The 72,089-nt window shown below is 46.7% G+C and overlaps 1 protein-coding gene across 1 annotated transcript; it reads left to right on the forward strand.

Annotated features, from left to right (window-relative positions):
• Positions 1–9,007: 9,007 nt before the first annotated feature.
• On the forward strand, positions 9,008–57,178 carry LOC139367347 (cadherin EGF LAG seven-pass G-type receptor 3-like). Its single transcript, XM_071105551.1, has 38 exons — positions 9,008–9,111; positions 9,371–9,651; positions 10,156–10,316; positions 10,722–14,628; positions 20,350–20,687; positions 20,906–21,194; positions 27,272–27,494; positions 28,202–28,317; positions 28,429–28,529; positions 29,002–29,159; positions 29,748–29,911; positions 30,292–30,417; positions 30,536–30,705; positions 30,893–31,078; positions 31,715–31,825; positions 33,602–33,770; positions 44,174–44,315; positions 44,895–45,015; positions 46,342–46,525; positions 46,782–46,883; positions 47,183–47,277; positions 47,393–47,602; positions 47,720–47,903; positions 48,320–48,496; positions 48,762–48,948; positions 49,204–49,371; positions 49,604–49,937; positions 50,493–50,667; positions 50,822–50,934; positions 51,538–51,617; positions 51,823–51,949; positions 52,056–52,175; positions 52,548–52,645; positions 52,955–53,046; positions 53,481–53,654; positions 53,868–54,062; positions 54,255–55,212; positions 55,470–57,178. Exons 1-38 carry the CDS (start codon positions 9,008–9,010, stop codon positions 55,495–55,497), a joined length of 10,668 nt encoding a protein of 3,555 aa, XP_070961652.1. The 3' UTR covers positions 55,498–57,178.
• Positions 57,179–72,089: the final 14,911 nt, after the last annotated feature.

Genomic DNA, 72,089 nt, shown 5'->3' on the forward strand with positions numbered 1-72,089 from the left:
TGTGCAATTGGCATGCTGACTGCAGGAATGTCCACCAGAGCTGTTGCCAGAGAACCGGCCTCACAACTGCAGATCACGTGTAACCACGCCAGCTCAGGACCACCACATCCAGCTTCTTCAGCTGCGGAATCATCTGAGGGGGAGAGGTGTTGAGTATTTCTGTCTTTTAATAAATCCCTTTAGTGGAGGAAAACTCATTCTGATTGGGTGGGCCTGTGCCCTCCAATGCCCACCTATGGCTGCACCCCTGCCCAGTCATGTAAAAGCCATAGATTTGGGCCAAATTCATACTTATTTCAATTGGCTAATTTCCTTATATGAACTGTAACTAAGTAAAATCTTACATTTTGCATTTGTATTTTTGTTCAGTATATATTGTTTACAAACATTGGAGTAAAACAAGCTTTTATTTGGGGTTTTGATGAGGTACGACAGTTGAACTAAACTCATGAGGCATAAGTTATATTCTTCAAGAATCAATTGGTGTATATATAATTCATTAATAAGTCCAAAAATGTTTTTAGCAGCTAAGTATTCCAGCTTTTAAGTGTGACAAATTACAGGGAAAAATCTAGATGGTTGGATAATGCCTGGGGATTATGGAAATAATTGGTTATGAGAATAATTCATTTGTAGGTAATATCAGATAATTTACCCAATCATAGCACTAATAAAAGAAAGGTACATGGATGCTCAAGTTCACCCTAGGCAATTAAAATGGGTGACGGGGCCACGCAATTAGAATCTTCCCCACGTTGGCGACTATTGAGAATAATTGGGGAAAGTAAGAGCTCTCTCCTCATCATTAGCTGGTCCTGCCACACCAAGCTCTATGCTCTGTATGAAAGATGGAGTGATTATTTTCCCCTCCCCCTGGTGTCCTTTTGACCCCCCCCCCCTCCAAAATGAGATGGAACAGCTGGCATTGGAGCTCTCCACAGGCTTCAGCTGTCTGGCCTCCCAATCACCACCACCATGGGTAAACATATTCCAGAGGAGGCTGCTGGGAGGAGCTATAGGAGGATAGGCTCATTGTAATTGCTGGAATGGAATGGAGTCAAACATGGTTTTATACCATTCCAGACATTACAATGAGCCTGCCCTCCTATAGGTCCTCCTACCAGCCTCCACTGAACTATTCATTATGACACACTGTAGTAAAATGCTTTGCAATGTAAAACGAAATTGAGCCTTTCTGATTGGACATATTTCGGTAGTCACTCCCTGTTTAATTCTGCTTCCTTCTGTTTAGTGCCTAATAAATACACCCCATATCTCCATACACACACCTCTCCTCTTTTACCCCCACAGTCTTCCCGACGCAAGGTGGAGACGGTTTGCTGACGCCAGACCAAACCTCTTGAGAGAGACAGGGTTTTACAGAGCAGATGTATGGGGTGACACTAAGTTCAGTGTTACACTGAACTGTGTGGAATCAGCTGTTTCTGACTCCAGCAGTTTTATTTATCCATTTAGCAGGGGAATAGAAGGCAGTATGTTTACAGCACTGAAGCCTAGTTGATTTCCCATAGTTTATTAACCATTCTCTTTCATATTTGTGAGTAAATTCATACTCAGATTGCCATATACTGGCTAGATTTCTGGTGCAACATGATGCATTGCTATGACTTTAGCTTTTTTAAATCCTGGGAATACGGGCCTGGTTATTGCAGTTTGGAAATATGTGTGTGTGTGTTCCCGTGTTCCCATTCCCCACAGCCAATGAGTTAAGCAAGTCTGGCTTTAGAAGTCTGACAAGAATAGGCAGGGGTCATGCAGTACATGAACATAGCCACAGGGTGGAGGTCTACTGACATATTTCAACCACCTGACAGACAGTCCACCAGCAGGCAGCCTTGCTTTTCATCTCCTGCTATCACGTCTCCCCTTCGCCTGCCTGTCAATCACTCCCCTCAGGCCTTGGTTGGCCAGAGACAATGGAGGGAGGAGAGAGAGAAAAGGGGATGCAAACATGAAAGGAGTTCAAAAATGGAGGGATGAATGCAAAGGGAAAGGAGGAGAGCATGCAGAGTAAATGCTATGAGCAAATCTACTGTCTTAAAGGAGGGGGAAAACAGGGAGATGAATGAGGTCAGGGATGCCCATGAGAATAGAGTTCTTTGTGGTTGCCAGAGAGAGAGAGTGCAGGAGAGAGCACAGAAGGGAGGGAGGGAGAAATGGGTGGTGTGGAGGAGAAAAATAGGGAGGGAGGGAGTAGGCTAGGCTAGGCTATTGATATTGATGTGTATTTAAGTGCTTTGGCTGACTGGCTCGGTATACCAGGAAACGACAGGATGAGAGATTGGGGGTGGAGGGAGGCTAACAGCGGGACTGAGGAGCAGAGAGATAACATAAATGATGTGGAACACAAAAACACATTGACTGATATCAGTTAGAACATCCAGGATATTTTCTACTTAATGAACACTTTGAACACAGAGGCAGTGGTGACTGTGACGAAGAGACTGATAGGGATTCTATCCAAAAGATAAATTGTGTCTTTATAACACATGGGCAATTTTGCACATCAGGCTTGCTTATTTCCAAGTGAATGTGGCTCCTGTTGAAAGTGTCCCATAGTGTCTTTGAATGTGCAGAGTGTGGTGAGAGGAGAACTTGAATTTGTGGGGGTTGGGTTGTAGTTGTTGGTTGATGGCAGGGGCAGGGGCCCGGAGATGGACAGATTTAATCAGATAAACTCCTCATGCAACAGCTGTCATCCAGCCCTCGCTGCCTCTCTCTCCCTCTCGTTCTGTGGCTCCCTTTCCTTTCTCTCCTCACTCTACCCTGGTTGAATACAAATTAGGGAACTGGTTGAATTAGAATTTCTGTATACTGGATACCTAATTGTGAGCAAATGAGACCAACCATCCATTGTTTTAATGATTCTCTGAATTAGTGCATTATGATTATTTAAAGGGACAATCAGCAGTTGCTGCATCCATTTTTAGATGTATAAATGAATGGTGTGTAACCATAGATTCTTGTAGAATATAACGTAATTGAGTTTAACTGTTGTACCCAATTAGAAGCCAAAATATAAGGTTATTTTATTCCAATATTTGTAAACAAAGTAGATGTAAATTAACACTATATAGCCTTAAAACATGGTTAAAACTATAATTGATATGGATGGCTCAGGAGATGAGGCTGGTGAGGGGAGGACGGCTCATAATGGCTGGGATGGAGTAAATGGAATGGTATCAAACTCATGGAAACCAGATGTTTCATACCATTCTAGCTATTACAATGAGCCATCCTCCCCAATTTTGGTACCACAGGCTGCCTGTGATGGATGGTCAGTCCTTGCATCCACAGCTCTGTCTATGAATTTGAGAGTGGTTACATTTCTTCAGCCCCATCCCTCAGCTTTTTAAGGAAACAGGGGCGGTGAGAAGCCTTGCTATTGTTTCTCCTGCTGACTGCTGCTTTAACTGCTTTTAATCATTCATTTCCTGATTCTGTTTTCTCAGACGTTTATGTAGGCATGCTATGTGTGTGCAATCTTAAGTCTACATTCAAACATTCACATGTTTACTAGCTGATCAGATCACATCACTGTTCAACTGTTGTGAAAGGGGAAGAGGTACCAGCATGGGTATTGACCCTCTCCCAGCACTTCCATTTAATCCAATATCCTCTTAACCAGCCAAATGGTTGAGAAGATCCTATATCAAAGTAACTGCACATCCAGCAATAATAATCTGGAGTCAGCATGAGGCTGGGACTGGGAGGCCCCCTGCTGGGTTCAAGCCCTCCAGGACCCTAGTTTAGTAGCTCTGCTTATACAGATAATACACTTCTTTAGCTAATGCTGATGAGTCTCATAAAGTCTTACTGATCTCTGCTGATAGTGATACCTACAATACCCAGTGATAGAGATCCAGACATTCAGCTGCTGCTGCTGCTGATGCAATTTGTGTTGGTAGGGTTCCCATCTGAAATGGATCCAGATTCCAGTTCGACCTGGGCCTGCGGCCACCAGGAGCCAGTCTGATGCAACCCAGACCACAGTAGTGTGATAGGGATCCTCCATCCAGCCTAATCTCATCTGATATGAATCCAGCTTGGATAGATCCAGCCTGATAGTGCTGTGGCTCTGCTAGCTCTTAGACCTGGCAAATATTGCTCTAGAATCTCATGACCTCATCATGTAGCCTACTGATCTAGATCTCAATCTATATTTATTGCAGTGACTATGTGATTCTGTGTTTAGACATTGTATTTCGAGGGATCACTTTTGTCTGTCATTGGTAATATGGCAATAGGGATTTATGTTCTGAATATTTCCTCATGGTCAAAGATTTCATTCTTGCCATTTTTACATCTGTGTTCTATCTGAATGTTCACATTCTTCAGAACAGAACATTTCCATAATCAGTGCCATGGCAGTTTGATACATTCTATGGGAATAGACTTGGGGAGATTGTGTGAGCAATGGTAAAAGCATTGTTCAGGGAATGCTATGGAATACCAAGGTCTGATATGTATATCTGTGCTGCATAATTTTTCATCGTTCTCCTTTTTAAATGCCAACTTACTCTCTCTCCCGCTCTTCACCCCCACCTCTCTCTCTCTCTCTCTCTCTCTCTCTCTCTCTCTCTCTCTCTCTCTCTCTCTCTCTCTCTCTCTCCCGCTCTTCACCCCCACCTCTCTCTCTCTCTCTCTCTCTCTCTCCCGCTCTTCACCCCCACCTCTCTCTCTCTCTCTCTCTCTCTCTCTCTCTCTCTCCCGCTCTTCACCCCCACCTCTCTCTCTCTCTCTTTCTCTCCCTTTCTCTTTATTCAGTGATTTGGGTCACTGGCTGATAAGAGACAAAACACAGCTGGCCTAAAAAACTATGAACACACACACACAAATACACATGTACAATTTTTCTGACACGCATACAATATACTTAAGGCACACACTCATCCAGAGCATCCTTTAAAACATGTGTTTGTTGTTGTTTGCCCACACTGAAAATGTACTTCTGTCTCTTTCTCTGTGTCACTTTCCCTTCGTCCATCCACAAGGTCTCTCTCATCACTTGTTTTATAAACAAAACTCTGTGCCCTGAATAAAACTGTGGGTGGGGGGGGTGTCAGTAAACCTCTCCTTCATATCAAGAGATTTTCATTATATTTGCTTTAGATGTTTATAGGACAGAGAACCCTTTCCAATTTGTTCAAATGTTTTACCTTGCCACATGGTTGTTTCAAAAAGTGTTGATTTATAATGGAACCCAGAATGGTGGGTTGATGTGTTTGTGTATAGGATGGTAGAGCCAGTAATTTCATGATCAAATTGGCCAAGCTCTAGGCCCCTGTCTGAATCTAATAAACTAGCAGCCAGATAATGAACATATAGACCATGTGGCCTTATCACATAGGGCTAATCTCCCCAAATAATTAATGACATCATCATCCTTTTGGTTGACTGTTGAAGGTAAGAAGGAAAACACACTTCAAACATGAGAGGAAAACAGGTTGCAATAGGAATCAAGGCCCGAACAATGAATAAATGAATGGTCTCTAATCAACTGTGAGATCAAGGAGAGCTAAGGGCCCGTTACCTTTCTTGGCTGTTTGGTATTCACGTCAACGTAGCGTGCAGAGGCTTATTGCTGTATTATTCACGCGCAACCCATAGGCCCTATATAAGCTGTTGCAAGAGTCACACAATCACCCCACACGCGCCACGCAGCTGCTGCCATATGCCATCAGAGAGAGGAGGGATGGAGTGGGTCTTCCCGGATAGCGACCCTCTGTGTCGACCTGTCTAAGTGGCAGGACGGCCAGGGCCCTGGCCTTCTTCCTTTCCCATAAATGATCGATGTCGAAGACAACAGGCGATTGGTTGGCATTGGCAAATTACACGACTAGCCTATCCGTCAATCTATGTGCGTTCCCTCACACCTCTTGTGAATATATACTGCCGCATAATTTCCAGTCAAGGCCAGATGTAAACCGTGCCGCCACTACCACCTGCCGCTCGGGATTTCAGGGAAAGGGTCTGGGGACTCTGTGGCACCCGGCCTGGTCAGACAAGGAGAGCGGGGCCGGGGGCATGCAATTAGGCTAAGGAGTATGTGACTGGCAGGCAAAATGAGTAAAGAAACCCTCCACAGTGCCCCTCACTCCCTGCACACTCGACCCCTCGGCGGGGTATAATCCCCCACAGGATAAAAGTACTCCCACTTTCGCTGTTCCCATGGTAACTCACACCGTTGAAAAGCAGGGTCTTGCGTTGCGGCTCGCGGTAGATAGATAGGGGACTCCCAGTGAGGATGCGTTTATGGATCCACGGTTGCGTGGAGGGGAGCCACCCAGTTAAATTTGGACACAACAGTTTTTTGAAAATGGTGTCTATAAATTAGTGATGTACAGTTTGCAAACGATTCGTTCTTTTTTTATATTTTCTGAGTGACTCGCTCGTTTGACCTGCAGGCTAGCCGCAATGAATTCCACTGCAGGATTCATATGCTGCTCCGCGACTCTGGACACGTTCTCCGACCAACAGCTGTCCTTCATAGGCCTATATGCGCGCATAAAAAAAGATCATGCTACAAGCAGCATAGAGAAGCAATATGCATGTTTAGAACTGATAGATTAATTGATCGCCTGGTGCAAAAATGAATGCAACGAACTACATATGTATTATTTGGATGGTTCTCTCATTGATCATGTTCCCGCCTACAATATTTTAAAAAACCAAAATATTCTGGGTCCATCAGACCCACAAAAGTAATAAAATAAGACAAAAATGTGATGGGAGAGATGGGCGCACGAACAGGCTATGGACATTTCAGCACTACAACACCGTGGACTGCGCCCATGTCGACTATGCTGAAAGTAGCCAACATAACATACATTTTTTACATATTTTTTTATTTAACCTTTATTTAACTAGGCAAGTCAGTTAAGAACACATTCTTATTTACAATGGCGGCCTATCGGGGAACAGTGGGTTAACTGCCTTGTTCAGGGGCAGAACTCTCAAAAAACGAAGCCCTGTTGAACACTAAACAACGAACTGTAAGCAGTCCACAACATGGATATCTTTCCGACGAGAAATTACTAGAAATGTTGGGTCATATTTAGTCGCGCTGTGATCGACCTCATTACAGCGGATAGCGGCACTCCAAATAGGCCTGCTGCATCGGACCATTTGAGTCCACACAAGACCGGTTAAGTTAAAGCATAGCTGCTACTCAAAATACTTACCCCCTACTCAGAATATGGGTTGCGCGTGGATAAATGTATGAAATTACAAGAAAATAACACATGTTTTTATCCAGAGGCCAACCAACTACGTTAATGCAACATTGCTCTGGCCATGCAACATGTATTTAAATATGTATATTTTTAATGCACGTATAGGTCTACGGGCGCGCGTGCATTTTAGAATGTATAGTAGTGATGGGAAGTTCGGATCCTTTCGACTCGTTCAATCAAAATAACGAATATTTCTACTAGTTTCGTTCATTTGAGTCAGTAATTCCCAGAGCACGCAGGACCAACTACCGGCCAACGATGAACTGAAAACTCGAAAGAGTCATGATTCTACAAGCCTCTCGTTCACATGTCGTTCATCATTTATTTACTTTTTATTGTTATATTTCACCTTTATTTAAACAGGGAGTCACCATTGAGACTATGGACGGCTAGAGTTAAACAGCACCCCGCTTTGGCGGCGCTTCACATTTCAATAACTTTCCATTCATACAAAAGTGTGTTTATCCAGAGACATTATTTATATTAAATCTAGGAATATCATGGAATGATATCCAGTTTTAATGTAACCTGGTAAACGGCATTTTCTTCCTCACACTAGTTCACTATGATATCACAAGTGCCACTTTGGCTAGCCTGCTTTGCGCGTAATAACATGTAGGCCTATCCGTCCTAATCACCGAGAGGGCGGCTCGCCAGCATAACCTACTTTTCACAGCAAATATTGTTGGTGTGCGAGCAAGGCGATCGAGCAATGACACCCAACAGGGCTGCCTGCCTAAACGGCCAGACACTCGCCTCCTCGCGGCTACTATCTGACTGTTATCAGCTCGGCTCGGATATCAGGAGAGAGCAAATGCATAGAGCGAGGGGGTTGGCGTTTTTTTGTCCACAATATTATTGTGGTTGGAGTATGAATATTTCAAAATGTGTGGATCCGCTCCAACCGTGACAGCGGCGACAGGCAGCCAGCCAGACTGAGAGAAACACAGATTGGTTTTCCTAACATATCAATTTTGTGCCACAGCACATCCGACGATTACAAGCCAAGGCTGCCAGACACACCTTCCCACCCTCAGCCATTTCCGAAATGTGGGGATGTCATTTTATAGGTTGTATAATTCACCAGCAGAATGAATTGTGTGATTAAATTGGGAATAAAAGTGATATTTTCATATAAACTACTTTTTATCCACTTTGCAAATACAATTACATATATTTGGTCATATCCATGTAAATTCATGTTTAACTAAAATAATAAGTGAAGGGTGATGATTATATCGAAAGAAAAGCAATGAATAGCTAGGCTACTGTAAATTACTCATTGACGTTTAGGCAGAGCATGACGTAATGGAGAGGCTCAATTCAGCCAACTCATTTGGTACATAACATAGGCCTGACTGTCTTTATAATGTATTAGGTTACGTGTGACAGAACATGTGCAATAATAAACATAATGTGCAGTACTCTCTGTTACACTTTCATATTTAATAAAGCCCAAATATTTCTAATTATCACCAAAATGGCATTTGGTTTCATATGCTACATGGCTATTAGGTCCTGATATAGGCTATAAGGCTATAAGGTCATTTATTGAGATGGGTTTATTAAAAGATGATTGTAAGATATAGAGTCGCCTTCCAGTTGTGTATATGGCGGCTACGGGTGGCGTAACAGCCCTGCGCGCTGGAATAAACCATTCTCTCCTATTTCTGTGAGTCGAGAGAGAGAGAGGCGGAGGAAGAGAGCAGCGAGGGGGAGGGGTGTTGAGAGGAGGAGAGTGTAACGCGAGGATGGTAGTACCACGGGGTCTGCTGAGAGCCATGTTGGATATGAATGAAAGGGAGAGATGCTGCACCCCTGACGCCGACAGCCCGAGTTCTACCGAACACAGCGAGTAAATGACAACTTCCCGGGCCCAAGGAGAGACGGGGGAGCGCGGGGGAAGGTGTCGAGCGGTGCCGCTGGAGCTGGCGACCTAGCCGGCGACGGAAGAGAGGAAGAGACGCACTCGAAGATAGAGAGCGAGGGAGAGAGAAAGAGAGAGGGGTGAGAGGGAGAAAGGGGGAGAGGAGAAAGGATCTTACCAGACTAATGGCTGCACTGCTACTGGGTTCCTGCCTGCTCTCGCCACTTCTTCTCCACCTGTTCCTCAGCCCTTTGTTAGAAGTTATCCCGGGGAAGGCAGCAGGGCCCTGCCGCTGGAGCCCGGGACCCTGCCCTGAGACACCTAGCCATCCCGGGGAAGCTGGGGTCTTGGCGAGCAACAGCGGCTCGGTGATTCGCCCCAGGTGGACGTTACAGCGGTTCCCATCGGGACCAGAATGCCCAGTGTGGAGTCTTTTTATATGGCACGGGGACCCTTTTGGACCCTTGTGCACGGAAGAATGGGGGGCGACAGGGGCGTGGAATGGAGACATGCTTCCCGACCCTGCAGGTATGAGCAGGAGCAGCAGTGAGGAGAGGGGCGTTGTTTCACCTGTTTTCTCTTCCCCTGTTCAAAATGGCAAAATGCGGTTTGTACAAAGGACTAGAGTGTGCGCGCGGTTACCATCCTGTCTGCTGCTCTCCAAACCCAACACCAGGAGAGTCTTTGTGCGCGGCCACCACCGGGGACCTGAGAGCGAGGCGTTCGAGACAGCTAGGGACGTGAGAGCAGCTTCTGAAAGGTGTAGAAAGCCTCTCCACCAGCCACTTTCTCCAACACAGCACATATATATAGCTAAGCAACCAACTGGACAGCTGACATGGGGCCCTCACTCTCATTTGGGCGATAATGTTTTGAACTCCGGCGAGGTGGCCACCTGGGATTGTTCTCAATTGGGCAGTCACAATGCTATCGATCTCACAAGCATTGGTTGCAATCGTTCGTTGACTATGATCATTGGGAGAACAGTGAGAAGTGGGGCGCAAGGGCCCTACACATGCTATCTCACCTCAGCCGCCGTAGGCAGCGCGGCCAGATGTTACCAGTCGCCCGAGATTATTGAAGGGCGGATGGCCCTCACAGGTTGTTACCTGAGTACCCGAGACACGCCTGGCATGCACAGTCCTGGGCATCCCATGGGTGTGGGTCAGAGGATGGACGGAGAGAAGGCACAAGTAAAAAATCACGTAAACGCAAATGATCCGGATGATGATTTTGCCTCTGTTTATCTAGCAGCCAAGCCTAAAGTGCGGGCTGCTTCTCCACATAAATTATCAGTGGTGTCAGGCCGAGAACAGACCTCTCAATCCCGTGTAGAGAGCAAGGGGTTACCCTGGGGGTCTCTCCCCGTAACGGGGTATTGTGGTTTGCAGCAGATGGATGTGGGGGGAGGACCTTCAGCCAACGTTATTGGACCTAGGGGGAGCATAGCAGGGAGTAATGTCGACGTCCAATTTTCCCCCACCACAAATATTACGCATAGTCTCTGTTTTCTATCTAACGGTAGGCATACCGCTAATGAAAACATAAATTCACTTAGCTCTACAAACTCGTTTTCCTTATTCCATGATGACATACAGGCAGCAGAATTGTCTGTTCGAGCCACTAATCCTCACCCTCAGTCTGAGCCAGCTCACAGTGAGTCAGCTCTCGTCACGCCTGTAATGTCTTCCATCACCGTTTTCACTATATCATTCTCGGCACACGCCCGTGCAATTAAGTCTGGTGTTACTCACAGGGATATCGTTACCACAACCCCTTTATCATTCTCCATCGAGCTCAACCTGACTAAACGGGATGATGACTCAGATTCACATTCCCGGCCACGAGCTAGCCCCCACCACACTACCCGTTCTCAGCACATGAGTTCAGCACCACAGGCGCTGTGGACAGCTCCCATGAAAACCTTTACACAGGATTCCCAAAGTAAACACGCAGATTTGGCTCAACACTTTCAGCCAATCTTTTTCGGGAGTGTTCACAACGTCAATAACAATAACAACTTAAGAATTGACAACCAGAACCACGACAACCAGAACCACAACAACAATAGCAACGAGGAGAACAAAGAGGAGAATGTTCTAACGAATGACGAAAGTAACGATGCCGATAGTAGACAGGTGTCGGGGGATCTGAGTGGACCGTGCTCACAGACACAGCAGGGGTCGTTCCCGGAAGAGTGCCTTCACGCTGCGTGTGCTGTCGACAGCTTAACCACTGTACAGGGGGGCTCGCGCATGCAATTAAAATCCAGTAAACTGGTGCCATTACAACAAGAAGGTGTCAGTCTGCAAGAGAGGCATATGGTTGTCGAGGTTGAAGAGGGGTCTGGGGAAGGAGAATTACAGGTGGGGGAGGGACAGGCCAGAGAGCTGTGGAGGGAGGAAGTGGAGAAGTGGGAGTCAGAAGGAATAACAAAGAGAGCCACAGCCCAAACAGATGAAACTGGAGAGGGAGAGGGAGAGGGAGAGGGAGGAAACGGTCAGGAGAGGGCCAGGCACACACAGGCACAGAGTGGGTCAGGAGGACAGGGGAACAAAGAGTGGCAGGGGGATGAAAGCACACAGGGAGAGTGGGAAGAAGAGGAGGAAAGGCACAGTTCCAGTGGAGAGAGAAGCCTGGAAAGACACATAGTGAAAGATAGAGGTGAGGGGGACAGAGAGAAAGAGGTTTTGGTGGTGGGACGCGCTCGCCGTGCTGCCAACAGACACCCTCACTTCTCCCTGTATAACTTCCAGGTGCAGGTACCAGAAAACCAGCCCCCAGGTACCTCAGTCATAGCCATTTCAGCCACAGACCCAGACTCAGGTGACGCAGGCATGCTCAGCTACACCATGGCCCCTCTAATGAACAGCAGATCAACTGACTACTTCCACATTGACCCCGACACAGGCCTCATCACCACCTCCCAGGTGCTGGACAGGGAGCACATGGATCTGCATTACTTCCGGGTCACAGCGTCAGACCATGGCTCTCCACGCCTCTCTGGCACCACCATGGTGGCCATCACCGTGGCCGACCGCAATGACCACTCGCCCATTTTTGAGCATGTAGAGTACCGGGAGACCATCCGGGAGAACGTGGAAGAGGGTTACCCCATCCTGCAGCTCCGAGCCACTGACCTAGATGCCCCGTCCAATGCCAACATCCGCTACCGCTTCATAGGAGACACCGCAGCCACCTCCCGCGCCGCTTTCGAGATCGATCCCCGCTCAGGGCTGATCACTACGCGGGGGGCAGTCGACAGGGAGACCAACGAGCGTTACACCCTCCACGTGGAGGCCAGTGACCAGGGAAAGGAGCCCGGGCCGCGCTCAGCCACCGTTAAGGTCTTCATCACAGTGCTGGATGAGAATGACAACGTGCCCCAGTTCAGCGAGAAGCGCTATGTGGTGGCGGTCAGGGAGGACATCCGGCCCCACTCGGAGATCTTGAGGGTGAGCGCTACGGACCATGATAAGGATAGCAACGCGGCCGTCCACTACAACATCATCAGTGGGAACAGCCGGGGCCAGTTCTCCATCGACAGTGTGACGGGGGAGATCCAGGTAGTTGCCCCTCTGGACTTCGAGGCAGAGAGGGAGTACACTCTGAGGGTACGAGCCCAGGACAACGGTCGGCCGCCCCTCTCCAATAACACAGGTATCATCAGCGTCCAGGTGACCGACGTCAACGACAACCCTCCCATCTTCGTATCCACACCGTTCCAGGCGTCAGTGCTGGAGAGCTCCCCCGTGGGCAGCTCCATCCTCCACATCCAGGCCATCGACACTGACTCTGGGGACAATGCCCGTCTGGAGTACAGGCTGACTGGCACTAGCCCTGACATGCCCTTCGCCATCAACTCTGCCACCGGCTGGGTGACGGTCAGCTCGGCTCTGGACCGGGAGTCTGTGGAACACTTCTTCTTTGGGGTGGATGCCAGAGACTATGGCGTCCCACCTCTCTCTGCCACAGCCAGCGTGACCATAACAGTGATGGACGTCAATGACAACAGGCCAGAGTTCCTGCAGAAAGAGTACTTTGTGAGGCTTAATGAGGACGCGGCCGTGGGCACCAGTGTGGTCGTTGTGACCGCGGTCGATCGTGATGTCAACAGTGCGGTCACCTATCAGATCACGGGGGGCAACACGCGTAACCGCTTTGCCATAAGCACAGCCGGAGGGTCGGGGCTGGTCTCTCTAGCACTGCCACTCGACTACAAACAGGAACGGCGCTACGTTCTGACGGTGACCGCCTCAGATCGCACACTACACGACACGTGCCAGGTCCACGTCAACATCACGGACGCCAACACGCACCGGCCTGTATTCCAGAGTGCTCACTACTCAGTGTCTGTGAATGAGGACCGGCCGCCGGGCAGCACGGTCGTGGTCATCAGTGCCACGGATGATGACGTCGGTGAGAACGCTCGCATCACCTACTTCTTGGAGGACAACATCCCCCAGTTCCGCATCGACCCGTCCAGCGGAGCCATCACCCTGCAGGCCGAGCTGGACTACGAAGACCAGATGACCTACACTCTAGCCATCACCGCCCGGGACAACGGCATCCCACAGAAGTCTGACACCACCTACGTAGAGGTGAATGTGAACGATGTGAATGACAACGCACCACAGTTCCTCAGCCCCAGGTACCAGGGCACCGTCAGTGAAGACGCGCCACCCTTCACTAGTGTCCTACAGATATCCGCAACGGACCGAGATGCCCACGCCAACGGCCGCGTCCAGTACACCTTCCAGAATGGGGAGGACGGCGACGGGGACTTCACCATCGAGCCCACATCGGGCATTGTACGCACAGTCCGTCGTCTGGACCGCGAGAGCGTTCCCTTCTATGAGCTGACGGCGTACGCAGTGGACCGTGGTGTGCCTCCACAGCGGACGCCCGTCCACATCCAGGTGACAGTTCTCGACGTCAACGACAACGCACCCGTGTTCCCAGCGGATGACTTTGAGGTTCTAGTGAAGGAGAACAGTGCTGTGGGGTCAGTGGTGGCCCAGATTACAGCCACAGACCCAGACGAGGGGGCCAACGCCCAGATCATGTACCAGATCGTAGAAGGCAACATCCCTGAGATCTTCCAGATGGACATATTCTCTGGGGAGCTCACCTCCCTCATCGACCTGGACTATGAAGCCCGCTCAGAGTATGTGATCGTGGTCCAGGCCACCTCAGCCCCCCTGGTGAGCCGGGCCACGGTGCGCATCCGGCTGGTGGACCAGAACGACAACCGGCCCCAGCTCCAGGACTTCCAGATTATCTTCAACAACTTTGTGTCCAACCGTTCCAACAGTTTCCCCAGTGGGGGGATCGGACGGGTGCCGGCCCACGACCCGGACGTGAGCGACCGCCTCTACTACACTATCGAACGGGGCAACGAGCTGCACCTGCTGCTTCTCAACCACAGCAGCGGGGAGATCCGGCTGAGCCGCAAGCTGGACAACAACAGAGCCTTGGTGGCCCCCATGCTCATCACTGTCACAGGTGAGACAGAGAGAGAGAGAGAGAGAGTGTGCCTGGATGTGTAGAGAGGGACGGGGTCAGAGAGATTTGTGTGTGAAAGAGTGTGTGGTTTGTGTGTGTGTGTGGGACAGAAAGAGTGTGGGGGAAGGGCTGGTCAGAAAACTTGAATGACTGAGCGGTAAAGGGGCATTTCAAATACTTAGGCTCTTGTTCCATGATTTATGTATTTGTATTGAGATAAATGAAAGAGGCGATATGTGGCATGGTATGATAAACTGCCTGGTAACGATGGTTTATGATTTATTTTACTGTACAACAGTCATGCATTTCTAGTTTGTTAATAAATAGGTTTTATATAGGCAGTGTTTTTTGTGTGAGCTGGCCTATTTACAGAGCTTTTATTCCAATATATATACGAGTGTGTGTTTGTTTGTCTATCTGTGTTTGTTTGTTTGTCTGTGTATGTGTGCGTGATTGTATGTGCGTGTGTGTTTGTGTGTCTCTCTTTCTCCCTCTCTCCCTGCCCCTTTCAATTTTCCCTCTGCAGTAGGAGTCTCTGTTCATCGTTTCCCTCCCTCCATTTCGCCCTCCCTCCGTCTCTCCCACACTCAGCCTTTCTCAGCCTTTCTCAGCCTCTCTCAGCCTCTCTCTGCCTCTCTCAGCCTCTCTCTGCCTCTCTCTGCCTCTCTGCCTCTCTCAGCCTCTCTCTGCCTCTCTCTGCCTCTCTCTGCCTCTCTCTGCCTCTCTCAGCCTCTCTCAGCCTTTCTCAGCCTTTCTCAGCCTCTCTCTGCCCACTCCTCTCCTCCAGGGCTGGAATGTTATGAGATTATAATGAAATACAGTCAGTCTGAGAGCAAGTCTGTCAGATTCATTGTATATGCTGCTGTCTGTGTCTGTCTGGCTTCCCTCCCCTCTCCTCCCCTCCCTTCACATTCTCTCTCTCTCTCTGGCTCTCACGCTCTCTCTCTCATGCTCTCTGTCTCTCGCTCTCTATCTGTCTCTCATGGGCTCTCTGTATCACTCTCTTTTTGCTCTCTCTCTCTGTCTCTCATGGTCTCTCTCTCTCTCTCTCTCTCTCTCTCTGGGGCTGTGGCTGTCTCTGGTTCTCTCTCGCTTGCTTGGCTTTGACTCGTGCTCTTGTCTAACACTGGAGAGTGGGGATTAAGATGTAATATAGCCAGTCGGTCTAAGATCCCAACAGGACAGCAGGACTCATCTGATATCTGTTTCTGTCTATCTGTCTGTCTCCTTCCCCTGGGACACCAACACACACCACCACCACTTCCCCTCTTTTGTGTGTGTGTGTGTGAATCTGTGTGCTTAGGTGTGTATCTGTGTTTGTGTGTGTCTATACAGTACATATGGGTGTAGACAGAGATATTTAAACATGAAAGGCAAATAATAGAGATTTGATTGGCACTTTCTATAAAACGTGTTGTAAACGTTTACCGTCCAACATAACTGTGTTCTTGACTGGTCATGTAAGGGATGGCCAGATAGTTTGGCACAGTTTACAGTGTTCGTAAAGAGATCCTTTTCTTCCTGCTCCAGCTGTTAAATAATCCCTCTGTTGGCAGCCCAAGTGGCGCAGAGGTCTAATCCGTCACTACAGACATGAGTTCGATCCCAGGCTGTGTCACAGCCGGCCGTAACCAGGAGACCCATGGGGCGGCGCACAATTGGCCCAGCGTTATCCGGGTTAGGGTAGGGTTTGGCCCACTGGGATGTCCTTGTCCCATTGCACTCTGGCGACTCCTTGTGGTGGGCCGGGTGCTTGCAAGCTGACTCGGTCGCCAGTTGCACAGTGTTTCCTCCAACACATAGGTGCGGCTGGCTTCCGGGTTAAGCAAGCAGTGTGTCAAGAACAGTGCGGCTTGGCAGGGTCGTGTTTCGGAGGACGCATGGCTCTCGACCTTCCCCTCTCCTGAGTTCATATGGGAGTTGCAGCGATGGGACAAGACTGTAGCTACCAATTGGATTCCACGAAATTGGGGAGAAAAAGGGGTAAAAGTACAAAAAATAAATAATAATAATATAATCCCTCTGTAATTTAACCACAACAGACAGCAGGGTCCAATAACCCCTCTCTCTTTCTTTCCTCTCCTCTCTTAGGATCATCCTTTACTTATTCAACACACACTGATGCATCCTGTAGTGAGTGTGCCCAGGTGTATTTGTGTGTACAAGCGTAAGGAGAGTATAGTCAATGTGAGGGAGTGTGTATGCTACAAATGAGTAATTTCCCATTATATACATACAGTAGTTGTAAACGTGGTGTGGTAGATACGTCTGTACGCCTGGGAAGATAAAACAGATAGATCAGATCACTGAGACTGTTAGCATATGTCTGTAAAATGCACTTTTATGCTGATGCCCAATGTGTGTGTAAAGTGATCGTGTGTGTGTGTGTGTGTGTGTGTATCCATGTATGTGGTTTAATGGGAGATTAGACACTGTGTTGTAAAGATGCAGTATAAGCCTGCAGAGAGCTCTTTGACTGTGTGGCTTATTCCGTTCTACTTTGCACTGAGAATAATGAGTGTTAGGACCTCAGGGGGAGAAGGGATTTTAAAACAAACAGAGCACGGAAATCATCTGTCAGACCACTGCCTGTAGTGTGTACGTGTGTGTCTGTGTTCAAACGAGCAAGATTGGGAATGAATGCAGGCTATGGATGTGTTTCTTTCTATGGTTGTGTGTGTGTGTGTTTCCGTGTGTGTGAGTCTGTGCCACATTGTGTGTTCATAATTTAACCCTCCTGGGGACCTACACTTGTTATTTCTAGGTGACTCTGCATGCCCAAAACAATTTCCATCCATTTGAAAAGGCCAACACTTGTTCAGTCTCCCCTGATATGACTAGAGGGAAAGGGAGCTGTGTGTACATGAAATGAAAGTTGTTCCCGTCTCGCAGCAGGTTCAGGCTTGGCTGAAGTGACAGAGGAGCAAAGGCAAGGCTCCATCTCTTTAAAAGGGTTTGGGCATATACTGCATAGCTACTGACGTGGGTAGCAGGCAGCTTGCTATTTCCAGCCCTATGTTTAGGAAAGGAAGCATTGCTTATATCTAGGAGGCGGTAAAACTATATTAGCCAAGTGTACCTGGAATAGCCCCTCTCAACCCAGCAGACCTAAAACGCCACTCCTCCGTTTGAAGTGTGGAGTCATGACGCGAAAACATGGATAGGAGCAAAAAGAAGCCCACAGTGTTATTTACAAACACTTGTTTTCCCCTCAGTGCTAAAGATGCTAAAATAACCTCCATTTATACTTTGGGGAGGGTTATAAAAGTTTAAAGATGTGCGCTAGAAAGGTAGCTTAGCCTCAGAGGGCCAGTAGCTATATGCATTAGGTCTGGGTTTTGTTGTGTAGCTACAATACCTGCTACAGAGTGAGTTAGCTACTAGCTGCTAGCTGGGTTATATTATTGTGCTGTATGTACAGTATCTGTTCCTAAGTTATTGCTGATTGCTCAGTTATATTGTACTGTATGTAGCCTACCTGCTACCGATGTAGCTAGCTGCTGGGTGGATTAGCCTATATTGTAGCTCATTGTGTGTACCTGTTTCTGAGTTAGCTATCTAGCTGCTAGCCAGAAATAAGCCAGGCAAGGGGTGCAAATCACAAAAGATTACCTCCTTGACTACGATCCATGTCTCATTTGAATAACAAAAGTAATTAGATATTCATTTTTGCAAGTTATTTTGTCTGAGCAGTATTCCCTATTTTGTATTTTGTGAGAGAAATTTTTACAATGAGAGAAATTCTCCACTGTTTTTCCCCATATTATTTCTTGAACATGAAGAATCATATTTTGGTTTGAGCCTTCCTCTCATAATCCTAGTCGACCCCCTGGTTGTTCATTTATTAGCGCCTGGTGTGTGTGTGCGTGTGTGGTGCGAGTGTGTGTGAGGTCAGTAGGGAGTCAGCCTCCTCATAATCCTGTAATCAAACCAGCTGCCACCGCTCCACTCCCCCCACAATGTCAACATCCTCATTCTGTCTCCTGTCTCTCAGTAGCTCCACCGACCCTCATTCTCTCCTGTCTCTCCTGTCTCTCAGTAGCTCCACTGACCTTCACTCTCTCCTGTCTCTCAGTAGCTCCACCGACCATCACTCTCTCCTGTCTCTCAGTAGCTCCACCGACCATCACTCTCTCCTGTCTCTCAGTAGCTCCACCGACCCTCATTCTCTCCTGTCTCTCCTGTCTCTCAGTAGCTCCACTGACCTTCACTCTCTCCTGTCTCTCAGTAGCTCCACCGACCATCACTCTCTCCTGTCTCTCAGTAGCTCCACCGACCATCACTCTCTCCTGTCTCTCAGTAGCTCCACCGACCCTCACTTTCTCCTGTCTCTCCTGTCTCTCAGTAGCTCCACCGACCCTCACTCTCTCCTGTCTCTCCTGTCTCTCAGTAGCTCCACCGACCATCACTCTCTCCTGTCTCTCAGTAGCTCCACCGACCCTCACTCTCTCCTGTCTCTCCTGTCTCTCAGTAGCTCCACCGACCCTCACTCTCTCCTGTCTCTCAGTAGCTCCACCGACCCTCACTCTCTCCTGTCTCGCAGTAGCTCCACCGACCCTCACTCTCTCCTGTCTCTCAGTAGCTCCACCGACCTTCACTCTCTCCTGTCTCTCAGTAGCTCCACGACCCTCACTCTCTCTCCTGTCTCTCAGTAGCTCCACAACCCTCACTCTCTCCTGTCTCTCAGTAGCTCCACCAACCCTCACTCTCTCCTGTCTCTCAGTAGCTCCACAGACCATCACTCTCTCCTGTCTCTCAGTAGCTCCACCAACCCTCACTCTCTCCTGTCTCTCAGTAGCTCCACCGGCCCTCACTCTCTCCTGTCTCTCAGTGGTTCCACCGACCCTCACTTTCTCCTGTCTCTCCTGTTTCTCAGTATCTCCACCGACCCTCTCTCCTGACTCTCAGTAGCTCCACCGACCATCACTCTCTCCTGCCTCTCCTGTCTCTCAGTAGATCCACCGACCATCACTCTCTACTGCCTCTCCTGCCTCTCAGTAACTCCACCGACCATCACTCTCTCCTGTCTCTCAGTAGCTCCACCAACCCTCACTCTCTCCTGCCTCTCCTGTCTCTCAGTAGCTCCACAGACCATCACTCTCTCCTGCCTCTTAGTAGCTCCACCGACCACCACTCTCTCCTGCATCTCCTGTCTCTCAGTAGCTCCACCAACCCTCACTCTCTCCTGCCTCTCCTGTCTCTCAGTAGCTCCACCAACCCTCATTCTCTCCTGCATCTCCTGTCTCTCAGTAGCTCCACAGACCATCACTCTCTCCTGCCTCTCCTGCCTCTCAGTAGCTCCACTGACACTCACTCTCTCCTGTCTCTCAGTAGCTCCACCAACCCTCACTTTCTCCTGTCTCTCAGTAGCTCCACCAACCATCACTCTCTCCTGCCTGTCCTGTCTCTCAGTAGCTCCACCAACCATCACTCTCTCCTGCCTGTCCTGTCTCTCAGTAGCTCCACCAACCATCACTCTCTCCTGCCTGTCCTGTCTCTCAGTATCTCCACAGACCATCACTCTCTCCTGCCTCTCCTGTCTCTCAGTAGCTCCACCGACACTCACTCTCTCCTTCTTTCCTATTTGTGTGTGAAGATTATGCACTTGTAAGACGGCTGCTCATGCTACCTAAATATGTATATCTCTACAGATTGACATAGCAACCTCACCCCCCTCTCTCTCCTCCCATCCCCCTCTCCCTCTCTCCCCCTCTCTCTCAGACGGAGTCCACAGTATCTCGGCCCAGTGCGTTCTACGAGTGCTGATCATCACAGAGGACATGTTGAGCAGCAGCGTGACGGTGCGCCTCCAAAACATGTCCCAGGAGCACTTCCTGTCCCCACTGCTGGGTCACTTCCTGGAAGGGGTGTCGGCGGTGCTGTCCATCCCTCCGGAGGATGTTTTTGTATTCAACATCCAGCCGGACGGCGAGGCAGGGGGCATCCTGAACGTCAGTTTCACCGCTGCACTGCCCGGGGGTAACTTTTTACCCTCAGAGGCCCTGGAAGAGCAACTCTACCTCAACCGTCCGCACCTCACCTCCTTGGCAAAGATGGAGGTACGGGAGGCGGAAGAACAGACAGATCAACTCAGAAACACAGATAGCATTAGACATATGTGGTTACGCATCAAGATACATAGATGTACGCACTGAACACACACACTTACAAGAGGACGCACACGTACACACACACACACTCGCTCTCTTTCACTCTCACTCTATTCCCAACCCGTCCACTGAATTGAAACTATCTGTGTGTGTGTGTTGTAAAACAGGTGCTCCCGTTCGATGACAACGTGTGTCTGCGGGAGCCATGTCAGAACTACATGAAGTGCATCTCGGTGCTTCGCTTCAACAGCTCTGCTCCCTTCATCTCCTCTCCCTCCATCCTGTTCCGGCCCATCCACCCCATCGCCGGGCTGCGCTGCCGTTGCCCCGCAGGCTTCACTGGGGACTACTGCGAGACGGAGATCAACCTGTGTTACTCCAACCCCTGCCTCAACGGAGGTGTGTGTGCTCGCAGGGAGGGAGGCTACACCTGTATCTGCAGAGAAGACTACACAGGTAATAGGTGTTTAGTCACTGCGTGTGTGTGTGTGTGTGTGTGCGCGTGCGTGCGTGTGTGTATGTATGCTTATGTCTGATTCACTGTGTCTGACATTTTGTGTGACGTTTTCTGACTGTTTATGAAAAATGTGTGTGTTTGTTCCTGTGAGTGAGTCTCTGGAAACAAAGTAGTGTTATGTCCTCACAAGGACGTGTTTCCGATCCCTCCTCCTTTCCCCTGGGAATAGCTGCAATACTGTCTTATGGTGGAAGTGATGGAGGATAGATGCCATGAATATGTTAGAGGTGTTTCATATTCTCTTTCATTTCAGATCAAAAAAGCTTGGGGTGAACCAGCACTTATCTTTCAGAAGTGAGAAGGAGCCTTAAGCGCTGTTCAAACTCTTGCAGAGAGAGAAGTTAGAGACTAAAGGAGAGAGGGAAAACTAGAAAGAGGGCGAGAGAGATACGGGGAATGAAGAAAGTGATCGCAACGATGAATAGAACATTTTCTGTATTGCCTGTGTTTGTATGAAATGTCACTGTGTTGTTTCAATGGACTGCATAGAACTAACACAGGCATTTAATAATGATTCTGCAATAGATGGAATGATTCCCATGGAGATAATAAAAGATATGGAGAAAAGAGAACTACTTAGAGTATTTATAGATAAAGGAAAGAGGGGGAGTATAGAGAGGGAGAGATGGAGCATTTTACATTTAGCAGATGTTCTTATCCAGATCGACATAACAGTGAGTGCATACATTTTCTTACTGGTCCCCCATGGAACCCACAACCCTGATGTTGCAAGCGCCATGCTCTACCAACTGAGCGCCATGCTCTACCAACTGAGCACCATGCTCTACCAACTGAGCGCCATGCTCTACCAACTGAGCGCCATGCTCTACCAACTGAGCACCATGCTCTACCAACTGAGCACCATGCTCTACCAACTGAGCGCCATGCTCTACCAACTGAGCTCCATGCTCTACCAACTGAGCGCCATGCTCTACCAACTGAGCACCATGCTCTACCAACTGAGCGCCTTGCTCTACCAACTGAGCACCATGCTCTACCAACTGAGCACCATGCTCTACCAACTGAGCGCCATGCTCTACCAACTGAGCTCCATGCTCTACCAACTGAGCACCATGCTCTACCAACTGAGCGCCATGCTCTACCAACTGAGCACCATGCTCTACCAACTGAGCACCATGCTCTACCAACTGAGCACCATGCTCTACCAACTGAGCACCATGCTCTACCAACTGAGCTCCATGCTCTACCAACTGAGCACCATGCTCTACCAACTGAGCACCATTCTCTACCAACTGAGCTCCATGCTCTACCAACTGAGCTCCATGCTCTACCAACTGAGCTCCATGCTCTACCAACTGAGCTCCATGCTCTACCAACTGAGCTCCATGCTCTACCAACTGAGCTCCATGCTCTACCAACTGAGCTCCATGCTCTACCAACTGAGCTCCATGCTCTACCAACTGAGCGCCATGCTCTACCAACTGAGCTCCATGCTCTACCAACTGAGCTCCATGCTCTACCAACTGAGCTCCATGCTCTACCAACTGAGCTCCATGCTCTACCAACTGAGCCACATGGGAAAAGGGGGACTAAAGGGAGTGGGAGGGGCTAAGCTAGGAAGAAGAAAGGGAAGCATCAGAGGCAGAGAGAGGAGAACTAGGCAGAGAAAAAGAGAGGGACTAATGTACAGAGAGAAAGGGAGGTAAGGAGGTAGAGAGAGAAAAAGAGAGAGAAGGATGTAGAGAGAGAACAGGGAAGGAGGTAAAGATGGAGAGAGAGGGAAGGAGGTAGAAAAAAGAGAGTGAAGGAGTCAGAGGAGGTAGAGAAGGAAGGAGGTAGAGAGATGGCCTCTGGGGATGTACCATGTGTGGGAGGGAAGGAGGGGTAGGTTGAGGAGCCGTAGGGGAAGGGATGGCTTTGATGAATAAAACATCCCATGAATGAAGGGGTGTGAATGCATTAGCTCGAGATACAGAGAGAATGAGGAAGGGAGGAGAAAATAAGAAGCAGGGGAAATAAGAAGCAAAGATAGGGATGACAGGCAATCGGAAGATAGTTTTAAGAATGTGCAGGCATAGGGATGGAGAGAATGAGGGAGGAAGAGAGGAAAAGGGGAAGTCAGGATGGACAGGAAGTGTGGAGAAGAAAAGAGAGAGAGGGGGAAGAGAGGTGAAGGGGAAGTCAGGATGGACAGGGAGTGTGGAGAAGAAAAGAGAGAGGGGGGAAGAGGACAGAAATAGTGCTCCGTTTGTCCAGAATAAAGAGAATCGAGAAGCACCGGTAGAATGTAGAGTCGTTTTTTATAACAAGAGCATAAGTGTCTTGTTATCTTAGGGAAAGCTTTTGTCCAGTAATTGCTCCATTTCCATGTAAGTCTGTGGAGAATATGAATGTAGAAGCTTAAACTGTGCTCCCTATCGGTTTGAGTGGGCCCTCAGTGTGTTGAGTGAGCGCACAGTTGTACACCAAACAATTATAGGAGAGTCAGTGAAGTGAAAAGAATAGGATCTTCTGTTCTTTGCCAGGGCAACATGGACTCAGTGGTAGACATAACATAGTAAATGTAAATCTGGGCGACTCCAATTAGTATGATATGTTACATTTAATATGGCATACATTGATTTGTGGATGTCTATCATCCATTTCGTACAATATGTTACGAATTGCAATTTGTACAATATGTTACCAATTAGCAAAACGTATAATATGTTATGTATTCAAATTTGTTGTCTCTAACATCAGCTAGGTGGCTAATGTTAGCTAGGCAAAGGGTTAGGGTTAGGGGTTAAGGTTAGGATCAAGGTTAGGGTTAGGATTCAGGTTAAAGGGTTAAGGTAAGGGTTAGAGTTAGGGGAAGGGTTAGCTAACATGCTAAGTAGTCGTAGCTAAAAGGAAGTAAGTACTTGCAAAGTTGCTATTTAGCTACAATGACAAAGTTGTCCGTGATGAGTTTCAAACACTCAACCTTCGGGTTGCTAGATGTTTGCTCTGTCTGTCTGTCTGTCTGTATCACTAGACAAATAATTCATGATTATTAATGTCTGTTTATTTATTTTAATATTAATAAGTTGGTGTGTGTGTGTGTGTGTGTGTGTGTGTGTGTGTGTGTGTGTGTGTGTGTGTGTGTGTGTGTGTGTGTGTGTGTGTGTGTGAGCAGCGTGGGTGGAGGAAGTAGGAGGGGTGAAAGTCGTTTAAAGTCGTCTTGCTTTTAGACACAGAACCTGACCATGTTTTAACACTGCACATCATACCGGGGGGTACAGTCAGTCAGTCAGTGTGTGTGTCAGCGTGGGTGTCCATACGCGCATGAGAAAAAGACCAAGGCACTCTGCAGTCTCGCCCACCAAGCTTGGTGGTTGTTTTAAACCATGCCAGTGGCTGCATTCACCATAGTAGTGCCTTGACGTTGGTTGAACAAATATTGTACCAACGAGACACCATTAGGCCCGCCATACAAAGGCCTGCAGCTCTAACATGATCTGCATGTCTCCATGGACCTCAGCAGGCCTCTAAACTGGGGGCCTAGAGGAGCAGTGTCTGCAGGGTGAAGACAGTTCATGCCCACACTGTGTTTACACCAGCTCATTGAAAGGGAGGCTGGCTGGTGCTCTCTAGCTGGGTATTTTACTCAATCTGCTGAGTCTGATTATATGTATAATTTTGCCTGTAGTGATATAGTTTTATTTGCTGGGCATTGAGCAGAGACTACTGCCCACACAAATAGGTTTGCCTGCAGTGACAGTCATATTTTGAGAAATCCTGGCAAAGGAATAGAATGAGGAAAGGTTGGTTCATTCCATAGAGAATGATAGAAGCATCTAGTGAGACTACTGCCCACTCAAATGGGGTTGCTTGCAGTTACAGTCATATTTTGAGAAATGCTGGCAAGAGAATTGTTTGAGGAAATGTTGGTTTCTCCCATAGAGAATGATAGAAGCCTCTAGTGGCCAAAAGGCTGTTATAGCATGGGCAGCACCATTGTGTGCTTCCACCATGCTTCAGACATTTTAAAGTAGTCAACTGGGTGGGAATTCTGATGGGTTGTAGCCTCAATGGCGCTGCCCATGCTGTCACAGATGCTATAATGTCACAGATATGAAGATGAGTCCTCTATACATTCCTATGGTTCATCGAAACATTTAATACACTCATGACCAAAAGTATGTGGACACCTGCTCGTCGAATATCTCATTCCAATATGATGGTCATTAATATTGAGTTGGTCGCCCTTTGCTGCTATAACAACCTCCACTCTTCTGGGAAGGCTTTCCACTACATGTTGGAACATTACTGTGGGAACTTGCTTCCATTCAGCCACAAGAGCATTAGTGAGGTTGGACACTGATGTTGGGTGATTAGGCCTGGGTTGCAGTCGGAGTTCCAATTCATCCCAAATGTGTTTGATGGGGTTGAGGTCAGGGCTTTGTGCAGGCCAGTCAAGTTCTTCCACACCGATCTTGACAAACCATTTTTGTATGGACCTCGCTTTGTGCACGGGGGCATTGTCATGCTGAAACAATGCCCAAACTGTTGCCACAAAGTTGAAAGCACAGACTCGTCTAGAATGTCATTATATACTGTAGAGTTAAGATTTCCCTTCACTGGAACTAAGGGGCCTAGCCCGAACCATGAAAAACAGCCCCAGACCATTATTCCTCCTCCACCAAACTTTACAGTTAGCACTATGCATTCGAGCAGGTAGCATTCTCTTGGCATCCACCAAACCCAGATTTGTCCGTCGGACTACCAGATGGTGAAGCATGATTCATCACTCCAGAGAATGTGTTTCCACTGCTCCAGAGTCCAATGGTGGCGAGCTTTACACCACTCCAGTTGACGCTTGGCTTGTGTGCGGCTGCTCGGCCATGGAAACCCATTTCATGAAGCTCCCAACGAACAGTTCTTGTCCTGACGTTGCTTCCAGAGGCAGTTTGGAACTCGGTAGTGAATGTTGCAACCGAGGACAGTAGAGTGTTACGCGCAACGTGCTTCAGCACTTGGCGGTCCCGTTTTGTGAGCATGTGTGGCCTACCACTTCGAGGCTGAGCCGTTGTTGTTCCAAGACGTTTCCACTTCACAATAACAGCACTTACAGTTGACCGGGGCAGCTCTAGTAGGGCAGAAATTTGATTAACTGACTAGTTGGGAAGGTGGCATCCTATGACTGTGCCACGTTGAAAGTCACTGAGCTCTTCAGTAAGTCCATTCTACTGCCAATGTTTGTCTATGGAGATTGCATGGCTGTGTGCTCGATTTTATACACCTATCAGCAACGGGTGTGGCTGAAATAGCCTGAAATAGCCAGTTTCTTTGCAGCAATTCTACCATGAAGGCCTGATTCACGCAGTCCCCTCTGAACAGTTGATGTTGAGATGTGTCTGTTACTTGAACTCTGTGAAGCATTTATTTGGGCTGCAATTTCTGAGGCTGGTAACTCTAATAAACTTATCCTCTGCAGCAGAGATAACTCTGGGTCTTCCTTTCCTGTGGCAGTCCTCATGAGAGCCAGTTTCATTATAGCACTTCATGGTTTTTGCGACTGCACTTGAATAAACTTTCAAAGATCTTGACATTTTCAGCATTGACTGACCTTTTTGTCTTAAAGTAATGATGGACTGTTGCTTCACTTTGCTTATTTGAGCTGTTCTTGCCATAATATGGACTTGGTCTTTTACCAAATAGGTCTATCTTCTGTAGACCACCCCTACCTTGTCACAACACAAGAAATTCTACAAATTAATTTCAAGGCACACCTGTTAATTGAAATGCATTCCAGGTGAAAACCTCATGAAGCTGGTTGAGAGAATGCCAAGAGTGTGCAAAGCTGTCATCAAGGCAAAGGGTGGCTACTTTGAAGAATCTCAAATATAAAATATATTTTGATTTGCATAACGTTTTTGGCTACATGATTCCATATGTGTTATTTCATAGTTTTGATGTCTTCACTATTATTGTACAATGTAGAAAGAAAAACTCTTGAATGAGTAGCTGTGTCCAAACTTTTGACTGGTACTGTATGTGTACAGTAACATGCTGCATCCCCTCTCCTTCCCAGGTGAACGGTGTGAGTGGGACAGGCGTCAGGGCCGCTGTGTCCCGGGGGTGTGTAGGAATGGGGGGACGTGCAGGGAGCTGTCTGGAGGGGGGTTCCGCTGTGAGTGCCCTGCAGGAGGGTATGAGCGGCCCTACTGCGCTGTCACTGCACGCTCCTTCCCCCCCAAATCCTTTATCATGTTCCGAGGCCTCCGCCAGAGATTCCACCTCTCCATTTCTCTCACGTGAGTACTGACGTTCTTTTTCTTTCCCTCTCTCTTTCTCTCTCTCGCTCTCTCTTTCAATCTTTCTTTTTCTTTCCCTCTCTCTTTCGCTCTCTCTTTCAATCTTTCTTTTTCTTTCCCTCTCTCTTTCTCTCTCTCGCTCTCTCTTTCAATCTTTCTTTTTCTTTCCCTCTCTCTTTCGCTCTCTCTTTCAATCTTTCTTTTTCTTTCCCTCTCTCTTTCTCTCTCTCGCTCTCTCTTTCAATCTTTCTTTTTCGACCCTTTCTCAATTCCCTGCTCTGTCTTTCACGTGTCATGTCATTTATTTGTTATATTTTACCCTCTATCCTGTTCTCGTTGTCCCCTCCCCCACTTCTAGAGGCCCAACTTGGGACCTGGTGTGGCCCCTTGGTGTGTTCTGATTGGTCAGACGTGATTGCTATTTTGAAGTGGTCACAAATGTCATCTCAGGTCTAACTAAATCCCATTACTCAGAGGTACATTAGCTTTAAGACACATGACGTGATCCGTCCCAGCCTCTCTCAGCAGGCATAGCTCTTTTATTTATTATTTACCATAATGTCCTATATACTCATGTACACTTGCATTAGAGATTTGCGGTGAACCCTACAGCTTATCCTGTACTATGTACAGAGCATCTCCTGTACCGTGTGTGTGATGGTGGGGTTACTCACAGCTCCCTAACATGGTTGTGGGTTGTGTTACAGTTTTGCCACTCTGGAGAACAGTGGCCTCCTCTTCTACAACGGACGCTTCAATGAGAAACACGACTTCCTGGCTCTGGAGATCCTAGAGGGTCAGGTGGTGCTCAAGTACTCCACAGGTATGTGTCTATCTGTATATGTATGTGTATGGCTTTGTGGGTGTGCCCCGACTATACAATGGTAGGCGAAACCCTGGTTTTGAGTGTGAGCTCTGACCTGTCTGTCCCCAGGTGAATTGTCCACTCAGGTGAGCCCCTTTCTACCTGGGGGCGTGGCCGATGGAAACTGGCACACTGTCCACATCCACTACTACAACAAGGCGAGTCCCTGTGTGTGTGTGTGTGTGTGTGTGTGTGTGTGTGTGTGTGTGTGTGTGTGTGTGTGTGTGTGTGTGTGTGTGTGTGTGTGTGTGTGTGTGTGTGTGTGTGTGTAACCCGTAATATCTGCACATACCATGCATTTGTTAGAATTTTTCCCCTTCTACATTTTTCTCAGCCCTCGCACAGTGTGTGTACGGTATGGCTGTGTGTACAGGTTTGTCTTTCACTCTCTGTGAGTGTGGCTGTGAGTTCCTCTGCAGTGTCAGTGTTTCTTTCTATGTCACATATTCTTCCCTCTCTCTGATAGTCCACTGTGTGTGTACTGCATTTTACTCTCTGTCTTTGTAGCAGCACAAGCAGCAAGAGTACAGCAAGATGTTTTGGTGTATTCTGTGTGTTCTGTGTGTGTACTGTGTGTGTACTGTTTGTATGTGTGCGTGTGTGTGTGTGTGTTAAATTGGACTGTTCCTGTGTCTGCCCCAGCCCAAGCGCAGTGTGAGTGGGGAGGCCCAGGGTCCATCTGATGAGAAGGTGGCGGTGGTCAGCGTGGACGACTGTGACACAGCAGTGTCGCTACGCTTCGGAAAGCAGCTCGGCAACTACAGCTGTGCTGCTCAGGGCAAACAGACCAGCTCCAAGAAGTAAGTCTCTCCATCTCTCTATCTCACACACACAGACACAGACACACACACACGTGCACGTCATGTGCAAGTCAGTGTCAGGGTTAAACCCTCAACATTACCACTTAAGCCTGGCAATGCTGTCTGGACTTGACAAGTCCCTCACCACTGCTGCTGTGCTCTGTAAGCGCTGAGGAAAGTACAAGGGCAACATCTAATAGTGTTGTGCTCCTCTCTTCCATCCTCCTTCTCTCTCTATCCCTCTGCCTTCTCTCCCTCTGCCTTCTCTCTCTATCCCTCTGCCTTCTCTCCCTCTCCCTTCTCTCTCTATCCCTCTGCCTTCTCTCTCTATCCCTCTGCCTTCTCTCTCTATCCCTCTGCCTTCTCTTTCTATCCCTCTGCCTTCTCTCCCTCTCCCTTCTCTCTCTATCCATCTGCCTTCTCTCTCTATACCTCTGCCTTCTCTCTCAATCCCACTGCCTTCTCTCCCTCTGCCTTCTCTCTCTATCCCTCTGCCTTCTCTCTCTATCCCTCTGCCTTCTCTCTCTATCCCTCTGCCTTCTCTCTCTATCCCTCACCCTTCTCTCCCTCTCTCTCCGCCCTTCTCAGATCTCTGGATCTCACCGGTCCCTTGTTTTTGGGCGGAGTGCCCAACATGCCTGATCATTTCCCGTTTCACACCCGGGAGTTTATTGGCTGTATGAAAGACCTCCACATCGACAACAGACCTTTGGACCTGGCGGGATACATCGCTAACAATGGAACCCTACCTGGTCTGTATAGCATACTCAGATACAAGTGGAAACTCAGATACTTTACTGGGGGTAAAAATCCAGTTGGAACTTCCACTCACTCACCACCAAAATATGGTGATGAGAGGAAGTACAGTGGCCAGCAGATGGAGAAGATGGAGCGAGATGAAACTGGGCTGACGTTCTAAAAATTTTCTCATCGATGAAAAATTCAATCTCAATACAGTTTTCTGTTCCCAAAAGTATAATATTCTGTGAACACAGTGCACAAGTTTGGTAGACTTGACACAAAGCGTTTTTAGCTGTCTGTGTTTGTGTTGTCAATAGAAACCACTAACCGCTAAGTTGATTGAGTTTGATTGAGTTAACACAGATGTGATGATTTTCTCTGGTTCTGATAGGATGTAGTGCCAAGCTGCCCTTCTGTAACTCCGACCCATGTCAGAACGGAGGAACGTGTCGTGTCAGCTGGGAGACCTTCTCATGTGACTGCCCCCTAGGGTTTGGAGGGAAGGACTGCAGCCATGGTAAGCACTGACATACCTGTCCAGTAAACATAGGCTTTTCTCACTCCTTTATTAACAGACGTATACACACACCTCATACTAACCTCACTGACCATACCTTCTCCTTGCCCCCCTACAGTGATGCCCCACCCACATCGTTTCCTGGGAAACAGTGCCCTCTGGTGGGACCTGAAGAATGACGTGACCATCTCCACACCTTGGTACCTGGGGCTGGTGTTTAGGACGCGGGCCAGGGAGGGCACTCTGCTGCAGGCACAGGCCGGACAGTACACCAGCCTGGTCTTCCAGGTCTGTACACACATACATATACACTTACCTGTGCTACCTAACCTGCACTAGTTGATCTGTGTCTATTTGTCCGTCTGTCTTTGGAAATGTGTCCGTTTATGTTGGAGTAATAGCAACCTACAGGGGGACTCCAAAGCATATTTGTGTGGATTACTCTGTGGATTATTCACACGTGTCTCTGTTGCAGCTGGTGAGTGGTCAGCTGGTGTTCTCAGTGACCAAGGGGTCGACGCTGCCGGTGCGTCTGCGTCTGGACCAGGTGCAGGTGAGCGACGGGCGCTGGCACGACCTGCAGCTGGAGCTCCGAGACGTCCGCAGCGGGAGGGAGACGCGCTACGTGGCTACCGTCCGCCTCGACTTTGGCCTCTTCCAGGTGAGAGTCACAAATTGTCCGTACACACTGATTTAAAGTCAGATTTGCATTTCTTCCCTTAATTGATTAGGTTATAATTGTCGAGGCTTAAACTGATCCTAGATCTGCACCTAAAGGTGACTTTTACCCGGAGAGACACATTAAGGTCGTGTCCAGAATGAACAGTGACACACTAAACCCCCATATCACTCAGCAGTGCAGACGTCTCAATGCAAATCATAACCTCTAATTGGCCCTGTAATCCTGTAGGTTGTTAATCCCAATATCCAATCCTAAAGCCAGTGTAATGTCTGCCCACTGCTGGTGTTAAAACCTGTGTTTGTAAGAATTCACTCCAGCCATGTAGCACCACACACTGTCTTGTTATGCTCTTTCATTGTCTCTCCTGAATCCTTCTTGTTCACTTACTTTCATTGAAATATGTTTGTCTCTCACTCTTTCTCTCCCTAAACCTGTCTAACCCTTTCTATCTATTCTGTTCTGTTCTTTCACATATTCACTCTATCCCCCTCTCTTTCTCTAACTCCATCTATTTGAATGCACTGAAGTCATTCTGAATAACAGCGTCTGTTAACTGGCTAAATTTTTAAGTGTAATCTATTTAGTCTCTCTCTATTTCTTCCCACTATCTCTCAGGGCACAGTGATAGTGGGGAATGAGATCCATGGGCTGAAAGTGAAACACCTCCATGTGGGCGGAGTCCTGGGCTTGGGGGAGGTGCAGAACGGGATACGGGGCTGCATCCAGGTAAGGGTTCTATCACAATGGCAACTGTATCTTAACCGATGCCCATAATTCTTTCTGGGACTCTTATAGACTTTGTGTGTTAGCATGTACAGTCGTGGCCAAAAGTTTTGAGAATGACACAAATATTAATTTTCACTAAGTCTGCTGCCTCAGTTTGTCTGATGGCAATTTGCATATACTCCAGAATGTTATGAAGAGTGATCAGATGAATTGCAATTAATTGCAAAGTCCCCTTTTGCCATGCAAATTAACTGAATCCCCAAAAAACATTTCCACTGCATTTCAGCCCTGCCACAAAAGGACCAGCTGATTCTCTCGTTAACACAGGTGTGAATGTTGACGAGGACAAGGTTGGAGATCTCTCTGTCATGCTGATTGAGTTCAAATAACAGACTGGAAGCTTCAAAAGGAGGGTGGTGCTTGGAATCATTGTTCTTCCTCTGTCAATCATGGTTACCTGCAAGGAAACACGTGCAGTCATCATTGTTTTGCACAAAAAGGGCTTCACAGGTAAGGATATTGCTGCCAGTAAGATCGCACCAAAATCAACCATTTATCGGATCATCAAGAACTTCAAGGAGAGCGGTTTAATTGTTGTGAAGAAGTTTTCAGGTCACCCAAGAAAGTCCAGCAAGGGTCACAACCGTCTCCTGAAGTTGATTCAGCTGCGGGATCGGGGCACCAATGAGTACCAGTACAGAGCTTGCTCAGGAATGGCAGCAGGCAGGTGTGAGTGCATCTGCACACACAGTGAGGCGAAGACTTTTGGAGGATGGTCTGGTGTCAAGAAGGGCAGCAAAGAAGCCACTTCTCTCCAGGAAAAACATCAGGGACAGACTGATATTCTGCAAAAGGTAGAGTGATTGGACTGCTGAGGACGGGGGTAAAGTCATTTTCTCTGATGAATCCCCTTTCCGATTGTTTGGGGCATCCGGAAAAAAGCTTGTCCGGAGAAGACAAGATGAGCGCTACCAACAGTCCTGTGTCATGCCAACAGTAAAGCATCCTGAGACCATTCATGTGTGGGGTTGCTTCTCAGCTAAGGGAGCGGACTCACTCACAATTTTTCCTAAGAACACAGCCATGAATAAAGAATGGTACCAACACATCCTCCGAGAGCAACTTCTCCAAACCATCCAGAAACAGTTTGGTGACGAACAATGCCTTTTCCAGCATGATGGAGCACCTTGCCATAAGGCAAAAGTGATAACTAAGTAGCTCGGGGAACAAAACATCGATATTTTGGGTCCATGGCCAGGAAACTCCCCAGACCTTAATCCTATTGAGAACTTGTGGTCAATCCTCAAGAGGCGGGTGGACAAACAAAACCCCACAAATTCTGACAAACTCCAAACATTGATTATGCAAGAATGGGCTGCCATCAGTCAGGATGTGGCCCAGAAGTTAATTGACAGCATGCCAGGGCGGATTGCAGAGGTCTTGAAAAAGAAGGGTCAACACTGCAAATATTGACTCTGCATCAACTTCATATAATTATCAATAAAATCCTTTGACACTTATGAAATGCTTGTAATTATACTTCAGTATTTCATAGTAACATCTGACAAAAATATCTAAAGACACTGAAGCAGCAAACTTTGTGGAAATTAATATTTGTGTCATTCTCAAAACTTTTGGCCATGGCTTTATGCTATGTATGGTATATTGGTCTATGTATGGTATATTGGTCTATGTATGGTATATTGGTCTATGTATGGTATATTGGTCTATGTTCTTATGAGACTATATTTGACACCTATTTTGTCTATGTTTTAGGGGGTTCGTTTGGGGGTGCGACCAGATGCCATGCCCCTGCCCCGCCCCTCCAGGGCTGTCAAAGTGGAGACGGGCTGTAACGTTGGCAACCCCTGTGTCTCTTCCCCCTGCCCGCCCCACAGCCGCTGTTGTGACAATTGGGAACGCCACACCTGTCTGTGCGAACCAGGTAAGATACTACAAGAGAGAGAATATGTATTTGTGTGTTTGTGAGTCAGCAAATGCGTGTGTGTGTATATGTGCAGGCATTTAGCATTTGCAAAAATACCTATGTTTATTTCTCTGTTGGCAAATTATACAAAACTATCAGGTGAGGTGACTATAAAGAGAAAGAAAGTTTGAGAGGTGTGATGAAGAAAGAGTGAAAAAAGAAGGAGGAAGCGGTGAGCACCGCGGGGGGAGAGGAAATACAGAGGCTGACATGCTTTCAGCACCATCTACAACAAACACCTCTCCCTATTAGCATAGTGTAGCAGCGCTTCATTACCACGGTGTTGGCTTTCATCAGCACAATGAGCATTACAGTACATACGGAGCTGTCCAATGAGCGTCAGGAGGAGACCAATCAAAGTTTCATAACGCCACTCGGAAGTGCTCTGAATAATTCCCTCTCATCTTTGGCTGTGAGTACTTCAGTGCTGAATTAGCTTAAGGGCTTTCTCACGCACGAGAGAGTTACAGCTCTGTTCACACACTATACACTATACAGGCACACATACTGTACATACACATAGGGCACCGCACAACAGGGCACTGACATGAGGACATCTGCTGTCAGTGTGGTGCTGTGTTTGTTTGTGTTCGCCTGCTTGCTTTTTAGCATGCACAGGATAATTAGCTGCAAGGAAAATGAAATAGGGTTAGTTCTGATAGATTGCAGTTGAATCGACCCAGAGCTCGCAGTCGGCGTTCCAATTCATCCCAAAAGTGATCGATGGGGTTAAGGTCAGGGCTCTGTGCAGGCCAGTCAAGTTCTTCCACACCGATATCAACAAACCATTTCTGTATGGACCTCGCTTTATGCAAGGGGGCATTGTCATGCTGAAACAGGAAAGGGCCTTCACCAAACTGTTGCCAAATATTTGGAAGCATAGAATTGTCTAGAATGTAATTGTATGCTGTAGCATTAAGATTTCCCTCCACTGGAATTAAGGGGCCTAGCCCGAACCATGAAAAACAGCCCCAGACCATTATTCCTCCTCCACCAAACTTTACAGTTGGCATTCGGGCAGGTAGCATTCTCCTGGCATGTGCCAAACCCAGATTCATCCGTCACTGCCAGATGGTGAAGTGTGATTCATCACTCCAGAGAACGCGTTTCCACTGCTCCAGAGTCCAATAGCGGTGAGCTTTACACCACTCCAACCGACGCTTGGCATTGCGCATGGTGATCTTACGCTTGTGTGCGGCTGCTCTGACATGGAAACCCATTTCGTGACGAACAGTTAATGTGCTGACATTGCTTCCAGAAACAGATTGGAACTCGGTAGTGAGTGTTGGACAGACAGTTTTTAAAGGCTACACGCTTTAGCACTCGGCGGTCCCGTTCTGTGAGCTTGTGTGGCCTACCACTTTGCGGCTGAGCCGTTGTTGCTCCAAGACGTTTCCACTTCACAATAACAGCGCTTACAGTTGACATGGGTAGCTCTAGCAGGGCAGAAATTTGACGAACTGACTTGTTGGAAAGGTGGCATCCTGTGACGGTTCCACGTTGAAAGTCACTGAGCTCTTCAGTAAGGCCATTCTACTGCTAATGTTTGCCTATTGAGATTTTATGATTGTGTGCTCGATTCTACACACCTTGTGGCTGAAATAGCCGAATCCACTAATTTGAAGGGGTGTCCACATACTTTTGTATATATAGTGTATGTTAATTTCCCAACATGCAGCTTGCCACGGCAAGGATGGTGTCATTGTGTGCATTTGTATGCAGTCAAGGCCAACATCTCTGTCTTTGTCAGTTTCCATGGTGAGGGCTATTATGTGTAGGAATCTATAGTGACAGATATCCTTATATTGTAAATGCAAGGACACATTTAATAGGTGCAGGATCCTTTGTGAGGGACTTTTGTAAGAGCTGTTCACAGAAAGAGGTTCACAGCACTCACCTGGTTCTATAGGGAGTTTATTTTCAACTCTGTTCGCTAAAGAAAACTATGTGAGAAGAATGCAACAGGAAGCTTTGTTTTTTCTGATGAAAACGGTGTTTGTGAGAAGAGCTCTAGGAGGCTGTAGTTTTATATGGATTTCTTTGATACACAAATATCGTATGTGTGTGGACAGTAGGGCTCTATGGTGTTATGCATAGGTTTTTATAGTGACTAAGGGTTATGTTAAAGTACTTTGTTTTTAATAAAAGACCATTTCCAATCGAGCCAACATTTGCAGCATTTACCATGAATTGGATCTCCACAAACACATTGCCTTTAAAAGCCGCAATTCCAAGAACCTACGATAGGATTGAATAGCGACATATGTATCTTGTGTGAACAGCTCTATGCTAAAAGCGTTTTTTTGTGTGTGTAGTATGTATTAATTGCGATACAGTTGAAGTTGGAAGTTTACATACACCTTTGCCAAATACATTTAAACTCAGTTTTTCACAATTCCTGACATTTAATCCTAGTAAAGATTCTCTCTCTTCGGTCAGTTAGGATCACCACTTCATTTTAAGAATGTGAAATGCCAGAATAATAGTAGAGAGAGTGATATAGTTCAGCTTTAATTTCTTTCATCACATTCCCAGTGGGTCAGAGGTTTACATACACTCAATTAGTATTTGGTAGCATTGCCTTTAGATTTTGTAACTTCGGTCAAACGTTTTGGGAAGCCTTCCACAAGCTTCCCACAATAAGTTGGGTGAATTTTGGCCCATTCCTCCTGACAGAGCTAGTGTAAACGAGCCAGGTTTGTAGGCCTCCTTGCTCGCACACGCTTTTTCAATTCTGCCCACAGATTGTCTATAGGATTGAGGTCAGGGCTTTGTGATGACCACTCCAATACCTTGACTTTGTTGTCCTTAAGCCACTTTGCCACAACTGGAAGTATGCCTCGGGTCATTGTCCATTTGGAAAACCCATTTGCAACCCAGCTGACTGATGTCTTGAGATGTTGCTTCAATATATCCACATAGTTTTCCTTTCCTCATGATGCCATCTATTTTGTGAAGTGCACCAGTTCCACCTGCTTCAAAGAACCTCCACAACATGATGCTGCCACCCCAGTGCTTCACTGTTGGGATAGTGTTCTTTGGCTTGCAAGCCTCCCCTTTTTCCTCCAAACATAACGATGGTCATTATGGCCAAACAGTTCTATTTTTGTTCCATCAGACCAGAGGACATTTCTCCAAAAAGTATGATCTTTATCCCCATGTGCAGTTGCAAACCGTAGTCTGGAATTTTTATGGTGGTTTTGGAGTAGTGGATTCTTCCTTGCTGAGTGGCCTTTCAGGTTATGTCGTTATAGGACTCTTTTTATTGTGGATATAGATACTTTTGTACCGGTTTCCTCCAACATCTTCACAAGGCCTTTCCTGTTGTTCTGGGATTGATTTGCACTTTTCGCACTGAATTACGTTCATCTCTAGGAGACAGAATGTGTCTCCTTCATCAGCGGTATTACGGCTGCGTGGTCCCATGGTGTTTATACTTGCATACTATTGTTTGTACAGATGAACGTGGTACCTTCAGGCATTTGGAAATTGCTCCCAAGGATGAACTAGACTTGTGGAGGTCTACAGTTTGTCTTGGCTGATTTATTTTGATTTTCCCATGACGTCAAGCAAAGAAGCAAGGTAGGCCTTGAAATACATCCACAGGTACACCTCCAATTGACTCAAATGATGTCAATTAGCCTATCAGAAGCTTCTAAAGCCATGACATCATTTTCTGGAATTTTCCAAGCTGTTTAAAGGCACAGTCAACTTAGTGTTTGTAAACTTCTGACCCACTGGAATTGTAATTATAAGTGAAATAATCTGTCTGTAAACAATTGTTGGAAAAATTACTTGTGTCATGCACAAAGTAGATGTCCTAACCAACTTGCCAAAAGTATAGTTTGTTAACAAGACATTTGTGAGGTGGTTGAAAAACGAGTTTTAATAACTCCAACCTAAGTGTATGTAAACTTACGACCATTTGTTTTAGGTTTCAATGGACAGTTTTTTTTATTGGTAGTGGCTCCTAATCCGTGACCAGAACTTTTATTTCTGAAGCTCTGTATCTTGAGTTTGCAAATTCTCTGGGAAATTGGAACTTCACTAATTTTCTCATGCCAAAACCGGATTAGATACATACCGGTAGTTAAATGCCTAAAATATTATATTCGCAATGTCACTAAGAAAAAACAAACAGCCAAAATAGCAATAGCCACTACAATGTTGAAACATGATTTTGTCATAAGTTCAGTAACATTTGCTTGATTTTGCAGACCCACAACATCGTGGTGTATCGACATTAGCATGCTAGCGACGCTAGTCAGCATGCTACATGATAATCAGCTTGCGTTAGCTAGCTAGCGTTGGCTTCTTAGCTAGCCAGCTCTTGTAGGTGTAAACCGATGCAACTCTGCTGGCCATGTGGCTAGCTAGATGACCAGCAGTGGTGACAGTGAGGGCGATTCAAGACTTTAATTTAGAAGTACCATCATGCAGAAATGGCAAAGAAAATACTGGTTGATGAGCTAACTAAGTCAGCTAGCGTGATAGCTATGACATTTACCAGTGTGCATGCACAAATGCATGACGACACATTGTATCGAAGTCAAGAAGGCATGCAGAATTGGACTGCCTCTCTGGAACTGGACTGCCTCGTCTATTTAGCTAGAACAGACTGCTCTCAGTCAGCAGCAGAGGGGTACACAGATGCATAGCTCATACAATTATATTTTGTTCTAGTCAATAACAATACATGTTGCAAAGTTAATACCTGTATCAAATATATATCACTGCATTCCACAATAGTTCGTAAAATCTCTAGTTGTTTTTTGTCCATAGGAAAGGGGACCCAACATCAAGCTTGTGAAGGGGCGATACACATTATGATAGCTTGTGACAGAGGATGAAAAACCTGGTGACCTCTAGATGTCCTCCTATACCCAGATCAAATGCACTAGATTTTCATCAGTTCTGTGTGATTCTATAGTTATCTTTATTTTTTATACTCAGCAGGCAGGGGCCTACGTACTTCAGATTGTTTGTCTTCATGAATGGTTTCATGTAAGCTTGTTTGCATCCCCCATCTGTTTAGCTAGCACAGACTGGAATACGTTCTGGGATACTTTCGATGGCACCACATCAGTCACTGGCTTCATCAATAAGTGCATCGATGACGTCGTCCTGACAGTGACTGTACATACACACCCCAACCAGAAGCCATGGATTACAGGCAACATCAGCACTGAGCTAAAGGGTAGAGTTGCCGCTTTCAAGGAGCGGGACTCTAACCCGGACGCTAATAAGAAATCCCGCTATGCCCTCCGACGAACCATCAAACAGGCAAAACGTCAATACAGGACTGAGATTGAATCGTACTACACCGGCTCCGACCCTCGTCGGATGTGGCATGACTTGCAAACTATTACAGACTACAAAGGGACCACAGCCGCGAGCTGCCCAGTGACATGAGCCTACCAGATGAGCTAAATTACTTCTATGCTCGCTTCTAGGCAAGCAACACTGAAGCATGCATGAGAGCATCAGCTGTTCCGGACGACTGTGTAGGCACGCTCTCCGTAGCCAATGTGAGTTAGACCTTTAAACAGGTCAACATTCACAAGGCCGCAGGGCCAGACGGATTACCAGGACGTGTACTCCGGAACATGCGCTGACCAACTGGCAAGTGTCTTCACTGACATTTTTAACCTGTCCCTGACTGAGTCTATAACACCAATATGTTTCAAACAGACCACCATAGTCCCTGTGCTCAAGAACACTAAGGTAATCTGCCTAAATGACTACGTCTGTAGCCATGAAGTACTTTGAAAGGCTGGTCATGTCTCACATCAACACCATTATCCCAGAAACCCTAGGCCCACTCCAATGTGTATACCGCCCCAACAGATCCACAGATGATGCAATCTCTATTGCACCCCACACTGCCCTTTCCCACCTGGACATAAGGAACACCTATTTGAGAATGCTGTTCATTGACTACAGCCCAGCGTTCAACACCATAGTGCCCTCAAAGCTTATCACTAAGCTAAGGACCCTGGGACTAAACACATCCCTCTGCAACTGAATCCTGGACTGCCTGACGGGCTGCCCACAGGTGGTGAGGGTAGGTAACAACACATCTACCACGCTGCTCTTCAACACGGGGGCCCGTCAGGGGTGCATGCTCAGTCTCCTCCTCTACTCCCTGTTCACTCATGACTGCATGGCCAGGCACGACTCCAACACCATCATTAAGTTTGCAGACGACACAACAGTGGTGGGTAGACCTGATCACCGACAATGATGAGACAGCCTATAGGGAGGAGGTCAGAGACCTGGCCGTGTGGTGCCAGGATAACAACCTCTCTCTCAATGTGAGCAAGACGAAGGAGATGATTGTGGACTACATGAAAGGGAGGACTGAGCACACCCCATTCTCATCGATGGGGCTGTAGTGGAGCGGGTTGAGAGCTTCAAGTTCCTTGGTATCCACATCACCAACAAACTATCATGGTCCAAACACACCAAGACATTAGTGTAGAGGGCACGACAAAGGCTATTCCCCATAAGGAGACTGAAAATATTTGACATGGGTCCTCAGATCCTCAAAGTTCTACAGATGCACCATGGAGAGCATCCTGACTGGTTGCATCACTGGCTGGTATGGCAACTGCTTGGCATCCTACCACAAGGCACTACAGAGGGTAGTGCGTATGGCCCAGTACATCACTGGGGCCAAGCTTCCATCCAGGACCTCTATACCAGGCGGTGTCAGAGGAAGGCCCTAAAAATTGTCAGACTCCAGCCACCCTAGTCATAGACTGTTTTCTCTGCTACCACATGGGAAGTGTTACTGGAGCACCAAGTCTAGGTCCGAAAGGCTTCTTAACAGCTTCTACCCCCAAGCCATAAGACTCATGAACAGCTCATCAAGTGGCTACCCAGACTATTTGTCCCCCCCCCCCCCTTTATTTTATGCTCCTGCTACTCTCTGTTTATTATCTATGCATAGTCACTTTAACTCTACCTACATGTACATATTACCTCAATTACCTCAACTAACAGGTGCCCCCGCACATTGACTCTGTACCCTGTATACAGCCTCGCTACTGTTATTTTACTGCTGCTCTTTAATTATGTTATTTTTTACTTATTTTTCTTAAAACTGCATTGTTGGTGAAGGGCTTGTAAGTAACCATTTCTCTGTAAGGTGACAAATAAGCGCAAGTGACAAATAAAATTTCATTTGATGTTAGTGTAAGAAGGCAGTTCATACAGCAAAGGATGCAGTATTTACATTTCTCCTGGATTGCCATTTATCATTTAGTTAGCCCCACCTCACCCCAGAAATGTGAGTCAGTTTTCTAATCAGTATACAGAGAAAATACATAGATGTATGTGTGCCTAAGACATCCAAGTGTTTTCCAAAATGGGTTTATATACACATCACATGCAATAGACATTTTACACCAGTGCAGCAAGCTAGTGGACTCTATATCAAGTACTGTTGAAATCAATTTGATTATTGGGGATATGATACCTAGTGGTGATATGGTTGATTTCTCCCTAACCATAATTTTTATCTCCCCCTCGCAGTTCTGTTTGTTGTGATCTGGTAGGTCACTAAAAACTGTCTCCACTTCTTTCCTGTTCAAGAACTACGAGCCAAATGTCAGAGAAGTTGTTGACTAAATAGGCAACGTAGTGAGATATATTTTGTTGTATGCACTTTTTTATGCAATAGCAAGATAATGGCGATGACACATCTAGCTAGATACTTTACAGTTTACAACATGCTCACTCATAGCTATGTGAATTTACGTGTATTGACTATGATTAACTACAGCTAATAAAATATAAATGCAATGAATGAGAGCTGCATCTGTGTATGTGCCGGTGCTTTTGCCTCCCATAGAACAGTCCGTCCTGATTGTAATATTGACAGCACCAGAGGCGGTCTCTACTGTCTTTGACAACACTGGTCCTGCCATGCATGCAAAGCTAGCTAGCATCCTCTTTGATGACAGGTATACATTGCTAGCTAACTTAGCTAGATCATCAAACAGTATTTTAACAACACTTATTAGAGGCTTGAATATCATATGAACTCACTGTCCCCACTGGTTATCTAGCTAGCCATGTAGCCAGCAGGGTTGCATTGGTTTCCATTGGACTAGATTAGAGCTTGCTAGCTAGGTAGCTAATGCTGGCTAGCTAGCAAGCTAACACTAGTGTAAAAAAAATATTATTAAAGATATTAACGCAACCATTTCATTTTTTCTTTTTACATTTCATATAAGGAAATCCTTCAATTGAAATACATTCATTGGGCCTTAATCTATGGATTTGACATGACTGGGAATACAGATATGCATCTGTTCGTCTCAGATACTCTACCTTAAAAAAAGGGTAGGGGTGTGGATAAGAAAACCAGTCAGTATGTGTCCACCATTTGCCTCATGCAGTGACACATCTCCTTCGAATATAGTTGATCAGGCTGTTGACTGTGGAATGTTGTCCCACACCTCTTCAATGTCTGTGTGAAGTTGCTGGATATTGGCGGGAACTGGAACACGCTGTTGTACACGTTGATCCAGAGCATCCCAAACATGCTCAACGGGTAACATGTCTGGTGAGTGTACAGGCCATGGAAGTACTGGGACATTTGTCAGCTTCAAGGAATTGTGTACAGATCGTTGCGAAATGGGGCTGTGCATTATCATTCTGAATCATGAGGTGATGGCAGTGGATGAATGGTGTGGCAATGGGCCTCAGGACCTCGTCACGGTATCTCTGTGCATTCAAATTGCCATTGATAAAATTCTGTTGTGTTTGTTGTCTGTAGCTTATGTCTGCCCATACCATAACCCCACCGCCACCATGGGGTACTCTGTTCACAACGTTGATATCAGCAAACCGCTTGCCCACACAATGCCATAGACACTTTTTGGCATCTGCCCATTACAGTTGAGACCGGGATTAATCCGTGACGAGCACACTTCTCCGGTGTGTCAGTGGCTATCGAAGGTGAGCATTTGCCCACTGAAGTCGGTTACGATTCCGAACTGCAGTCAGGTCAAGATTCTGGTGAGGACGACGAGCACATCCCTGAGATGTTTCTGACAGTTTGTGCAGAAATTCTTAGGATGTGCAAACCCACAGTTTCATCAGGGTGGCTGGTCTCAGACAATGTGCACATTTTAGAGTGGCATTTTATTATCCCCAGCACAAGGTGCACCTATGTAATGATCATGCTGTTTAATCAGGTTCTTGATATGCCACACCTTACAGCTGGAGGGATTATCTTGGCAAAGGAGAAATGCTCACTAACAGGGATGTAAACAAATTTGTGCACAACATTTGAGAGAAATAATCTTTTTGTGAGTATGGAACATTTGATGGAAATAATATTTTTGTGGACATGGAACATTTGAGAGAAATAATATTTTTCTGGGATCTTTTATTTCAGCTCATGAAACATGCATTTATATATTTTTAGTATAGAACAGTGAGGGTTAGTTCTAAAAACATTTTATAGCATCGCTAGCATGCTAATGTTGATACACCATAGTCGTGGGTCCATAAAATCAAGCAAATGGTACTGAACTCATGTTTTGACATTGTAGTGGCTATTGCTGTTTTGGTATTTTTTTTGCTTAGTGACTTTGCGAATATCATAATTTTGCCTTTTATTTAACTAGCTATGTATCTAAGTCCCAAATTCTCTTGAGATACTGTGAGAATTTGCGCACTCACAGATATGAAGATATGAAGAATAAAAGATCCAGTCACGGATTAGGAGCCACTCCCTTTTTATGTCAAATTGTGCATGTGTAATAGGTTCCCATGGTAATGCCTGTGTTCCTGTGTTAGGTTCCCATGGTAATGACTGTGTACATGTGTAATAGGTTCCCATGGTAATGACTGTGTACATGTATAATAGGTTCCCATGGTAATGCCTGTGTTCCTGTGTTAGGTTCCCATGGTAATGACTGTGTACATGTGTAATAGGTTCCCATGGTAATGACTGTGTACATGTGTAATAGGTTCCCATGGTAATGCCTGTGTTCCTGTGTTAGGTTCCCATGGTAATGCCTGTGTTCCTGTGTTAGGTTCCCATGGTAATGACTGTGTACATGTGTAATAGGTTCCCATGGTAATGACTGTGTTTGTGTGTTAGGTTCCCATGGTAATGACTGCGTACATGTGTTGTAGGTTCCCATGGTAATGCCTGTGTTCGTGTGTTAGGTTCCCATGGTAATGACTGCGTACATGTGTTGTAGGTTCCCATGGTAATGCTTGTGTTTGTGTGTTAGGTTCCCATGGTAATGACTGTGTACATGTGTTGTAGGTTCCCATGGTAATGACTGCGTACATGTGTTGTAGGTTCCCATGGTAATGACTGTGTGTGTGTTTTGTAGGTTTCTATGGTAAGGGCTGCATAGAAGCGTGCCAGCTGAACCCGTGTGAGAATGATGCCAAGTGCCACAGGAAGCCCAGCTCATCACACGGATACATCTGTGACTGTGGAGACAACCACTATGGCCAGTACTGTCAGCACAGGTCAGTCTATCAACTTTACATCAACTGTAGATCAGCACAGGTCAGTGTGTCAACTATACATCAACTTTAAATACATTAATATTATGAACATACTGTCCATCTGTGACTATGGAGACAGGTCAATAAACACTATAACTATACATCAACTTCAGATGACTGAACCCCAACTATATTTCTGAGCCCCAAATGTCTGTGTGTGTTTCTAATGTTAGTAACAGTACATCATGGCAGTACCTGAGATTGGGGTGAGACAGCAGTGTTACAGTGCTCTGCTCTGTCTATCTGTCAATGTGGATTTTGTTGTCCTTGTTTTTCAGCAGATATGCCCTAATCCCCAGGAGAGGATGAGAGTAGATTTAAGTTTCTCTGTGATGATAAAACACAGTGTTTATATGTGACCCAGGTGTCACCCCACCCCAATGTGAAATCCCTCCCAGCTTTAGGTCTCACAGATTTGTCACTTCCTAATTTCCCTTTGATCTAGGTACTGTGGCCTATATAGCAGACAGGGACTGAAATTGAGAGAACTACCACTTTTAACGTGTGTGTGTGTGTGGGTGTGTGTGCGTGCCTGTGTAGGATTGACCACCAGTGTCCACGTGGTTGGTGGGGCTCTCCAGCATGTGGGCCCTGCCACTGTAACACCAGTAAAGGATTCGACCCCGATTGCAACAAGACCAGTGGCCATTGCCATTGCAAGGTGACCTGCCCGCCACGACACACACACACACAAGCGCGCGCGCAATCACACATATCTGCAGTAAATACTCTTACCGTTATTCAACTCATATCGCAATCCCAGGCACTGATCCATGCTCTTATATACCTCAGCATCACCCTTACCTACTGTTTTCTAATCCCTGTTTGTGACCCTAATCCTTGATACTGATCCTAACCTGACACTGCTATCAAACAGGCATTGTCTTATGAGGCATTATCAGCAGCTTCACCTTGTAATCTGAGCAACCCCATTACCCTTAACACTCTTAATGCCCACGGACCCCCCTTATCCCTCATACCACCCTCCACACTGTGACCCCATCTTAAATCCTGTTTTAAGGGCAGTACAGAAGCTCAGTTTTCTCACAGTATAGTATTATAGTATTATATTGAGTATTGTAATTTAAATGTTGAATTGTTCTAAAATGAGATTTAACATACCGGTGTTTCATACCACCCTGCATACCACTGCTGGCTTGCTTCTGAAGCTAAGCAGGGTTGGTCCTGGTCAGTTCCTGGATGGGAGACCAGATGCTGCTGGAAGTGGTGTTGGAGGGCCACTAGGAGGCACTCTTTCCTCTGGTCTAAAAAAATATCCTAATGCCCCAGGGCAGTGATTGGGGACACTGCCCTGTGTAGGGTGCTGTCTTTTGGATGGGATGTTAAACAGGTGTCCTGACTCTCTGAGGTCATTAAAGATCCCATGGCACTTATTGTAAGAGTAGGGGTGTAAACCCCGGTGTCCTGGCTAAATTCCCAATCTGGCCCTCAAACCATCACTGTCACCTAATAATCCCCAGTTTACAATTGGCTCATTCATCCCCCTCCTCTCCCCTGTAACTATTCCCCAGGTCGTTGCTGCAAATGAGAACGTGTTCTCAGTCAACTTACCTGGTAAAATAACGGATAAAAAAACACATTTCTAAACGCCCACCTGACAATATTTTTTTGTGTTTGTCTGTCCATGTCTCTGTATGTCTCTCTTTTTCTCTCTAAATCCTTCTCTTTTCTGTCAATCTGTCCTCTTTCATCTTCCCCTCTCTCTTTTTCATGTTGATGTGTGCGCATTTGTGTACCTGTCTGTGTGCGTCTATGTACATGTATATGCCTGTATATGTGAATGTTTGCGTGTATATATATGTGACTTTGCTATGTCTGTTCTTTGTGTATTTGGATGTGGTTGTCTTTGGTCTGAATGTTATGTCTACATGTGTTTGGGTGTATATCTGTTTCTGTTTTGTCTATATCTCTGTATATGTGTGTCTGTCTCTGTGTACCTATCTCTGTGTATATATCTGTGTGTCAGGAGTTCCACTACCACCTGCGGGGCAGTGACTCCTGCCTGCCCTGTGACTGCTACCCTGTGGGCTCCTTCTCCCGGTCATGTGACCCAGAGAGTGGCCAGTGCCAGTGTCGGGCTGGTGTGATTGGCCGACAGTGCAACATGTGCGACAACCCCTTCGCTGAAGTCACACAGAAGGGCTGCGAAGGTGAGACCGAGGGGATTCCTCTCCTCCTACCTGTGATCTTCTCTTTCTCTTTTCCTCTCATGTCTTCTCTCTCATCTTCTCTGTGCTTCTCTGATTCACTCATTTTCCTGCTGTAAGACTCTTTCTCTCTCAAAAACATCTCCCCCTTGTCAAACCTCTCTCCTCTCAAACTAGTATGAGATTTTCATTGCCTTCATACACAGGTTTTATTTTGATTCATACAGTCTTTTCCCCTGTTTCTCACTCTCTCTGTTAGTCATCTATGACGGCTGTCCTAAGACCATCACCCTGGGTATCTGGTGGCCCAGGACGAAGTTCAACCTGCCAGCAGCCGTGCCCTGTCCTAAAGGATCCCTGGGTCAGTCCCTCAACACTCTACACTTTCTCTGTAGTTATATGAACCGTAACTCAGTAAAGTCTTTGACATTGTTGCATTTATATTTTTGTTCAGTATACTGTATATTTCCTGAATCTTCCACAGAAGGAAAGATGATAACATCTCCCATTAGAAGACTCATGATCTATACTGACTATAGGCAGATAAACGCCCCATTCCTTTGAAACCTAGTATCTGTGTTTGATTGTATCCCCTGTGCTGCTTTTTACTGTTGTGGATGTGTTATACATTATATTAGTGTCTGTGTCTGTTCTCTCCAGGTGCTGCTATCAGACACTGTGATGTGGAGAGGGGCTGGCTGGAGCCAGATCTCTACAACTGTACCTCTCCTCCCTTTGTGGAGCTCAATACAGCAGTAAGAATACCCATTGCTCATACTGGTTGGAACTGTAAAATATGGAATGGTGTCTAACATAGTGTGTGTGTGTGTGTGTGTGTGTGTGTGTGTGTGTGTGTGTGTGTGTGCATAGCTGGAGTCGGTTGAGCGGAACGAGACAGAGCTCAGCACCATCATGGAGAAGAAACTGGCCCACCAGCTCCGTGATGTCACAGAGGCCACGCCTCGTCTCTATGGCAATGACCTGCAGATTGCCGAGCGGCTACTGTCCCGCCTGTTGACCTTCGAGAGTCTGCAGACGGGCTTCGGCCTGACTGCCACCCAGGACGCACACTTCAACGAGGTGAGGGTTGCCTGGCAACACGCTCGTAAAACCTTTTAGTGGAGTTTGGAAAATGTAGTCACTGTTTTATTAGATTGTGCGTAGGAACTGAATCTCCCTCTCCCCCTCCGTCTCCAGAATGTTCTGCAGGGCTGCAGTGCGGTGCTGGGTCCAGGCAGTGCAAGTTTATGGAGGGCCCAGATCCAGGCCCAGGGAGGGGCAGGAGGGCTGGCTGATCTGCTGGAACAGTATGCCCAGACCCTGGCCCAGAACATGAAGCTCACCTACCTGAACCCCGTGGCTCTGGTCGCCCCCAACATCGGTGAGCCCCCCCCCCCCCCCCCCCCCCCCCAGGACAGAACCATCTGCTCTCTTACCCTTCATGTAGTGGGATCAGTTCATTGTGTCAAATGAGGTCTACCTTTCTGTATTGAGTAGTTGTTCCTGCTTTATTTGGTCAAGTAGTCGATCCATGCAAGTGTGTAGCCCTAGTCCTTTTCCTGTGTAAAAACGAAGGAGAGAACCCTGTTCACAGCAGTACATGTAGAGATCCAGGCAGGAATATATAAATATCAAAAACAAGTGTAAAAACCACACACTGATGACAGACGACCGACCTTGACTTTAATACTTGTTTTATTGCTGAGTAGTGAACAACAACATTGTTCATCAGGTTATTTTTGTTATGTTGTGTGGTATAACCTGGAGTCATGGACTGTGTGTATGCTCGTGTTTCAGTGATGAACCTGGACCGTGTTGAGAACCACACCCACGTGCGCAGACGTTTCCCTCGCTACCACAGCCCTCTGTTCCGCGGCCAGGCTCTCTGGGACCCCCACACACATGTGGTGTTGCCCCCTGCTGCTCTGGTGCCACAACGACACCAACGTAAGGAGAACACACACATACACCACAGCCACTGAAACACACAAGCACACATACTGTACACACACACACAAGCACACATACTGTACACACACACACAAGCACACATACTGTACACACACACACAAGCACAGATACTGTACACACACACACAAACACACATACTGTACACACACACACACAAGCACACATACTGTACACACACACACAAGCACACATACTGTACACACACACACACACACACATGCGCCTACCTACCTTATGCCACTCCTCTTATGCCTTGTGCATTTTCCAGTTTCAGCTTCACAGAACACAGCTCCTGCCCCTGTCAGTATGTTGGCAAATCAGACGGAAGACTATGCTGCAGCCAGGCATTCTGTTTCGCTACTGGAGCCGCCTGTCACCATTGTCATCATGTTGATCTATCGTAGCCTTGGAGCAGCACTCCCCCCCAAGTACCACACTGACCGACGAGGAGTCAGGTGTGTGTGTACTGTATGTGCCTGCCCTCCAGTGTCTGTCTCTCTCATGACATCTGGTTTACCAGGAGTGTGTATTTGTGACTGTTTATTTATGTTTTCATTGGACTTTTCAAAGCACAGCATTGGAATTGTGCCAAAAGTATTGTGTGTTTGGTGAATCATAAAACAGTGTTAGGGCTATTAAGTCTGTCCTACTAAATCAAATGATTTCTCTCCCTCACCCCTCTCTCCTCTGTCACTCCTCCTCTCCGTTAGACTCCCCAGACATCCAGTGATGAACTCTCCAGTGGTCAGTGTGTCCATCTACAACAACCAGACGTTTGTCGGGGGTCCGCTGGACTCGCCCCTGCTGCTGGAGTTCCGCCTGCTGGAGACCACCAACCGCAGCAAGCCCCTGTGTGTCCAGTGGAACCACAGCAGCCCGTGAGAAGAGCTTTACATGACTTGAGGGGGGCTTGTGCTCTATGGGAAATAGATACTGTCAGCTGGGAGTTGTAGTGTGTTTGATGCCGTTATCTTTCTCTCACTCAACCCATCTCTTTTCTTCATCCTGACTTTCTCCCACCCACCTTTTCTCTCCCCCTATCCGCTCCTTCTCTCTCTCACTCTGACGCTCTCTCTCTGTCTCTCTCACCCCACCCCCCTCTCTCTACAGGTTGGAGGTGGGAGGTTGCTGGACAGTGAGGGACTGCATCGTAGTATACAGGAACACATCCCACGTGCGTTGCCAGTGTCAGAGGCTGGGCACCTTTGGTGTCCTGATGGACAGCTCCCAGAGAGAACAGCTGGAGGGGGATCTGGAGACCCTGGCCCTGGTCACCTACTTCTCCCTGTCTGTGTCCATGCTGGCCCTGCTGCTGACCATCCTGGTGCTGTCCTGCCTCCGAGGCCTCAAGTCCAACACCCGCTCCATCCACTCCAACATGGCCGCCGCCATGCTGCTCTCTGAGCTCGTCTTCCTGCTCGGCATCAACCAGACCGAGCAGCAGGTATGTGTGGGTGGGTGGGTTACGTGTGTGTGTGGGGGGGGGGCTATGTGTATTTATGTGCATGGGTGTGTGTGCACCCAGCCAAGGTGGCACAGTATGCATTGGTATGTTCAACAACTGTTCCAACTGTGTATCGTATGTACAGTAACAGTATGTTATATCATTGTCTTTAATGACCTTTAATATCCCATTTATTATTTTTAACTAGCTAATCTACACAGTTTGGATCATTTCCAGTCAAACTGACTGAAAGGTTTTTCTGTTTGAGTGGGTGGACAAAATGTCTGGCTGGGTGCACACTGCCTTGGTGTTCATTGGTGTTTTGCACTGTGATGCTGACAGTATAACACCAGGTTTCATACGTTCTCTCTCCCAGTAAATGTTTTCTAACTGGTCTGAAAGCCAAAGGCCTTAAACAAATTTCGTCCAAACTCACCAATAGAAGCCCAATGGGCAAATAGTCACTGAACTCGTCTACAGACCCATATGAATACATTGAAAGTTGTCATAACATAATCTCTATACATGACTCTGACTGTCTTCTCTCTCTGTTAGTTCCTGTGTACGGTGGTGGCCATCCTGCTGCACTATTTGTTCATGGCCACGTTTGCCTGGCTGTTTGTGGAGGGGCTCCATATCTACCGCATGCAGACAGAGGCTCGCAACATCAACTACGGAGCCATGAGGTTCTACTATGCCATCGGATGGGGCGTGCCTGCCATCATCACAGGTACACACACACACACACACACACACACACACACACACACACACACACACACACACACACACACACACACACGCAGTTCCCTACAGAGACCTGTTTTAGAATGGATACCAGTAAGAACACAAAATGAAACACACATCTTACTCTCTGTGTTCAGGTTTGGCGGTAGGGCTGGATCCTGAGGGCTATGGAAACCCAGACTTCTGCTGGATCTCCATATATGACAAACTCATCTGGAGCTTCGCTGGACCCATCGCTATCGTCATCCTGGTACTGTCTCCCTCTCACTCTGTGTCAGTCACTTTGTTTGCCTCTATACCTCTAGTTCTGTGTCAGTCACTTTGTTTGCCTTTATACCTCTAGTTCTGTGTCAGTCACTTTGTTTGCCTCTATACCTCTAGTTCTGTGTCAGTCACTTTGTTTGCCTCTATACCTCTAGGTCTGTGTCAGTCACTTTGTTTGCCTCTATAGCTCTAGGTCTGTGTCAGTCACTTTGTTTGCCTCTATACCTCTAGTTCTGTGTCAGTCACTTTGTTTGCCTCTATACCTCTAGTTCTGTGTCAGTCACTTTGTTTGCCTCTATACCTCTAGTTCTGTGTCAGTCACTTTGTTTGCCTCTATACCTCTAGGTCTGTGTCAGTCACTTTGTTTGCCTCTATAGCTCTAGGTCTGTGTCAGTCACTTTGTTTGACTCTATACCTCTAGTTCTGTGTCAGTCACTTTGTTTGCCTCTATACCTCTAGTTCTGTGTCAGTCACTTTGTTTGCCTCTATACCTCTAGTTCTGTGTCAGTCACTTTGTTTGCCTCTATAGCTCTGTAGTTCTAGTTTGAGCTAGTCTCATGTCTGTCTCATTGCTGTCTCATTTTTGCAGATGAATGGTGGGATGTTTCTGCTTGTGGCTCGCATGTCCTGCAACCCCTCCCAGAAAGAGACCAAGAAACTACCTGTCATGTGAGTATACCAGAGAGGTTGAACATATTACATATAAATGGCCGGGTTCTGCTGAATACAATTCGATTGCAGTAATACAGTAAAGCTTTAAATCCAGCCATTAAAGCTTTTTTGATAAAGAACCTCTCTGTCTCTCTCACTGTTTGACAAGCTCTCTCTCTCTCTTTTTCTCTCTGTTCTTTTCCTTTTCCTTCTGTCTCTCCAGAGCCACTATACGCGGTGCCATCCTCCTGCTGCTCCTGGTCACCTCTACCTGGTTCTTTGGGCTGATGGCTGTCAACAACAGCATTCTGGCCTTCCACTATATCTTCATTGTACTATGCTTACTGCAGGTACTGACCCTGTCTGGTGTGTGTGTGTTATTAGACTGTGTGAGTTGCTTTATAGTCCTGGGGAGTACTTGGTGGTGTGTTAATGTATACATTCCCCTCCTCCCAGGGTCTTGCTATGTTCCTGGTATTCACGGTGCTGAACGCGGAGGTGCAGGAGGTCTGGAAGGTGTCATGTCTGGGCAAGAAGAGCCCCGACGAGGACGCACCTAGAGCCCCACAGATCCCTGTGAGCATGTCCCCCCCCCACACACACACTGCCCACTACACCAACAAGGATCCCATCTACCCACCCATCCACTGTACATCATCTGGCCCCATTCTACCACACACATCACCCCCCCCCCCCAATCCAAATCAGCACACCCTGGTCTTCCCTTATCATGATTCCCTCAGGGCTCTTCACTTGGCCCACATTCCACAATGCACTGTGCTTAGCCTGCTGTCTTTACAATTGTTCTCTACCACTGACTCATCTGGGGAATGATTGTTGCTGTTTGCTCTGACTAATTCAGACTCCACTAGCGCAGTATGACCAAGAATGTTGATGTGTGCTCTAGTCCTGAATGTATTTTTTAATACGTGTGTGTTTTGTGTCAAGGGTCAGAACCCCTACAACAATGCGTCGTTGCTGGAGCAGAGCGGGCTGCACCGCATCACCCTCGGGGCCTCCACCATCTCCTCTGTCAGCAGCGCTCGGTCAGTAAGCCATCTGAGATGCACAGGATCTGTGAGACTGAAATATGTAGTGGCAGTTTCCCAGACACAGATTCAGCTTAGTCCTGGGCTAAAAGCTATTTCAATGGAGATTCTCCATCAACCATGCTTTTAAGTCCAGGCTCAGTCAGAGTCTGGGAAACCGTCTCATTGTGTACATGTACTGCAGACTTCCACTGTTTGTAAATAAGGTTTATATGGAGCCTGGTTAATGTAGTGACCAGTCCAGTGTCTCAGTTTGTGTGATGTCATGTGTAAATGCTCTGGTTAACACCTCCACTCCTCCCACAGAGAGAACCTGCTGGCCCGCCAGACCTTGGAACACAATCTGGGACATACTGGAGCTACAGACCTGGACGTGGCTATGTTCCATAGAGACAGAGGTACCCACTGGTACACACACACACACACACACACACACACACACACACACACACACATGCGCACAAACAAACACACACGCAGGCAGTCTTGCCCACGTGTGCACACATGCATTGTAATAGAAATACACACATTCATAAACACTCAACTAGGGTTTTAATACTGTATACAATACACTTAAAATTATAACAAATGTACATGACCACTTTTAAGTTTTTATTGGTGACTGACTGATAACTGGTTCTATAACCTCGCTCTCTCTCTCTCTCTCTTGCTCCCTCCCTCTCGCTCTCGTTCTGTCTCTTTCTCTCTCTCTCTCTCTCTGTCTCTCTCTCTCTGTCGTTCTCTTTCCCTCTCTCTCTCTCTCTGTTGTTCTGTCATTCCCTCTCTCTCTCTCTCTCTCTCTCTCTCTCTGTCGTTCTGTCTTTCCTCTCAGGTGAGGACTCAGACACAGACTCAGATGTCTCTTTGGAAGGGGAACGTAGTCTCTCCATCCCCTCCTCCGAGAGTGAGGACAACGTTCGTCTCCGTGGACGCATCCAGCGGCGTTTCAAACGCACCAATCACAGCGAGCGGCTGCTCACAGAGCCCACCCACAATAGCACCAAAGGTACACACAGACGCTAAGAAAACTGCAGACTGATCATAGATTCACAAATGAATACATACAGATGTTATAAATGTCAGAAACCGATATCCATAAATCAATAAAAATCCTTATCCATTTACATGTCACTTCTACAAAACATTATCTCATATTGGATACAGTTGTGATTTATTTTGAATTGTTGGCCATTGGCGATTGTCCATCTTTGTGTGTCAGACCTGGATGGCAATGACCTGCTCTCCTATTGGCCAGCGCTGGAGGAGTGCGAGGTCCACTCCCTGCAGAAGTGGGGCTCAGAGCGCCGCCTAGGGGCTGACTACAGCAAGGATGGCTCCAACAACCAGCCTGACGCAGCACTGACCAGCGGGGACGAGAACGGCCTGACAGGACAGCCCAGCCGCCACCGCAAGGGTGAGTCACAACCTCAGTTGGAGCAGATGATACTATTTTGGTCTGTGGGGGTATCAATGGTTGACTTTGGAGTGCTGATGACCGGCATTTATTACCAATGGGTTCCACATACAGATTCATGTAGACTCAAAGGCCAAAATGCATACACATGATTAACCTTTTCTCTCTTCTCATCTCTCCCTGCTGTCGCAGGCATCCTGAAGAACCGTATTGGCTGTCCGCCGGCCCTGCAGGGTCTCTCCACCATGGGCCGGGTCCCCAGCGATCTCTCCTGGTACCGCACCTCCACCCTGGGCCACAGGGGCGTCCCGGCAGCCTCCTACGGCCGCATGTACAGTGGGACAGGCTCCCTGTCTGGCACGGGCTCCTTGTCCCAGCCAGCCTCACGCTACTCTTCCAGGGAGCACCTGGACTCTCTGGCTCGCCGCCAGTTCTCCAGAGACCCCCTGGGCCGACAGGCTGGAGGAGGGTCCCAGAACCGCCTGGACCGCCAGGGCTCCCGGGACAACCTGGACCTGCTCCCCCGCCGCCGTGAGCCGGGCCTGGACAGAGCCTCCAGGGAGAACCTGAGCAGCTCCAGAGACAGGCTGGACATCCAGCAGCACAGTGCCCATGCCTCCCAGGAGGACTTGAGTGGGAATGGAGGTGTGGAGCCGAGTCTGGGGGGGTCGCGCTCCCAGCTCAACAACCTGATGCAACGTCAGGCCTCCTCTCGTGAACACCTGGGAGGAGCGCTAATGAGCAGCCACTCCCGCCAGCAGCTGGAGGGCAATGGGGGCAGTGGGGGGACTCAGACCCAGCCCTGCAGGGAGTGGCTGCGCACACTGCCCCCGCGTCAGCCCTCGCACCCCGACCAGCCCCCACCTTCCCCCCCTCCACCCCCAATCAGCGAGGAACCCCAGGAATCCCCCCTACCCCGTCGCGGCCGGCTGGACTCTGCTCCCCCATGTAGGTACCCCCTCCCTGTCCTCGGCGCACCCCCCAGCCGCCACCCATCCAGTGAGCACCTGGACATCCTGTCCTCCATCTTGGCCTCCTTCAGCTCTTCTGTGCTCACGCCCCCAGACCCCTCATCTGCACAGGGACCCTCCCCCTCCCCGCCCCACTCCGCCACCTCCCACAGCATCTCTGAGGTTTCCCCAGACTCTGAGTAAGTCCTAAACTCAATCACTCACTCACCTTCATCTACCTGCTTCCTTTTCTCTTCACACTCCTGCTCTGCTCTCTTTATCTCTCTATCCTCACGCATCCCTCTTTTTGGTCATCCCTCTTTTTGGTCCCCATCAAAGATGTGGTGATTTGGATTCTAAATGTGTCATAGCCTACATATCAGGAGATGTATGTAACATTAATAACAATGATGTTCTTTTCTCTTGTCACTGATTGTGTTCTCTCTTGCCTCTTCAGAGTCAACAGAAGTGAAGGACAGTCTTGATGACACCCTCCAAATCCCACAATGCATGTCTACTGGGGTGACCAAGGACTGCACGGGGGTAGGGCAGAGGTCAAGGAGCCCCTGGACTGCTGAAGCACTTTGGGATACTGGAGGATATGTGTTGAAGGAAAGCAGAGACAGTGAGAGGGAGTTTGAAGGTGCTGGGTTGGTGCTGCTGTTAAGTATTTTCGGTCACAAGTAGCAACCAGTATGGGGAGGAGGGCTATATGATTGAAACAGAGGCTACCTCAGCCACTACGTTTTAACATTCTTCAATCCTCAGATTTCAACATGAACACAAAGATCGGAATCGATCTGCTAAGAAAAAGATGAACCTGTAGATAACATTTTTTATACATTTTGTATCTTTTTCAACAGAGATGAAGAAAAAAAATCTCTTGTGATGTTTTGGAAGATTGTGTCCATGTGTGGTTGTGAAGGAGATGTGAATGGAATCTGTTGCTATGGGCGATAGCCCTAATTCAATCCCAAATTCCACTACCATTATCCCGAAACCTTTCCTCAAACCTGTCAACTATGCTTATAAAACTAGGGACTGGGGTTGGTTAGTGTTGATTGGATGAGATTACAAGACGTGATAGGATGAGGAAGATGTTGGGGGCGGGTGATTGTAAATAGGAAGGAATTCTAGGAAAGCGGGATTTGATAGAACAAATGATTGTGAACAAGAAAGAAAGCAGATATACTTTTATATTTGCAAGGCTTGATGATGGCTTGATTATCTCCTCATTCTTTAGACATAATTGTTCTGTTAATCCAAGACCCACTGCATTTGAATGTCGAACATCTATTCTACAGCATCATATAGCTCTCTGTGCTACTATAAATCACAAACAAAACATATCAGCCAAAACAAAGTATTATATCAGACATGGTTCCATATCTAACGGTTTCTCTGCCTGAGGAAATATGGTCCATTTATGTGTAGAATATCTCTTTTCAATGACCTGCTGTAATATCATTTCATGTCTTTGGTGGTATGTTATTATAAATGTGACACTATAATTGCCAAAAATGTCCCCAGGGGTACCCCCAATATCCATCCTTATCCATGTTCCATCTATGTTTAGCTGCTCCAGTTATTTAGCTACTGGCCAGTTATTTTTTCACAGGATTTATTATTGCAGTACCTTTAACTTGTACAGACATAAGATTTTATTTTATTTATGACGATCATATTTCTTACTTTGTAATTTTGTGAGAGAGGATGTAATGTTTCCTATGGCCTGACTCTCCCACTGTGACAAAATGCATTGAGAGAAAAGAACGAGTGAGATGACAAGAGTCAAGAGGAAAGACATTGATGTGATGATGAAGGGATAGAGAGAGGATGGGGGATTGTCTTTGTCAGTTAGTTTATTCTGGGGTATGTGCTATCCAGTCAGCATAGGGGGAATTTGAAACAGCTGCTCCTCATTTACCGTGGAAACCATACAAGAGAAATGTTGCACATTAAAAAAAGAACTATTCCTAACAAGATGTGTTTTCTGTGAGTGACATTCCCTGATGAAAACAAGTGTTAGCAGAGACCAGTTTTGACAGTTTGTTTCCGGAGGCTCTTCTCTCTCAGGTATTTTTATTTGCCAGGTGTCTTTTCATATTCAGAGATATCCCCCAGCCCATTACAACAAAACTTCCCCTGATTCTGAGCAGCAATGAAAAGGAATACTAAAACAAAACTCACTAAAATCTGAAACTGTCAAACTGAAAAAAATCATTGTCAGAAAATAAGAGCAATAAAAATGTAAAAAGAAACAAACGTCAAATGATTTGATTGTGATCCTCAATGTCCGCGTTACTAGAGGACAGTCGTACCTCTTCCCCTATCTTCTTCAGCTTAGCCTGATAGTACCTATTTATTTTTGCCTGTAGGCCTTCTTTCTGCCTCACCGCCTGTCTCTTATCATCTAGAACCTTCTGTTCTATCTGTAGAAGCCTCATCCTCTGCTCATGTTCCAGCTCCGACAGTTCCAACATGCGCGGCCCATACCGTGGGTCCTCCGCACCTCACCCTGCCACTGCCACCAGAGAGGTGAGGGGTCGTGTGGTGGCCCGGGAGGTGTAGGGTAGGTCAAAGTTCACAGGGCAAGAGGTGAGCAGGCTAGCGGATGAGGCAGCTGGGATGGGTGGAGAAGGGCAGGAGGGGGACGTCCCAGACCCAGTGGATCCACTGTGGGTGAGGGTGGAGGCATTGGGCTTGTTGGTGGAGGGGGCCAGAAGGAGTCCACCACTTCCTGTTAGTGCTGTAAAGGAGGTGATGCCGATACTCATGTCTACCTGGTCTTTACTCTCACACTCGTGGGAAGACATGACACTGGGTTAGATTAACTGTACTGTCAGACATTCTGCTCTTATAATAGAATAACTTTCAGTTAATATTGAACTGTATTGACATTTTCATATGTAAGATCATCATACAGAGAGGATTGTCTATGGAGATGTGCTCTAGCTGAGAAGACACATTACGTCCTTGTGACTGTACAAATATAAGCCATTCTTACTAATCTGCTAGAGAACCAGTTCAGATTTAAGTATAGCTTTTGTATGACTGATGCCTTTAGTGAGGTCTAATGCTTTAATATTTAATAATTCATCCCAACTGTTACACCGAGAAGATTGGACAATCTTCTCAGGGTAACAGTTGAGATAATGGGACAATTCAGAGTACAATGCATTTCTCATCCCTGGATTGATGTACGTTTTCCGAGCCATATCTCGTCCGGCTTCGCGGTGTCTTGATCTACACAGGAAATCTGTCTGACCCTAGTGCAGCTGTAAGCAAACAGGTCGGATCTACTGGCTACGTGAAGTAAGGTATTGAAAACAGGGGTGCCAATCCGTTTTTATTTGTATAAAATCATTATTTTTTGGAGCATACAATATTTGTATTTATTTTAGATTTTTTTGGGGCTAATCTTTATCAAGGGTGCAAATAATTTTGGACTGACTATGTGTGTGAGCAGATGACACCACATCATTCTATCATCTGAGGACATACAATATTTGTATTTATTTTAGATTTTTTTGGGGCTAATCTTTATCAAGGGTGCAAATAATTTTAGACTGACTATGTGTGTGAGCAGATGACACCACATCATTCTATCATCTGAGGAAAACAAATATTATAAACTCAATGTGATGAGCTCATCTTAGCAGAGTGTCAGCACAGAGTAGTGCTTCTACACCTGCATTGCTTGCTGTTTGGGGTTTTAGGCTGGGTTTCTGTACAGCACTTTGAGATATCAGCTGATGTACGAAGGGCTTTATAAATAAATAGGATTTGAGCAGTGTGGTATCACCTGCAGTGGGGGAGCCAGGCCAGAGGCCGGTGTTGCCCTCCTCTCTGTCCATGTCGTCCTGGTTGGAGAGGAGGTTGGGCACCATGGCCGTGATCTCTTGCTGAACCTCGGTCAGGGCCGTGACAGGCAGGCCAGTGACCACCTGCTTCTGGCACCGGTGCAGCACCTGGCGACTCTCCACCTTCAGCCTCTTCCACAGTGTCTTCATGGTACCCACCGAGCTGGGTGGCCGGTCAGGGAAGGCAGCATTGAAGACGTTCACCACCTCGCCCCACATGGCATTGCAGTGCACCGTGGTGTTGGTGTCCTTCCTGTAGTCCTGGACTGTGTGAACCATGCTTTGAATCCTCTGCAGGAAGTAGAGCATTTGCTGCATGGTGAAGTTGGGAGTGAGGTACGACATGGTTGTTGGTTGCCAAGGCAATGGGGTGGAGCTAAGGGGTCTAGTCCTGCTCTGGTTTTGTGCGCTACCCTATGGGACTCCCAATCACGGCCGGATGTGATGCATCTAGCTAGCATTCAGTTGAATTTGAAACAAGGTTGTTTTTGGTGACAGTGTTTGGTGTGTGGTTTAGTCTAATTTGTTGACCTGATCATTTGCAAGAACTGCTAGGTGCATGTATTTACTTGGATGTGTCATTGTCATGAATGGTACTGTGATCCACAGTAGAGCATCATCTTTACTGGGAAAACCAACCAGTTTGGAATGTTCTCACAGTAACAGATGGCTGTCCACTGTTACATCAAATTACATGATGAACACGTGCAGTGGTCAATTCTGTGATTGTTAATCACGCACAAAATCATTTGTTTTCCGGGTTTGAAATAGAAGGACACACATCAGAACGAAATTCAAATGTATATGAATACCTGCAGCAAGCTTGAGATTTTTTGAGGCGTCAGCCGCAAGGATTCCAAATTTTTCATCCACCAATCGAATGCATTGCTTGCTACCTTAGCAGGTTTGCTAGATAGCATTACTGTCAAACTAATACACCTGGGATTCCCCATTTAAATGCACGTATGTTTTATGTACATTTTAAATTACTCACATGCAACCAGACACCAATAAAAGCGCAAACACTGAGTGGCCAGGATACAAAATGTAAACAACAAACCTGCGTAATTTACGCAAATAGCACGTTCGACTAGTTTTTAACCAATGGGTATCAATTCTATTGCGATTCATCTGTCAGTGTAGACATATTTGATTGGATCCGTGGCATACACACTACTCTGGCAGTGGAGGAACACCTAGGTGGCTAGATAGAACCAATACACGAAATGAAAGGGTTCTCCTATATAGATATGTAAGTAGCTAGCCATAGTATTTATAATACAGCAGTAGCCCTGACATTGCTAGCTAGCTTTATATATATATATTTTTTTTTATTATACAAAGTTATTAGCAGTATGTCATCTCGCTAGCTATTGGTACACACTCTTTTCACGCCACTTCGATTCACGCACAACCGGAAGTGATTTTTGTAGCAGATTACCCAACCTTTTTTCAATCCGGGATCTTTGAGACGTCCCTACCTCATTTGAAGTTAACACTTAAAATGGGTTGGTGAAGGTCAGGGTAGGGGTTACCCACGCACCTTTCGCTAACTCTTTTGCTAACCTTAACCTGAAATTCTCCTAACCAGCTACGAAAAAGTAACTTCCGGTCATAGCTGTATCGAAGCGGCGTGAAAAGTGTTTCTCATACTGTGTTTTCCTGCCTTGGTTTTGACAATAAGTCTGAAGTTGTTGTAAATTAAACTTGTTTCCTTCTGATTCTCATTCATAAGAGAAAGAGTAACATAACGGGCTAAAGCCACAAATTATCAATCTAATGTTACAGCACACACACACATAGCTAGTATCTAGCAAGTTGACGTTGTCACACTACAGAAAAAGGCATTTGAATAAGAGGATTACTGGCTACTTCTGTATGTGTCCCAGGTTGTCAGGTACTGTTGAGGAGAGGAGCTCAGTGATGATGGAGACTGCAGCCCTGGTAGTGCCTGTCACTACTCTGGAGTTCCTAAGGGAGGAGTACCTGCTGACAGGTACGGGATCCCTGGCTAGAGAATACAAGACCGTCCGTACCGTAGAGATCCTATTAAATTACTAATATTCAAATTCCTAATTCTCTGGTTATTACTGCCTAATCAAAACCCTAGCATTATCAATCTGATCTGGGCCATGTTCCAAGAAATGTATAAACTGCATCCTTTCTCTCTTTTTTTTTGACTCTGTTGTGGGACTGGGGAGGTGGGGGAGGGTGGGCCGGACACTGAATGGACACCGGGCTGGGGGAGTGAGGGCGGTCAGTGAGGGAGGGGAGGGCCAGGGCATGTGGGTGGCCACCGGGGGGCTGCAGATCGAGGAGTCCAGCTATGGCAGGTGGGGGGTGAGAAGAGGGCGAGAGCCTGGTGGACCTGGGCTTCCCCTCCTGTGACGGGGGTCCTGAGTTCAGGTCCTGTGTGTTAGAGGTGTTGAGACTTATGGGTTGGGGGTCTGCTGCATCCAGGGAGGGGCTGTGTGCTATAGGCAGCCTCCGTGAAGGGGTGCATGTCTTCCCCATGTCCCAGCCTGGTGCAGGGGTGTTGTTGAGGGCAGGGCCAAGGAAAGGTCCACAGTGTGCTGTGGGTGGCACAGGCAGAGGGACGGGATACCTGCAGGTGTCCGGGGCAGAGGGGCTGGTCTATCATTGGCAGGTGGAGGTAGAGATGAGACACAGGACTGGATCTAAGGGTAGAACCACTGTGCTCTCCTGCCTTCCTGTGCGAAACGCTGGCTCACTGCTGTAGTTTACATCAACCATCCACAGGGGGCACTGTTGCTATGTGGAAACAGGAGAGGATCGCTGCTTCTTTTTAAAGGGAGAGAACACCCGAAGCAAGGGGTGACGTGGGTGTGAGCATCGCGGACAGCTGTACAGCGCAGGTAGAGATAGCTGTGTGAGTCTTGAGGTTCTGAGGGTCTATCAGTCATGCAGGGGGATGGAGTGGCTGGAGAGAGTTCTGCTTCTGGAACCCCATGACTCTGAAGATGACCTCAGGGTCCAGGAACTAGAAGGGACTGGGTCTGGGAGTGGTAAAAAGGCCCACTTTGTGATCATGGTCTTTCACTTGGTCCACCTTGTGGTGTGGGACACTCATCAGGGTGCAGTACCAGGGGGAGGAGGTAGAGGGCAGCAGAGTGTCTACAGCTCCAGTCTCAGTGGTCAGTGGCTTTAGCTCACACTGCCCTTCTGACTGCCCTAAGGATGCTGAGCCCTGCTGATGTCCACCTCCCCTGACCAGAGGGTGTTTGTTGTGGCTGGCCAGTACCTGACTCAGCCAGCAGGGAGCGCTCTTCTCCCATGGCATAGACCCAGTAGGGCTGGAGGTATGGATGGGGGCTGGGCCTGTAGTTGGGGCTAGGGACAGGGGCTGGGTGGTTGTCTGTGGACAGGGGTTACAGCTGCTGAAAGTAACAGACATGGAGGATGGAGGGAACGGGTAGCATAGAACTAGAAGAATGATGTGTGGGACGTGTGAAAGAGTCTTTTCACCAGACAAGACAACATGATGCTTCAAAGCATCTGACATGGGGGTGGTATTGCAAGTGCTGTGTTGTGTCACATCCGAGTGCCATCTTCACTGAGGAGATAAAGGGACAATCAGAAAAAGGCTACGAGAGAGAGAGAAGGGTTTGAGTATGGAAATGGACAGCAGAGGTGAATAAATAAGTAAACTATTGAGAGAATGTTAGTTAAAGAGCCAGAGGATGGAAGGAGGGGATGCCTTCTGACCAATGCCGTATAAAAACAACTGTATATGTGAATACAAACACATTGCTTCTGACAGGCTCAATGAGAAATCTCTGGATTTGTTTTGTTTCAATAGAAAGACCTGTAATTCAACTGTGTCTGTGCAGATTGAGAGAAGACTCATGGAAGGAATCTATTGATGCCTGAAGGGAGTCGGGGCTGATTGGTGAAGTAATTTACTGTAAGCACAGTTGGACAGAAGGCATTGTCTGCTGAGAGGTTAAAGTGACAAAGGAGGTGTGTGTGTGTGTAGTGGTGTGTGTGTGTGTAGTGGTGTGTGTGTGTGTGTGTGTAGTGGTGTGTGTGTGTAGTGGTGTGTGTGTGTGTGTGTGTAGTGGTGCGTGAGGGATACCTCGGCGTCGCCAGAGCCAGGAGAACGAGGCGGAGGTGTGCCAGTGGACCCACGAGGGAGGAGGAAAGACCCCCAAGTTGACGAGGAGCCCTCCACACCCACCAGAGAGGTACTTTAGTTAAGATGGGTAACATTGTTGTCATGTGTTATTATGGACTAAAGTAATAAACTGTGATCTCTCTGCTCTGTCGTCACAGGTTATAGGCACTATGGTGTTACGGGATCGGTTGCCTATGATTGGCTCCTCTGGAAGGAAACCAGCAGGTACTGTGAACCAACTAACGTTTCCCACCACTTAATTTAATAGCGCTACTATTTGAACCTGCTTCACTGTCTGTGTGTTGACTTCTGGTCCATGACTGTTTAAAAGGCCAGCTCCTTCTCCTCTTGCTCTGCATCCTCTCCTACTCCTCCTCATATCCTGTTTCATCCCCTCTCATCTCTGTTGGCTCTCAAGTGTTTGTTTTCCTCTGGCTTTGTTCTCTGTCAACAGACACTTGATCCTGTCAACAGAGACACACAGGGCTTGAAATAATAAACACTGCACTGTAAAGCTCACAACAACAGTTCTTGTGGTGAGATGTTACCCCACTCTTCCACCAAGGCACCTGCAAGTTCCCGGACATTTCTGGGGGGAATGGACCTAGCCCTCACCCTCCGATCCAACAGATCCCAGGCATGCTCAATGGGATTGAGATCCGGGCTCTTCGCTGGCCATGGCAGAACACTGACGTTCCTGTCTTGCAGGAAATCATACACAGAGTGAGCAGTATTGCTGGTGGCATTGTCATGCTGGAGGGTCATGTCAGGATGAGCCTGCAGGAAGTGTACCACATGAGGGAGGAGGATGTCTTCCCTGTAACGCACAGCGTTGAGATTGCCTGCAATGACAACAAGCTCAGCCTGATGATGCTGTGACATACCGCCCCAGACCATGACGGACCCTCCACCTCCAAATCGATCCCGCTCCAGAGTACAGGCCTCGGTGTAACACTCATTCCTTCGACGATAAACGCAAATCCGACCATCACCCCTGGTGAGACAAAACTGCAACTCGTCAGTGAAGAGCACTTTTTGCCAGTCCTGTCTGGGACAGCGACGGTGGGTTTGTGCCCATAGGTAACGCTGTTGCCAGGGATCCTGTACCTGTCCCGCAGGTGTGATGTTCGGATGTACCAATCATGTGCAGGTGTTGTTACATGTAGTCTGCCATTGCGAGGACAATCAGCTGTCCATCCTGTCTCCCTGTACTGCTGCCATCTCACAGTACAGACATTGCAATGTATTTCCCTGGCCACATCTGCAGTCCTCATGCCTCCTTGCATCATGCCTAAGGCACGTTCACGCAGATGAGCAGGGACCCTGGGCATCTTTCTTTTGGTGTTTTTCAGAGTCAGTAGAAAGGCCTCTTCAGTGTCCTAAGTTTTCATAACTGTGACCTTAATTGCCTACCTTCTGTAAGCTGTTAGTGTGTTAATGACCGTTCCACAGGTGCATGTTCATTAATTGTTTATGGTTCATTGAACATGCATGAGAAACAGTGTTTAAACCCTTTACAATGAAGATCTGTGAAGTTATTTTGGATTTTTACTAATTATTTTTGAAAGACAGGGTCCTGAAAAAGAGAATTTAAGGGATTAGTTTGACAATCAGATGATAACATGAATGGTTGTGTTCACATTAAAAGGTAATATGTCTTTATTATAAAGCTAAGACATTTGTCACGGAAGGATGGCACTTTCAAGTGATCTTACTGCTCTATGCTAAGACATTATATTAAATCCTGACCAAACGCTAACAATCATTTGATTTATTTGAACAGTGAAATTGACTAAACCTAAACTGAAGTATTTAATGCAATGAACCATCATAATTATATAGAAAATCCACCTTGCATCGATTAAGGTTAAAAATGTTATGGCCCCCCTAAACTGGGTCTGTGCCCCACCTTGGCCACCCCATTCAAAATGTTCTAGACACGCCCAATGGTCTTACCTCAATTAGCCATGAAATCCTAGTTTGAAAGCGACTGTTTTTCTGGAAGCTGTGCTGCGCCGTTTCCCCACAAGTGCCAGCGCCCCGAGCAATACCAGTTCTAGCCAGTGATCTTCAGCCCCTCGCTATTTGAGTGACAGCTAGCAGGATGCAAACACAGCAGAGGGAGAGCAATGACGTGGTGCACATATCTACACATGTGAGATAGTAAGACATTTTTGGTGACCACTTTTGTCTCGTGAGCGCTACTTTCAGAACTACTGGCTAAAAAGTACACAAAAGTACCAGAGAATCTCTTTAATGTTCAATATAATGTGGCATATGTTCACAATAATTCTCTCCCAATAATGGGGAATATTTTTTTTAAGCCTATTTGTTTTAGTCATATCACTTTATATTCTACAATCAGTTATAGTCTTTAATGTGTTAATATGTGATGTGGCAAATGAAGGATTTGTCCAAAGATCGTTATGCATATCAGTACAGCAAAGTACACATAATCACATACACCTGAGCTTTGACCAACTCACTTGTACAGATACCTGAGTTCACCTGCACAATCATTTTCAAACACCTATACCCCGCTGCCTTGGTGCCACAATGACACCAGTGTTTGGAGAGAACATGACAGCTGCTGAAACATACACATTCACATACTGTACACACATACACTATACCGTGTATTCAGACCCCTTGACTTTTTCCACATTGTTAGGTTACTGCCTTATTGTAAAATGTATTACATTATTTATTTTTCTTCAATCTACACACAATACCCCATGATGACAAATCAAAAATATATATATATTTTTTTTGCTATTTTATAAAAAAATGTTAAAACAATCACAATTCCATAAGTATTCGGACCCTTTACTCAGTACTTTGTAGAGGCTCCTTTGGCAGCGATTACAGCCTTGAGTCTTGTTGGGTAAGACGCTACCACATGTATTTGGGGAGTCCTCTCAAGCTCTGTCAGGTTGGATGGGGAGCGTTTCTGCATAGCTATTTTCTGGCTTCTCCAGAGATGTTTGATCGGGTTCAAGTCCGGGCTCTGGCTGGGCCACTCAAGGACATTCAGTGACTTGTCCCGAAGCCACTCCTGTGTTGCCAGGTTTCCTCCTGACGTGACGCCAAAGAGTTCAATGGTTTCATCAGAACAGAGAATCTTGTGTCTCATCGTCTGAGAGTCTTTAGCCTGCTTCCGTCTGGTCACTCTACCATAAACACCTAATTGTTTTTTAAATTTGTATTTATTTCACCGTTATTTAACCAGGTAGGCCAGTTGAGAACAAGTTCTCATTTACAACTGCCACCTGGTCAAGATAGAGCAAAGCAGTGTGACACAAACAACACAGAGTTACACATGGGATAAACAAACGCACAATAGAAAAGTTGAAAACTGTTTTCTGCCCCTCCCAAAAGATAGAATTTGTAGATAATTGGCCCTCTTTCTGGGTCTCACCCACAAACAGGACCAAGCCTGGCCTGCTGAGGAGTGACGGACTCCATCCTAGCTGGAGGGGTGCTCTCATCTTATCTACCAACATAGACAGGGCTCTAACTCCTCTAGCTCCACAATGAAATAGGGTGCAGGCCAGGCAGCAGGCTGTTAGCCAGCCTGCCAGCTTAGTGGAGTCTGCCACTAGCACAGTCAGTGTAGTCAGCTCAGCTATCCCCATTGAGACCGTGTCTGTGCCTCAACCTAGGTTGGGCAAAACTAAACATGGCGGTGTTCGCCTTAGCAATCTCACTGGGATAAAGACCTCCTCCATTCCTGCCATTATTGAAAGAGATCGTGATATCTCACATCTCAAAATAGGGCTACTTAATGTTAGATCCCTTACTTCAAAGGCAGTTATAGTCAATTAACTAATCACTGATCATAATATTGATGTGATTGGCCTGACTGAAACATGACTTAAGCCTGATGAATTTACTGTGTTAAATGAGGCCTCACCTCCTGGTTACACTAGTGACCATATCCCCTGCGCATCCCGCAAAGGCGGAGGTGTTGCTAACATTTACGATAGCAAATTTCAATTTACAAAAAAAAAAATGACTTGCGTCTTTTGAGCTTCTAGTCATGAAATCTATGCAGCCTACTCAATCCCTTTTTATAGCTACTGTTTACAGGCCTCCTGGGCCATATACAGCGTTCCTCATTGAGTTCCCTGAATTCCTATCGGACCTGGTAGTCATAGCAGATAATATTCTAATTTTTGGTGACTTTAATATTCACATGGAAAAGTCCACAGACCCACTCCAAAAGGCTTTCGGAGCCATCATCGACTCAGTGGGTTTTGTCCAACATGTCTCTGGACCTACTCACTGTCACAGTCATACTCTGGACCTAGTTTTGTCCCATTAAATACATGTTGTGGATCTTAATGTTTTTCCTCATAACCCTGGACTATCGGACCACCATTTTATTACGTTTGCAAATGCAACAAATAGTCTGCTCAGACCCCAACCAAGGAGCATCAAAAGTCGTTCTATAAATTCACAGACAACACAAAGATTCCTTGATGCCCTTCCAGACTCCCTCTGCCTAGCCAAGGACGTCAGAGGACAAAAATCAGTTAACCACCTAACTGAGGAACTCAATTTAACCTTGCGCAATACCGTAGATGCAGTTGCACCCCTAAAAACATTTGTCATAAGAAACTAGCTCCCTGGTATACAGAAAATACCCGAGCTCTGAAGCAAGCTTCCAGAAAATTGGAACGGAAATGGCGCCACACCAAACTGGAAGTCTTCTGACTAGCTTGGAAAGACAGTACCGTGCAGTATCGAAGAGCCCTTACTGCTGCTCGATCATCCTATTTTTCCAACTTAATTTAGGAAAATAAGAACAATCCGATCCGATTTATTTTTGATACTGTCGCAAAGCTAACTAAAAAACAGCATTCCCAAGTGAGGATGGCTTTCACTTCAGCAGTAATAAATTCATGAACTTATTTGAGGAAAAGATCATGATTATTAGAAAGCAAATTACGGACTCCTCTTTAAATCTGCGTATTCCTTCAAAGCTCAGTTGTCCTGAGTCTGCACAACTCTGCCAGGACCTAGGATCAAGAGAGACACTCAAGTGTTTTAGTACTATATCTCTTGACACAATGATGAAAATAATCATGGCCTCTAAAAAAAAAAAAGCCAAACCTTGACTCAGAAAATATAAAAAACTATTGGCCTATATTGAATCTTCCATTCCTCTCAAAATTTTTAGAAAAAGCTGTTGCGCAGCAACTCACTGCCTTCCTGAAGACAAACAATGTATACAAAATGCTTCAGTCTGGTTTTAGACCCCATCATACCACTGAGACTGCACTTGTGAAGGTGGTAAATTACCTTTTAATGGCCTTAGACCGCGGCTCTGCATCTGTCCTCGTGCTCCTAGACCTTAGTGCTGCTTTTGATACCATCGATCACCACATTCTTTTGGAGAGATTGGTAACCCAAATTGGTCTACACGGACAAGTTCTGGCCTGGTTTAGATCTTATCTGTCCGAAAGATATCAGTTTGTCTCTGTGAATGGTGTCACATCCTGACCATAGTTTGCTTTGTATGTTTCTATGTTTTGGTTGGTCAGGGTGTGATCTGAGTGGGCAATCTATGTTACATGTCTAGTTTGTCTATTTCTATGTCTGGCCTGATATGGTTCTCAATCAGAGGCAGGTGTTAGTCATTGTCTCTTATTGGGAACCATATTTAGGTAGCCTGGGTTTCACTGTGTGTTTGTGGGTGATTGTTCCTGTCTCTGTGTTTTGCACCAGATAGGGCTGTTTTTGGTTTTCGTGTTTATCTTTGTTTATTAAACATGAATCAATATAATCACGCTGCGTTTTGGTCCGTCTCTACTTCACCACAGGAATACCGTTACAAATGGTTTGTCCTCTGAGAAATCAACTGTAAATTTCGGTGTTCCTCAAGGTTCCGTTTTAGAACCACTATTGTTTTCACTATATATTTTACCTCTTGGGGATGTCGTTCAAAAACATAATGTTAACTTTCACTGCTATGGGGATGACACACAGCTGTACATTTCAATGAAACATGGTGAAGCCCCAAAATTGCCCTCGCTAGAAGCCTGTGTTTCAGACATAAGGAAGTGGATGGCTGCAAACTTTCTACTTTTAAACTCGGACAAAACAGAGACGCTTGTTCTAGGTCCCAAGAAACAAAGATATCTTCTGTTGAATCTGACAATTAATCTTAATGGTTGTACAGTCGTCTCAAATAAAACTGTGAAGGACCTCGGCGTTACTCTGGACCCTAAACTCTCTTTTGACGAACATATCAAGACTGTTTCAAGGACAGATTTTTTCCATCTACGTAACATTGCAAAAATCAGAAACTTTCTGTCCAAAAATGATGCAGAACAATTAATCCATGCTTTTGTTACTTCTAGGTTAGACTACTGCAATTCTCTACTTTCCGGCTACCCGGATAAAGCACTAAATAAACTTCAGTTAGTGCTAATTACGGCTGCTAGAATCCTGACTAGAACCAAAAAAATGTATCATATTACTCCACTGCTAGCCTCCCTACACTGGCTTCCTGTTAAGGCAAGGGCTGATTTCAAGGTTTTACTGCTAACCTACAAAGCATTACATGGGCTTGCTCCTACCTATCTCTCTGATTTGGTCCTGCCGTACATACCTACACATACGCTACGGTCACAAGACGCAGGCCTCCTAATTGTCCCTAGAATTTCTAAGCAAACAGCTGGAGGCAGGGCTTTATCCTATAGAGTTCTATTTTTATGGAATGGTCTGCCTACCCATGTGAGAGACGCAGACTCGGTCTCAACCTTTTAAGTCTTTACTGAAGACTCATCTCTTCAGTAGGTCATATGATTGAGTGTAGTCTGGCCCAGGAGTGTGAAGGTGAACGGAAAGGCTCTGGAGCAACGAACCACCCTTGCTGTCTCTGCCTGGCCGGTTCCCCTCTTTCCACTGGTATTCTCTGCCTCTAACCCTATTACAGGGGCTGAGTCACTGGCTTATTGGTACTCTTTCATGCCATCCCTAGGAGGGGTGCGTCACTTGAGTGGGTTGAGTCACTGATGTGATCTTCCAGTTTGGGTTGGCGCCCCCCTTTGGGTTGTGCCGTGGCGGAGATCTTTGTGGGCTAAACTCGACCTGGTCTCAGGATGGTAAGTTGGTTGATGAAGATATCCCTCTAGTGGTGTGGGGGCTGTGCTTTGGCAAAGTGGGTGGGGTTATATCCTTCCTGTTTGGCCCTGTCCAGGGGTATCTTCGGATGGGGCCACAGTGTCTCCTGACTCCGCCTGTCTCAGCCTCCAGTATTTATGCTGCAGTAGTTTGTGTCGGGGGGCTAGGGTCAGTTTGTTATATCTGGAGTACTTCTCCTGTCTTATCCGGTGTCCTGTGTGAATTTAAGTATGCTCTCTCTAATTCTCTCTCTCGGAGGACCCTAGGACCATGCCTCAGGACTACCTGGCATGATGACTCCTTGCTGTCCCCAGTCCACCTAGCCGAGCTGCTGCTCCAGTTTCAACTGTTCTGCCTGCGGCTATGGAATCCTGACCTGTTCACCGGACATGCTACCTGTCCCAGACCTATTATTTGACCATGCTGGACATTTATGAACATTTGAACATCTTGGCCATGTTCTGTTATAATCTCCACCCGGCAGAGCCAGAAGAGGACTGGCCACACCTCATAGCCTAGATTTCTTCCTAGGTTTTGGCCTTTCTAGGGAGTTTTTCCAAGCTAATGTGCTTCAACACCTGCATTGCTTGCTGTTTGGGGTTTTAGGCTGGGTTTCTGTACAGAACGTTGAGATATCAGCTGATGTACGAAGGGCTATATAAATAAATTTGATTTGATATGAAAGAAAGAAAGAAAAAGAGAGAGCGAGATCTTCTGCACCGATTCTGACAGATCTTGGCCCTGACAGTAAACCTCAGTAAGACCAAAATAATGGTGTTCCAAAAAAGGTCCAGACGCCAGGACCACAAATATAAATTCCATCTAGACACCGTTGCCCTAGAGTACACAAAAAACTATACATACCATGGCCTAAACATCAGCACCACAGGTAACAGTTCCAAACTGCCTCTGTTAGCAACGTCAGCACAATAACTCTTTGTCGGGAGCTTCATGAAATGGGTTTCCATGGCTGTGCAGCCGCACACAAGCATAAGATCACCATGCGCAATGCCAAGAGTCAGCTGGAGTGGTGTAAAACTCTCCGCCATCTGACCCCAGGAGCAGTGGAAAAGCGTTCTCTGGAGTGATGAATCACGCTTCACCATCTGGCAGTCCGACTGACGAATCTGGGTTTGTGCCAGGAGAACACTACCTGCCTGAATGCATAGTGCCAACTATAAAGTTTGGCGAGTAGTAATAATTATCTGGGGCTGTTTTTCATGGTTCGGGCTAGGCCCCTTAGTTCCAGTGAAGGGAAATCTTAAAGCTACAGTATACAATGACATTCTAGATGAGTCTGTGCTTCCAACTTTGTGGCATCAGTTTGGGGAAGGCCAATTCCTGTTTCAGCCTGACAATGCCCCGGTACACAAAGCGAGATCCATACAGAAATGGTTTGTCGAGATCGGTGTGGAAGAACTTGACTGGCCTCAACCCCATAAAACACCTTTGGGATAAATTGGAACACTGACTGCGAGCCAGCCCTAATTGCCAAACATCAGTGCTCAACCTCACAAATACTCTTGTGGCTGAATGGAATCAAATCCCCGCAGCAATGTTCCTTCTTGTGGAAAGCCTTCCCAGAAGAGTGGAGGCTGTTATAGCAGCAAGGGCGGGGGGGACCAACTCCTTTATTAATGCCCTTGATTTTGGAATGAGATATTCGACGAACAGGTGTCCATATACTTTAGGTCATGTAGCACATGCCCTCCTGTGCTAACTGACATCGTGTCACGTGTGGGTGTCTGATATCAATGGATAGTGAGACTGATAACTAGAGGCTTTGATGTTGTCTATTTGGACTTTGTCCTCCAGAATGGGGTGGAATATAACACACATATAACCCTGTGATCAAACTGTATCAGTGTAGAAGCAACAGTCATGTTTCATACTTTGGTAGTCCTTATTTGATCTGGTTTCATTCAAATATAATCAAATTTCATGAAAA

This window comes from Oncorhynchus clarkii, chromosome 16 (genome assembly GCF_045791955.1).
Source record: "Oncorhynchus clarkii lewisi isolate Uvic-CL-2024 chromosome 16, UVic_Ocla_1.0, whole genome shotgun sequence".
Taxonomy (NCBI): domain Eukaryota; kingdom Metazoa; phylum Chordata; class Actinopteri; order Salmoniformes; family Salmonidae; genus Oncorhynchus; species Oncorhynchus clarkii.

Bases quoted from the DNA above. Each gene is read 5' to 3' on its own strand.
- LOC139367347 (XM_071105551.1), top strand. From the start codon at position 9,008: ATGGTAGTACCACGGGGTCTGCTGAGAGCCATGTTGGATATGAATGAA. The intron at 10,317-10,721 runs GTAAAAAATCAC...GATGACATACAG, and splicing joins TGGACGGAGAGAAGGCACAA to GCAGCAGAATTGTCTGTTCG. The intron at 47,603-47,719 runs GTGAGGGTTGCC...CTCCGTCTCCAG, and splicing joins AGGACGCACACTTCAACGAG to AATGTTCTGCAGGGCTGCAG.